Source organism: Sinohyriopsis cumingii, chromosome 4 (genome assembly GCF_028554795.1).
Source record: "Sinohyriopsis cumingii isolate HCF-2022 chromosome 4, ASM2855479v2, whole genome shotgun sequence".
NCBI lineage: Eukaryota > Metazoa > Mollusca > Bivalvia > Unionida > Unionidae > Sinohyriopsis > Sinohyriopsis cumingii.
In genome coordinates, this window is record NC_142964.1 from 107,362,121 (window position 1) to 107,434,209 (window position 72,089).

Genomic DNA, 72,089 nt, shown 5'->3' on the forward strand with positions numbered 1-72,089 from the left:
TAGATAAATATAGCAGGAAACGTTTGACAAGCATTAATTCAGAAGAAGAAAAAAGCCCACTTCAATTTCCGTGATTCATATCTAACGCGAAAAATAAATCATTCCAATATTGTGCAAATAAAATACGTTTAAGTGTTTTATGGGAAAATTTAGATACAACAGTGTTATATAGTTGGTCCAGGTCAGATACTATGGGAATATATATAACAATTTTTGGAAAACGGAATTTCACATAAATCTATTTAAACGGGAGAATTTATTGATTTAGTCTTCCTAATTAAAAATTATTACATCAAATGCAGAAATAAAACAAATCGATAGGAAATGTTGTATGAAACCAATCTTTTTCAGTAATAAAGTTGCAGCAACTTAGGTGAGTGCACCTATTGCGGCCTGGATAGAAGGGGTGGTGAAGGGAGGCTGTGGCAAATGGGTGTGCAGAGAATTCGTTTGCCCTTGCGAATTTTAAATCCTGGTTTGGTTGTTCTGACGATATGAGATAGAACATATTTTACGATGGAAATTGACGTATGTGACTTTTCTCTGGAAAACATCAAAAGGTAATAGATGATGCATTGATGAATATTGCTGGATACACGCGGCTGAGGCTCGCAAAGGTGTTGGTTCAATTCCGTGTGCACACTGTGAGATTGGTGTAAAGGATAAGCATGCGCACTGTAAAGCCTGTATTTGTAACAGTCATCGATGGACGACCTGAAACAATGCTAATATAAAATTCGCCGAACATGCAAATTAAAACTTTTGTTTACTAAACACTCTTCTTCACATTAGAGATAGAGCAATTACATGTATAAATGAGCGACACTATATACGTTGTCCATATATGTACAATGTCATATCAGTATCCCGCTGTGTCAGTCAAGGAGGAGTATCGAAAGAGTTACATACATTTGGGAGCTAAAGAGACAAGCACAAATTGAACCTGTTGTTGAACGACCCAGGATTGATACTGATAAACCAGTTTCCCACGGAGTAAAACTTCCACGATATTTACTTATTCATTTTGATCAACACGTTAAAGATGCCAAGAATAAATTTCGTGAATACAACGCCGTTCATATTTTTACAACGTGGCAGGTTGAACAACCGAATGAGCAACAAACGTCCTGATCAGGAGATTACGCCTTATCTTAGATCCGTAGATATACTGTTGCTTACGACGCACAGATGAATGAAACACGAGCGCGTAAAATTACTGATCAGTTGAAAGGCAACAAATGTTTTATCAGGATCAAATGTACTAAATGCGACACCGTTAACAACCAGTGGTTGATCCGGAATAAAATGGAATCAATACGCGAAGAACGTCGTCGAGGACAGCACATCGTTGTGTTATCCCAGAACTTTCCCTGCGTGTGTATTTACCCGTATTTATAAAATTTAGTAAGAGAGTGCATATCCCGTCACCGGAGTATGTGTATGGTCTCAAAGTGATGAACTAGCCAAATCGTGATAATTTATTTCCGATGCGCATTGGTAAAATAAATTGCGATACCAGACGTATTCTTGGGCATCTTATCAACACGCATCGTGTGCATGGACTAAATGAGCATCGACATAAAAATTTTAGCAATGTGAGGCACAGGTTATATGAACGACGGACGCGGGCACAGTCGCAACTGATTCATTTAACATAATCCTAAACACCTTCCAAATTGGAAAACATTGCAACAATGTTGTTATTTCTATCAGGATAGTCCAAATACGTGCTATGACGATTTATAACACAAAACGGTCATTGGAGAATAAAAAAGAAAGATTTTCCTGCTTACAGAAAAGCCGCTGACGATACTGCCGTGAATGAATATCACAGTAATAATAATTTAAATGGTTATATAGGATCTGGTAAGAATACACGTGCCATCAATTGATTTCACAACCAGGAAGTAATTGTGTTAACGCCTACGCACAGACTCACGAAGGAAAGAAAACCAAAAATGTTGATGCACCGAGGTATCATAGTTTCTTTCGATGCCGCATCGATGCATGGACACCCAAGAGAATGGCACAAAAGTGTACTCCACACGTTGTCATCTGGCATGAAGTTTGTTCAGTCCGAAATACACTTTGGAAATATTCCTTACTTGGTTGTTGCAGAAAAACACTCATGTGATTACGTGTGTAGATCAAGGTCAGCCACCACCTGTCGTGGGAGATTCGCCTCATTATTGGGTTCAAACCTACGCTGATTATTACAAAGAGGTCCATGATGATTTCTAAATAATGAAAGACTGGACAGCTAAGAAAGTATTAGTGAACTTTACAATGCTACATGGAACTCAGTACGAGACCACACATACATCGTGTGATACAACTTTACAGTGCTACATGGAACTCATTACGAGACCATATAGACATCGTGTGACACATCTTTACAGTGCTACATGGAACTCATTACGAGACCATATAGACATCGTGTGACACATCTTTACAGTGCTACATGGAACTCATTACGAGACCATATAGACATCGTGTGACACATCTTTACAGTGCTACATGGAACTCATTACGAGACCATATAGACATCGTGTGACACATCTTTACAGTGCTACATGGAACTCATTACGAGACCATATAGACATCGTATGACACATCTTTACAGTGCTACATGGAACTCATTACGAGACCATATAGACATCGTGTAACACATCTTTACAGTGCTACATGGAACTCAGTACGAGACCATATAGACATCGTGTGATACAACTTGTTCACGAAACAGAGAATTATATCTATGGTCATGATTATAGAGAAAAGAATGAAAAACGCTGAGATAAATAAAACAGCAGGAATTCAAATATATCTATGAACCAGATAAAATGTATGACGTTGAAAAATATCCTGATCCATTGAAAAACGAACAGTAATTATGGCTCCCGTAGGAGCCTAGTTTTATCCGTTGCATCTCGACCTTAAACCAGTCAGGAAATGAAACATTAGTTTGACTATCGTTCAATAGCAACAGAAAAAAAATTTTTTTTTTTATAAAAACACACCCCAAAAAACAAATAAAACAAACATCAAGACATATTCCAGCTTGCCTTTCGATTCTCAAAGGGGAAATGCGATTTGTTGAGCTGAGGTGCCCCCAACCCTAACAACAGACAATCTTAATACCGCCAGAATACAAATAAATATATATTTTTGCTTGTGAGCGCGCTGATCGATAATATATACTCCTGTTTAGGTTGGCGTGTTAGGGATGTCTAATATGTTCGCGAGCCAGCACAGTTCATTTTATATATGAGCTATTTTTGTGTTGATAAGTGTTCTTCGTTATCTTATTGGCGAGAACGCTGCTTTATATAGAGGGATTTCAGGTTCGAGTTACGCTCGCAGTAAAAATGGTTTTTCGTATTAAGTGAAGAGATTGTCAACCTTAGATTGGTTACAAACTATATGAAAGTCAGATTTGACGATGGCCTTCGGTGCTAATTGCGTACGAGACACGAACACATTTTTGAGATGTAGTTAGGTCTGAAGCAACCTCTGAACCTTCAAGGATGCAATTTGACACCCATTCAGTGCACGCCTGTCCATAATGATTATCGTGATAAAGAGAAAACATTAGAACAACTAAAGACGCGTATTTGTTTAGGATCAGAACAAGCTCAATATTAAGAACTGCGCAAAAGTTTTCAAGAAACTTCCTATGAAATTTGTATTGTCCACGTGGATCCCCGAGGACTTGTTTGTTGTTTAAAGAACAAACACTTGATAATATCCAACAAGAATTAATGAAATTGCATCAGGAAAAAATATCCTAAAGTGTTAGTTCTTTGTGGTATAATACACGGGATATGTCGTGGTCAAACTGTACCAGTAACAGTACCGGGTATTAATAAAACCAGCGTATGTGAAACAACATTATGCACGTCAATGCCGATGCGATTCCGCCAACGCTGCAATCCGTCAAATGGTGTGTCGTCTAAACAATAACGATACACAGCTCACAAGAATTAACTATATTGAATCAAAAACACACGTCTATAAATGATTTACTTAAAATCGATGAAACCTCTGCTGATTTTGTTTTGATGTATTTTTGTGAACGTAATCATACGTAAATATCAAAGGGGGATAGTTCGGGTTTCATGCTTCGTTTATCTGGAGTTTGAAGTTTACTAACGAAGATGAAAACCGAATTTAAATAAACAATATATAGATTTGTAAGTAAAGAAAGACAGCCGTACTTTGGAAACCACCCACCTAGAAAATGCGTTGCCTATTTGCATTAGTTATATGTATATGTATAAAATATTTCTTTTGCTTCTTTTTTCTCGGATATTCAGACGTATCTTTACAAGGATATAATTTTAAAGGCTTATGGCTCAAACACGATGCTACTAAAGAATGTTTTTGTATCAATGGCTTAATTATTACACTTTAATTACCTCCAAGTGACTGGGTAGATGTGTAGTTAATCAGTAGTATAGCAACAGATCTGACTGATCCAACGAATGTATCCCAATCAGCCCATGTAACTAGAGGAAATCGCTCGCAGTGGCAATAAAAAATTGGAAAACTGCAGCGTGTTTCTGTGAAATTGATTTTTAATTAAATTTGGTACTTTATTATTGTATAGATAGAGAAGAATTGAATAACAGATAAGCAATACTATTTGTGTGAGACTTCAAAGTGACATAATGCATCGAATTCCAATGATTCACAATTGTCTTCTCAGAATATCCATCTGTTATTTTATAGATATAGAAGGATTGAACAGCAGATACACAATACAAATTGTTTGAACATTTCCTAGAGCAGCAGAGAGGGTGAACAGACCATAGAATTCCGACAAAACAAATAAAACAAACAAATAAAATCATCTCGTAGAAAGGTCAAATTTTTACAAATGAACTTTTCCTTGAGATGTTTTATTTCTGTAATGGCCGATTGTGCTAATAAAACCTCAGTTCGAAATAGTAGCTGAAAAAATAAAGTACTCTACGTGTTTATTTATTTTTGTTTATTTTTTTGACGACCAACGTTGGTAGGTACCCTCTCTGCTGCTACATTTGTTAGTGGTTCCTTGATGTAACCACACACAGTTGTTCATTATCTGTTTAATTTAATTTACACCCCTTCTGCTGATATTAATTAAATGATTATGTTATAATAAAATGATATATCCAGAATCTCATACTGCAAGAACAGCTCGAGAACGATTAGAAGCAATTAAAAAATTTCTTCCTGTCAGAGACTCATTTAGAAAAAATCTACAAGCGCAGCAAGAAGCACAAGTTGAGTATGAAGAAGAAACTAAAAAACTATTTAAGCCCGTCACTGCAGCTACTGAGAAAGTTACAACTGTCATCAAAGAAGATCTTCTTCCGGTATCAGAAAAAATAGCAAGAAGAACTAAACAGGCAAAGAAGATTTTACGAGACCTTCCAACTGACATAGCTGCAGCTCAACCTCCACTTGTTGGTGAGGAAATACTTGAAAGTATTGGAGAACTTCGTACTGAAGTCGCCGATGTGAGAGAAAAACTTGCATCTAAATCCAAATCAGCAGGAGAAAGCTTAAAATTAATTGCAAGATTTAACGAAGGAGTTGTTGATATTATTAGAGATACTGAAAGAGAGAAATTACCTGAGATGATATTAAATAATATATCTGATAAATCTAATATTTTAAAACCCTTTCATGAAAAAACAAGTGATGATAATTTCATTAAATGGATATATCGCGTATATTACAACAAAAAACAAGCTAAAGGTCCAGAGTTCAAAAGACTTAATGAAGAAGTAAAAAGACTTTACAGAGGGAGACGGGAACAACTAGGACAAGGAGAGTTCTCCCAGTATCAGCTTCCTCCACCTCTACAACAAATAGAACAACAGCAATCTTCTTCGCCGCAGCAAAGGTTGAAGTCGGAAATTAAAAGGGCTGAAGAGCTACTTAAAAAATCACCCTCCCGGAAGAAAATTCCTTCACCTTTACGTAAAATTTCTGCACCGGAAATAACATTTACACCGATAGATACACCACCTGGATTTCGAGGAAGTGACTCCCCGGTCACCACTGAAGTACTTACTCCGGTAATGCAACCACCAGTATTTAAAACACCTCAAGATGAACCTAAAACAGGATCTGGTTTATGTCCTGATAATATCATCAATGACGTGTCACGGTTAGAAGTTCTCATAGGAGGAAAACGAGCTGGAAATAATTCACCAGAAATAATTAATGAAGCAGCTGATATTTGTCGGCGACTATTTCAAGGTGGTATCATGGATATCGGCGTTTACCGAGAACTTATTGATGAGCTCGTTGATGATTAGTCACCGCGATTAGATAAATGGTAAATAAAATAAGATGATTGTGCATGATAATCATCGTAAACCCGCACAGGTCAGAGCGGTAAACTCACGATTACCAATCTATAGTGTTATTTACGGAGATGGACTTGGTGATGTCATTCGGGGATTATTCACGAGGATAGCTCCCAAAGTAGCACCTGTTGCAAAACAATTATCGATGAAGGCTATTGATATTGTTCGTGATAAAGCTCCTGGTGCAATTGTCAATGTTGCTGGTAAGGCGTTCTCGGCGATCAAGGAAAGACTAGCACGATTATTGCGACGAAAACAACAATCACCGGTGAAACTGGCAAGTACTGAGGTGATGCCTGCAGATGTTAGTAAAATAATAAATCAAGCTGCAAATCAAAAACTAGCAGCGTTAGCAGATCAAGGATTCGGTGAATCTGGAAATAATATCTCAAGTTTGATATCCGGAAGTGGAACTTCCCGAAGTGGAACTTCCCGAGGTGGAATTTCCCGAACGCGGTAATCAACGTGTTAGACGAAAAATAATTATAATAAAATGTTCAAGCGCGTATCCGACACAGCATTTGACATGGAAGCACCCGTCCTTAAGGATGAATCGGTACGTGATTATCAATTTTATTCCTATGATGCAAAACAACCAGATCAACGTGGAAGAATTGAACTACAAGTTCATGACACAAGTAGATACTTTTTACCCGCTGATGCCTTTCTTGAGGTAGAAGGTACAATTATAAAAACGGATGATACTAATTACTTAAATCCAGTAAAAATTGGTTTTGTCAACAACGGGATCATGGCATTATTTAGTGGCGCCACATATATGATTGATGGAAAAAATATTGAATCAATTCAGAATGATGTCGACGTTGCTACAACAATAATAGGATTAGCAAGATATTCTGATGATTATACAAGATCAGCAGGTCCCACAATGATGTTTGTGAAAGATAACTCCAATAACCCTGAAAGCGATCTGTATAATATAAGACGACCAAGAAATTTTGCCGATAACGCTGATGCTGATGTGTGGCCAGTAGTTCATGGTTCTAGCGAAAATTTCAACTTGGGATTTGCAGCACGTAGAAATATGTTGCTAGGAGGCAATAGAGGTTTTTCATGTACAATTCCACTATCGCATAGTTTTGGATTTTGCAGGAATGTTAAAAAGGTTATTTTTGGAGCTAAACACACGGTTGTTCTTGTAAGAAAGAACGATGATAATGATGCTCTGTGGAGACCCGCTGGTGATGCTGGTAAAGTAATATTATCGAAACTTTCACTGTGGATGCCGGTAATGACTCCAACGATCGCAGAAGAACAAAAATTGATTTCTTTCATGGATGCAGGTGGTAAATCCTTGTTGTCATGGTTAACAACAAGCACAGACAGTATGCAAACTAACGTTAACGGTCAGTTTACATGGCATATAGCATCACAACAGGGTGTTTCTGCACCACGACATATTTTTATTGCTTTTCAGGGAAGTAATCGTTTAAACTCACAAACTCACTCTCATATGATATTTGACCAACTAGGTCTCACAAATATTTCCTTACGGATAAACGGACAACAGGAACCAACAGAGAACGTACAACTAAATTATGCACAAAATCATATAGGACGTGCATATCATCGTTTGATGTCATTTATGGGACGTGATCAAAATGTTGATACTGGGTTGCAAATATCACAACTAGATTTTAAAAACTTGTACCCGATTTATTATTTTTCATTAGAACATCTTGATCTATCAAAACAATCTGTCGTTGATATACATCTCAAAGCAACATTAAATACCGGTGGTGTTGATTACAGAGCGATCGCGGTCATACTTAGCGACAAAGCCATGTTACTTGAAGGTGGTAGTGGTCGAATGAGAGTTGTTGATGTACCAGTGGAAAATCTTTAATTATTCAGAAAAAATATTATTTATATAAAAAATGTCGTACAGTCATGTTAATGTTACTCTGACCCCCGGTCAGGTAAAAAAGCTTCAATCAAAAACCGCCAACAAATGCGGAACTAAAATATCACTAAAACGAGATCAGATTAGTGGTGGTCCAAACAAATTATCGTTGACAAATAATCAGATTAAACATTTCAATAAAGCTCTGGAATTAAAAACTGGAGTTCAATTTCATCTTTCCCCGAGCGCCATCAAAGACATGTTTAAAACCGGTGATATATTTCCACTTCTCGCGGCCATTCCGGCATTAATAGCTGCAGCTGCTCCAGCCGTAGCAAAAGCAGCCGCGTTAGGTGCTGTTGGAACAGCTGCTGGAATGGCACTAAAGAAAGCAACAGGGCAAGGATACAAAAAAAAGGGACGCGGCTTAAGATTGCCAGGATCTCGTTGGGGGAGAGGCCTAAGGCTTCCAGGATCACTTCGTTAGACGTTCCAGCATCAAATTTTGATTTACTTAATGCTGCGGGGCCCCGAGTGGCCGAGTGGTCTAAAGCGCTCTTCGTTACGGATCACTGCCATCTCACCTCTGTCTGCGGCGGTTCGAGTCTAAGATTCAGCCAATGTGGGCATGTGAGAAAGCTTGCCAGTAGCTTCTCGTGGGTCGGTGGTTCTTTCCGGGGTTTTCCGGGTTCTTCCTCCACCATTAATACTGGCCGCCATGTATAGCCTATCGTGCTGAAAAATGGCGTTAAACCCTACAACAACAACAACAACAACAACAACTTAATGCTGCTAAAAAATTAAAAATAAAAGCCTTTAGAGGTGTTTTTATGCGAGATCAATTACCGAAACAACTAAACAAACTCGAAACAAGTATTATTAATCTTGACAAACGTTCCGGACCCGGTACTCATTGGGTATCATACGCGGTTGATCCACGTGGAATCATTTATTTTGATTCGTACGGGTTAGCTCCACCTGTTGAATTTATCAAGTATGTCGCACCACTTCACGCAGGAACCTCTGGTTCCAAAGTTTGGTATTCAACGCTACCCACACAAACAATGACAGATCCGCCAATATGCGGCCGTGAAGTAATTAATGTACTCGACGCTATATCAAAATCATCCAGGCCGCCACATAAAGTCGTGCACGATTATACAAGCAACCGATATGTTGCGCGTAAAGCGTTTTAAACAGATCTTAGATCCGAAGGATCTTATATAATGGTTGATATTTACGGAAGATCTTCTTCACGCGTTAAGAAAAAGCTCGGCTACGTTGATCTGTCGAAGTATGCGACTAAGGATGACCTCGCTGATATTATGAACCTGGCTGGAGTTGACCCAGATGAGTTTGTTATTTTTCAGGATCAACATGGTAAACTAAAAACCAGCAATATCAAATGGGATAATATAGTTCGGCGAGTACTTGGTGCAGTTACGGATAATATTCCCGTGTTTACTGACAACGGCAAAATCAGAGATTCAAGTATATCGTTTGCAACAATTAGAAATGAAATTACAAAAAGCGTTGCTAATTGTATGAAAAGCACCGGCGACACAATGACGGGTGAACTCAGCATGAACGGAAATAAAATAGTAGTTTTAAGAGATCCAACATCTGACGAAGACGCAGCAACAAAAAAATACGTTGACAACGTGGATGGTAAATTATCCACGTTACGGGCTGAGTATGACGTTCACGCGGACGCTTTTGCAAGATTTCGCAGAAACCATCAAAAAACCACAGAAGAATTCTTCGGCACTCCGCTTGTCGTCAACATAAAACTCGTTGATATCAAAACCAACATTGACACGATCAAACGAACACAGCAAGACATCGTAGCGGGAATTCCTGAGATTATCAATAAAACCAATTTGATTAAAATTGCAGTTGGAATAACTCCCGGGCACATCACAAACATCGTATGCACGGTATCATCGGGATTTGCAACATGGTCGCAGCAAAATAATACTATCAAATATACCGCAACAGTCACTGGCGTGTACAGGCTGTCTGTGTTTAGTGCTGCAAAATTTGAAATATTTACAACGTTTCCATGGCGTCATTCCACCGACAGGTTTTCCGGGGTTGTATCTGTTGTATTAAATAGCGCAAACGAAGAAATATTTATTCTGGAAGCAGCTGATAAGGAATTAACCGCAACATCTTACTGGTGGTGTTTGGAATTTGTAGCTGAAACACCTCAATTGGTTACTGCATAAAAATATATATGGACGGTGCACAATACAGATACAATCAAGCGCGTGAATGGCAGGCGGCGCTAAAAGATCAAGTTGATCAATATACAGTAAAAGTAAAAAAATATCGACGACGATTGGTTATCGTTGATGTGATTGTTTATTCAGTATCCGCTGTTGTTGCTGGAACCGGTGTCATATTATCAGCGTTGACAACGATGGCACCAGTAGCTGTAACTATTTGTATTTCAGCAGCAACAACTATTGCAGGTGTGCTTAATATCATCGCAAAAAAAATATGTACTTGCACGAACGAAAAATTATCCGATTACAAAATAAAATTACATACAGCGACGGTAGCATACTCGAAATTATCCTCGTTGTTATCAGCGAGTCTCAGTGATGGAATTATATCTGATTTCGAATTTTCAATGATAACCAAAATATACGACGAAGGTATCGGTATTAAAGATACAAGTATCAATAATGACAGAATTACTCCAGCAGATTGTGACCAACACAACTCCGCCAAAGATAACGATGATCTCGGTAAGTTCAATTAATCCTGAATTTAGTGTTAATTTTCCTACTGCAATTCCAGTAAAAGAAATAGCACTAGCGCAATTACGAGTATATTACAGCTGGCCAAATATCAGATCAAAATCATTTAATGGTACACCAGCAAATAATTCGCTTGTATTTGCTAACAAGAACAAACCCGATGGAACACCTGACTGGGTTGTTGTTAGAATACCAACTGGCAGTTACGAGATTGAAGAGATCAGTGAGGAATTTCAACGTAGAATAAAATCAATAACAGGAAAAGAAGCAAAAATATCAATTAATGTTCATGAACCGACCCTGTCCTCGACGATTGAGATACATTCTCCCGATTACGTCGTTGATATTTATCAATCTTCAATCAGATCCGTACTAGGATGGCCTGAAATTCCCCCGGTGTATGAAGGACTACCAGAACCAACTCGGGATGATTTTACGTCAAAAAACAGTCTTCGTCATGATATTAAAATGAATTCAGAATGGTTAGATTACATAGAAGTAAAACCAGAATGGAGGGGGAGGGTACCTGTATATGATCCTAGAGCTCTTTTTTATAATCTTAATGAACGTGTTATTGCTTTGAATATTGATTCTATATTTGCTTCAATAAACTTAGACCATGAAATACAGGTAAATAATTTACGTGATAGTTTTCAAGAGTATTTATTTGATTCAACATCTGCGCGCGATAATATTATTAGGTACATAGAAGTTTTAAATTATATAGTTAATTCTTCTGAAGTTATCTATAATAGAATTAGAGATATGGTTCTTAAGTCATCAAGCGATTATAAAAAATCCTTCGCAGCCAAGTACAAAATACCCGAAGCTGACATTGTAACGTTTAAGTTTCCTGATTATAATCCGGATAAATTAAGAAAATCTGTCAATGATGTCATTGATGAGTTTTTTCCTAAACTACTCGATGCATGGAGAAAAATAGGACTACCTCCAACTGCTCTTAGATATGATAATGATCCACATGGCGGCGGAAGACACGTATCTCCGGGAATCGTTAATATAACACCGACGGTCGCGGTCAATCTGGTTTGTGACGTAATCGATGGCAGCTATCAAATAGATCTCGGAAGATCAAACCAGGCTCAACAAGGATACATCCTATACACGTTCACACCACAAGTTCCCCCTGGAAGTTTAATCGTGCAAGAACCAACTAATCCTGTGTATTTGCGGTGTCACAATAATATGTTAACACGAATAAATTTTAAACTCACAGACCACCTTAATCGCTTAATTGACATACGTGGAGAAGAACTTGTGATAAATCTGTATGTGAAATCGTAGATCTTTGATTTTAAAGATCCAGTAATGTACCAGCACGTGAGGGTTTTATACACTTGAAAACGCGCGTTTTCACAAAACAGAACAATTTAGCCATTGATGAACACGGAAACGAGGATTTCTTATTAACACAAGAACAGTTAGATGAACTCCGGTACACTCCTGCATCAAAGTCGAATAAATATATCTGATGAGGTAATTCATCTTTTTTAAAATGTTTTATTTTTTTCTGAAAATTTGATCATTTTACATAAATCTGAGTACCAACTCACCCATCAAAATTGCAAATTGCATAAATCTGAGTACCAACTCACCCATCAAAATTGCAAATTGCATAAATCTGAGTACCAACTCACCCATCAGAGTTATAAATAAATAATAATTCAGAAATAAAATAATAATTCAGAAATAAATAATTTGTAAAATTAAGAAATTTGTACAATTTTGTAAATTTGATGGGGTAAATGGTACTCAAATTAAGAAATTTGTACAATTTTATGTTTTTGATGGGGTAAATGGTACTCAAATTAAGAAATTTGTACAATTTTATGTTTTTGATGGGGTAAATGGTAGTCAAAATTAAGAAATTTGTACAATTTTGTTAAATTTCAGTAAAAATAAAAACAAATTAATTCAGTAAATAAATAAATTAATTCAGAAATAAATAAATTAATTAGGTAAATAAATAATTTGTAAAATTAAGAAATTTGTACAATTTTGTAAATTTGATGGGGTAAATGGTGGTCAAAATTAAGAAATTTACACAATTTTGTTGTATTTTGTGAAATAATTAAGAAATTCTTCATTTTGATGGGGTAAATGGTAGTCAAAATTAAGAAATTTGTACAATTTTGTTAAATTTCAGTAAAAAAAACAAATTAATTCAGTAAAAAAATAAATTAATTCAGAAATAAATAATAAATCTGAGTACCAAGTAGACCATCAAAATTATGAATAAATAATGATAATTCAGAAAAATAAATAATAATTCAGAAATAAATAATAATTCAGAAATAAATAATAAATCTGAATACCAACATTTATAAATTGCATAAATCTGAGTACCAACTAGCCCATCAAATTTAGAAATAAATCATAATTCAGAAATAAATAATAAATCTAAGTACCAACTCACCCATCAAAGATCTCAGTCATCTTCATCGGAATTACTACTTTGGACGGGGTTACTTTCTGACATAATTTTTCTTAATAGTCTTATGCGAGTACTAATCGTTTTCTTTGCCTCATACTCGTAGGATAATAACGATTTAATTTTTTCTACGGCGGCAGAGAGAGGAACGAACTCCTTCACATGATCATCTTCTACGGTAGCTAGCGACTGAAACATTGCCGCCTGAATCCGTTTCATGAGCTTGTATTCAGATGATAGTGTGCGTGTCCCCTGGGTTTTACGTTCTTGTAAAATCTCAAAGTCAGAAACTATTTTTTCAGGATTAAGTTCATCAGATATATTAATTCCATCTTTTTTCAATTTTTTAATAGCAACAATTACATCATTGATATTTTCATGGTTCATTATATAATATATAAATCTTTAAAATAAAAAAAAATATCCCTAGAACCCCTATCGAGTGTTTAGCGAGTTCGTCGGGATGTTTCAAGGACAGCACAACCAAGAACTCGTAGCTTGCCACCGCAATCTACCAAGTTCATTAGGCAAATATTTCCTCTACGAGAGCCCCTAACCCGCCAAACAACGGTCTAGAAGGCCCAAGAGGGAGGACGGCACAATCCTCATTAAACTCGTAGCTTGCCACCGCAATCTACCAAGTTTAGAGGATATACACATAACATATAACTAAGGAAATGGATATATACAATGAAATGGATATATACAATGAAATGGTTATATGCAATGAATGAAGAGCCCCTATCGAGTGTATTAGCGAGCTCAGATTATGAATGAAGAGCCCCTATCGAGTGTATTAGCGAGCTCAGATTATGCATTGGACGGCACAAACATATAACTTAATTAAGGACAGTACAAACATATACGCTCAGCAAAAATCCCACCCACAATAATTAATCCAGTGGGTGATACGAAAATATGTATCAACCACAAGTCAATATTGTAATTGAATTTTGCTGAGCGGGGGGTTTTGCGGTTCCCCCATTATTATAAAAATCGCAATTATGCGCGCACCACCGACAAATTGTCAGCCATGGGGATTCGATCCTGGACCGCGAGCGTCACAGTCCAATACCATACTGATTGAGCTATCAAACCTTGTTACGAACATATGTTTCGGAAGTTAATATATAGCCAAGGAACCAATATTTACACTAAAACAGCGGTTTCTGAATAATAACAGTTTCTGTATTTATAACAACAGTTTCTGAATATAAAACAGCGGTTTCTGAATAATAACAGTTTCTGTATTTATAACAACAGTTTCTGAATATAAAACAGCGGTTTCTGAATAATAACAGTTTCTGTATTTATAACAACAGTTTCTGAATATAAAACAGCGTTTTTCCTAAGCAGACTGCGAATCAATAATAACAGTGGCATGAACACACCTGCAGATCGATTACCATGACAACGGTTTCTGTTCTGTACCTGTATTACAGCTTCCTTGCGGATCAATAACATTATCATGATTTCTCGTAATGTTGTATGATGGGAAATATTTAAAAAACATAAATAATACTTCTACGAGTAATTAATTACGATGTAATTAGTTAAACTGACTAATTACGATCATAAAAAATCAAAAAAACTACGAAGAAAACTATATATTACAAAGTAATCTCCCCCTTATATAATCAAAAATTCAGTAGTGTATGGAGGACATACTGTGACATAAATTAAAAAAATTAATTCAATGTGGTGATGATAGTTAATAATGTGGTGATGATAATTATTGATGCTGAAAGGTAATTTTCTGTTTATATTTTTTCGAGAAAGTAGATCTGGTTATATTTTCTGCGACGTATTTTACCACACGCGAGTCAATATCAAAATATTTAGCAGCTGAATACATTGAACGAAATATAATTTTTTCGCCTGTTTCTCTGTTTGTGGAAACTGTCTTACATCTTCCTGTATTACCACATGCAGAGTTCACGCTTCGTGTGACAACTCGAAGGTTGTGTAGGGAGTTATTTTGAGTGTCCCCGTCAATATGATCAATAACAAGACCGTCTTTGATCACTCCGAATAAACATTCGTAGATGAAACGATGACAATGATATCTTTTCTTTCCAACTGTAAATCTAAGATAGCCAGTATTAGAAACAACGCCAACTGATCTCTTCAACTTGCAGCGTCTGATGATACCATTAATATTTGATTCATAGTTTGTTATGACAGGATGTGGGACAAATTTATTTTGCTCCATTATAATAATATTATTTGTTTAAATCATTGTTTGTCTGAAATCTTGATATATAATCCTCCACGGATTTTATAGCGTTTTCACCGCTATTATTTTTTTTTGTCATAATATCTTTTAAGTTCTCTGAACCGTTTTCCGCCGCACTTTCCACATAATTCTGTTTTTCCTCGCACTCCAATACCACACCGCAGACATGGTATTGGTCCTAGACTTCCTCGTCGTATGTTTTGTGAGTGCATCCAACAAAATTCCTTTCTGCAGGATTTGTTGCATCGATTTACTGAGCCGATCATCAACCATCTGCACTGAGACATTGTATATATAATATTTTTTATTTTAAATATTTGTTTTAATTATATGAACGAGTTTGAGAGATTATCCCAAACTAGGCCTGTTAAATATAAATTCAACCTTGACAGATTATCTTCTGACTTACCAGTGCGAGATTTGGTTGATCCGAAAAATAAAAGTCTGATCTCGAAAATTCACGACGCCAAGAAAGAATTTTACACGGATGGTGCACCTCATACATGGTCAACGTTCAAGATCATACGCCTTGACGGAGTCAAGAAAGCTGACAAAGTCACGGACGCCACAATGAACGACAAGCAAGCGGCAACTATCATTAACTACATCGCTGAATACGAGGGCAATCAAAAATATTTATTCAGAGTAAAATTTATTGTATTAACAGAAACAGGTAGATGGATTATCCGTGACAAATATGATCCTGTCCTTAGCAATAATAAAACTGTCATATTAAGTAAAAATTCCAGACCGGGTCTACTGACGGGTATTGACAAATCGTATTATGAGCGAGCATATCCTGTAACAGCGGTTATTTATAGAATCTATGAGATAAATAAAAAACCCAACGTTGATAAACTAGCGCCGATGAAATTTTCAAGGTTAAATTGTGTAGCCGAACGAGTAATAGAACACTTTACAAACGCGATGCGTGGAAATGGATTAACTGATTTAAGGCGTGAAAAAATAAACTCGTGGGCTGATTCAGTTAAGGATACCGGTGCTACAATAAAAGATGTTGCTGAGTTAGGAAAAATATTAAAATTTCCAATAACCGTAGCGACAATAACGGGAGAAGTACTGTACCAATCGAAATATAAATCGAAGGGAGCTCCAATAAATATTATCGATCATAACGCGCACGCATGGACTAACGCAGTAACAATATTTCCACGTGATCGAACTGTTAGATTTTACCCCACAGATAATTCTGGGGGAGGTATGTTTGATTTTATCAACGAAATAAGTAAAACCGATCCTGTATCGGTATGGTTATTTAAAAGTAATGAAGAAGGTGAATTTGATCAGTTTGTCAAACCAAACGGTGAAATATATCGAACAGAATCCCTCCATGACGAGATGAAAAATCTCGCGACGTTTTTACAGTGCAAGCACGCGGAAAATACTGAAAAATTACTAACTAATTGTTTTACCGTTCCATCTGTTGCGGCTCATTTCGCCAGAGAAAGAAATTCATGGAAACAAACACGATTTGATTTACTCGAGTACGTACGCGCAAGTTGCGTCGAATATGGACATGGCGGATTATGGAATACCAAATATAATTACAATGATGTTATTTCGGTTGATATGGTTGCATGTTATCCAGGAAGTTTTCTGGGATACGGAGATTGTTCTGTGTACTTTGAAAGATTTGGTCACCCTATAAACGAGATGACGCGAGTGGCAATTAATGGACCATTACCTGATTTTGATCTGACTGGATTCGCCTGTATTGAATCATTCGAGTTTAACGAAAATCTTCACAAGATTTGTTATGTTTGGTTTGGTAGACATTTTTGTGAAAAACGTTGGGCACCTATAGTTTTGTTACGATATATGCTAGATTGTATGATACTGACATCGTTGGTGGTCAGTGAGGCAATTATATCATATCATGCACAGACCAAAGTTTGGTTGCCCATGTCAGATTCTGAAGTTATTAGCGAGTTTAAGGAAAAATATCCTGATGTTTCCGAAGATGATATTCCTAATAAACTCAAAACCGCAAAAGATCTCGGTAGAAAAATTATAGGTAAATTTACTCAAGGTGGTGCATATGATTATAAAAGACATCACGCACGATTAATTCTAGATGATGCCGAGTACGATTTTATAATCGCTGACACAACAGCGAAAAATATATTTGTAAATCGAGAAAGTGTTTATTTATCCGACGGAACAAAATTGGGTACGATCGTTAGTTACATAAATGACGTATCCCCACAATATACTCATCTAAGATCTTCCATGTTGGCTTATGTTTCTATAAATTTATTATCGATGATTAATAGATTTCCTGAGACCGCAGTCAGAGTCGCAACAGATTCGTTTTATATTTCAAGTAAATATTTAGAACCTGTTATGAAATTTACAAGTAATGATGAACGATGGGGTTCGTGGAGAATAAAAAAGGAACTATTACACAATTATGCAGAATCAGCAGATGTTCCAATGAGAGATTTTTATCGTAAGGGTAATAAAATATCAGAAATGTCGAAAGCACCATCGTTGAGTGATCCAATAACCAGATATAAGACAGTATATCTCAATGGACCTGGTGGATGCGGCAAAACAACTCGAACGATTAATGTTTTTAGAAATTCAGATATAATCGTGCTGACACCCACACATAGACTTGCACGTGAGATGAAACAGCGGCAAGTACAATCGTGTACGTATCATAGTTTCTTTCGGTGGCGCGGAGATACATGGACTCCTGAACGGATGGGAGAAAAATATATACTTAAAATAATTATTTGGGATGAGATATGCACGGTCTCATTGGATACATTAAAAAAGTTTCTTGATTGGTTGTTGACGAAAAATACCGCTATAATAATGTGTGGCGATCATGGTCAACCGCCGCCTTTTGTTGGACCATCTCCACATGATTGGTTAAAAAATTTCGTTGATTATTACGAAGAAATAGATGATGATCATAGAGCTCTTGATGCAAATTTGAAGGAGTTTAAAAAATTAATCAGATTACAATCAAACAAAATTCAGTGTGAAATAATACGTGGAGTGATCTCAGAGACATCAATGAGTGATTTTTTGAAATTATGGAGACCCACCGATTTGATCGTAGCAAGTAGAAAAATAATCAGAGACGCTTTACAACAACAGTTATTTCAACTACATAAAGAAAAATACTCAGAATTACCCGTACCGTTGTGTTATAGACCATCAGATACACGAAAACAGAATATTAATGTTGATATTCCAGGACCCTTGACAGAGTCAAGGAAACAGAATCTCGTATTAAATGATATTGTCGCCGTTGATATCAGTGTGGTCGAAGATGCAATACACGCTGACAAATCTCCATGGGTGTTGGGATACGCTATGACAATCCACTCGTCTCAGGGATTAACTATTTCTGATACACGAGTCTGGATTGTAGACGATCGCATCGAGTGGTCAAATTTAGTTTATTTAGCGGTATCGTGGGTCAGAAATATATCTCAATTACGTAGAATCATAATTCCTGAAATCGTTGATAAATTTAACATCATCGATGATGATATAATAAGAAAAAAATTAATCGGATACAAACAATCTGATAAAAAAAATAAACGTGACTTTGATCTTGATGTTGAATTTATTATTGAGTTAAAACAGCAGCAGAATAATCATTGCGCCAGTTGTAATTGTATAATGTTATGGCGGTATTCGAGTAATGATTCAAGACAATTCACCGTAGATAGAAAAGATAATAGTCGCGGTCATATACGAGAAAATACCATGTTAACCTGTCTTGAGTGTAATCGACGTAGAGGCGCCAGCGCCTTGGGTGCTGGCACCCTTGGGTGCTAGTTAAGTGATCGAAATCACTGAAGTGATTTTGGCGGTAGTTGTGTATCCGTGGGAATTATTTGTAGTTGTTCACATGTAAATCCACGTTGAGGAGCAGCTGAATCTAATCTGTAGATTGCAGGTCTGGAAACGCCTGCGTTTCTCCCAGTGGATCTTGTCACGGTAGATATTTTGTGTGTGGTAACACTCCAAATAGGATCAGTCGCTCTCGCTTTACCACCTTCAAGTTCACCAGGCTCATATAAATATCTGACTGTGACATCACCTAATATTTTTTGTTTTTTAACATCTTTTCGTTGTGTTGGTATATTTTTTTTTGTAATTGCATTAATGGGTTTCATGTTGGTTGTTCGTGTGATCTCATTATTTAATGCAGCTATCACGCTTGGTAATCTTGCCACCCACTCGCGAGATCTTTTATCCTGAATAAATTCCCTCGCGTATTGATATCCAAATAACCGCTCAGCAAGTGTTCGATTAAATCGCTCAACAATTGCTTGATCACGATGAATTGCAGTATGACCTCGTCGTATTTTGGTATTATGTCGTTTCATCAGCGATGATACTGGACCAAGAAATTCCTTACCAGGATCAACCTGTAGTAGCTGTGGCCATCGCAGACCACCTTGTGGTCCGAGTCCTCGTTGATAAATTCGTTCAAACGCATCGGCTACTTCAGATGATGTTTTCGCTGATAGCGGCTCTGCTTCTTTATATCTACTTGCAACATCAACTACGGTTAGCGCGTATTTGTACGTTTTTCTACGCACAGTATCATGCGGTAAAAACAGAATATCAGCTTGATGAACTTCATTAGGAACACTGACATCGAAATACGCGTACTGAATTTGTTTAGGACGTGGTAGATAAATTTGCCATATTGCTTGTTTGGATAACCACGCTTTAGCAGTAGAATGTTTAACCGATGCTGCATCAGCGAGTTTACCAATTGCTGCTTTGCCTCTCCAGTATCCTCTTGGTGAATAATAAATTAATTCCATTATTAATTACCAGCCCCAAGCGCTAATTTACCTTTCATCGCGGATCTTACTAACCAATTAGCTAATGATTCTCTAATATTTTTATTTTTTATAGAATTTAATGCATGAATTAATTTCACATCTGCAATATGCCTATGTTGTAGATTTTGACTTTTATAAGCTACATCATGAACATGACAAGCTCGATCAATAGCGTTTATTGGTTCCTCGCCTGGTTTTGGTTGATCCTGATTATCGAGCCTGATATCGAGTCGAGTACCAGGACCGCAATAATTATATCCCGGTAGATGTTTTTCTCCACTGTATTTAGCCCATGGAGCACCTGGAAACTTTGACATCAAATTAGCAATATCACCACCGCGCTTATTAGGCAAAAACGAAAATTTCTTTCTACCGCATATAGAACATTTTCCACCGTACGCTATTTTTTTATTTTTTGTTATAACCGTAGCTAAATCAGTGGTTGGAGTTTTAACTTTACAGCGTAAACAATATAGATTCATGTTATAACATATATGGATATAATTGATTTCTCAGCAACAAGAAAACGAGAGCCAGTTAAGCATCATCCTGCGCTACCGAACTCCATCAGAATGATTATCATAGGACCATCTGGATCGGGTAAGACGCAATTATTACTTAATCTGATAATGAGATGGTCGAAATGGGATAAATTGTATTTAGTAGCACCATCCGCTGATGATCAGCGATGTTATGATGTACTTAAAGATTTCAATGAAAACGCGCGATTACTGGATGAGGATAATGATGTTATACAGTTTATAACCGATATTAATGAAGCACCATCCGTAGATTCCATAGAGTGATTTATTAATAATTTAGTTGTATACGACGATGTGATGCTAGATAAACAATCAAATCCAGCCAGAATATTTTCCCGAGGTAGACATAAAAATACAGACGTGATCTATGTTACTCAACGATATACACAAATTCCGAAGGTGATCAGAGATAACTGCAACATTTTAGTTGTGTTTAATGGCGTAGACACACACACGTTGCGAAATATTCATCAAACTTGGTGCAGCGGTGACATGGATATAATTAAATTCAAAAATTTCTTCTCACGAGCGCAAGCTACTCCGCATGGATTTATAACAATAAATTTACATGATCCAAGAACAAGATATCGTGTGGGTCTTGATAAAATATTTGGGTAACAGGGGAGCAGCAGAGAGGGTACCTACCAACGTTGGTCGTCAAAAAAATAAACAAAAATAAATAAATACGTAGAGTACTTTATTTTTTCAGCTACTATTTCGAACTGAGGTTTTATTAGCACAATCGGCCATTACAGAAATAAAACATCTCAAGGAAAAGTTCATTTGTAAAAATTTGACCTTTCTACGAGATGATTTTATTTGTTTGTTTTATTTGTTTTGTCGGAATTCTATGGTCTGTTCACCCTCTCTGCTGCTCCTAGATATAATGCATCAAATTCGACTGCTTTACAAAAGCGGCTTCTCAGAATATGCATCTGTGTGGATTGAAAGTGTAACTGAAACATTGCGAACGTATATATACGCACCAGGATTATTGCTGATATATCTGAACTGTAAAGAAAGACCTGATCACTTGCTATCAACGGTACCAGTTATTTCTTGCGTGGCTATGCACATTTGCATAAATCAATATTACAGTATAATTGGAACCCGTGTGGTTTCCATCAGGAAATGTGGAAAACCCATCTGCCGAAGTATACTGCAATTATTTTGAAAAATCTTTTAGCAGGATTCATCACAGATTTGATATGACGCTTAACATGCGACACTTATATTTATACTATTTTATATATTTAGATTTTCCTTTGAAGCATCCAAAACGCAATTTCAACTTGTGTAGAGCATCTAGCCTTGATAATGTCTCTTTCGGCAGGGGTGCTAAAATGATACCATTAACTACATTCGTTTTAACTTCCGAAGCTAATATAATAGAAGCTATCACTGTTGTCCTTTGATTTTCTATGTAATAGCTGGTAAAAGAATAAAATTCACTTTTAAATAAAATCATCACCATTTAATAATAATAATAATAATAATAATAATAATAATAATAATAATAATAATAATAATAAAGTAATAATAATAATAATAATAATAATAATAATAATAATAATAATAAGTCTCTGCAAAAATGGATAATTTGTAATCTAAGTGTGTTATACAGGTTACCCTTTTTTTAAGCGAGAACCTCTCAATAAGATCTTTCTTCACAAACCAATCACAATATACCGCCGACATAAACGATTCGCAAATGTTATTTTCCAAAAACCAAAACAAAAGCTTGGTTAGGCTTGTAAAAATGCTATAAGTAATATCAACAGGTGCACATGTAATTTACCTTTTATGGGCCTAACAAATTACCTAGGCTGTTTTTATTAGTTTCATTTTCTGAGAACAATGAACTCTGTGCAAAGTTTTTGGGTTTTGGAAGCACACATTTCATATACCTTAAGTAGATGGAACTCTGTGTAAGCTTTGTTACAGCTGCTCTGAGGAAGAGGGTAATCTGATCTCTCTGTGTCTGTCTGTCTGTCTGTCTCTCTTATATATATATATATATATATATATATATATATATATATATATATATATATATATATATATATATATATATATATATATATATATCCTGAAATGTGTTGCAGGGCATTTTAATAATATGAAAGCGACATTAAAATGTTTGCCATCTTTATTATTGATTCATAAACAAACATATCAAATCAATACAGAGGTTAATAAGCAAATGGTACATACACAAGTAGAAACGCGGAATGACATTCAATGTTCATGAGCTGAAATCAATGTATGGTCGTCGTTCAACACGAAAAGCCAATTTTTAATATATAGTTTCGTTTGAAAAGCAATATATTTCGTTTGCTTAAAATCAAACACATACCATATATGAGCGTACTAATTAAGATTTGTCTGTAAACTCTTTTTGACATAAGTACTTGCTTTCTCGAACAAATATTTACAAAAGTGTTCTGGCAAAAGTGAATGAATAATGAACTTTATTATATGCTCATTTTTTTCCCCGTTAACTTTAGATTGTCAGAATCGTGCAATATTACCCGATATTGAACCCGAGCGACAATACACATAGAGCATTCACGTGCATAAAGGAACTACTTTCTATTGTAAACAAATAATGGACGCAGACGCCAGCACTTTTGATTTGTACACAAATCATGTACACTCGCGTAAGATGCTCTTTACGTTGTGGTTGTTTTAATTTTTTTCTGAATGAACTAAAACAGATGTTTCGTGGACTGCCACATACCAGCTGCTTTGGCACATTCCGCGTTGATACAATGTTTCGGATTTAGGCTAGCTACATTAAATAACAGACGCAAGATAAGGTTCTTACAAATAACATACAAGTGACAAGTCATATACTCTCTTCTTTAGCTGGTGATAAGAATGGCAAAATAAAATATACTTACAGTTTTACATCCTGAATTTCCTCAAAATGTATTTTCTTAATTCTGCAAATCCGAATTACATGAGCCATGTCAAACGTTCTCAATCTGGATTACACTTTTCGAAGTTGTACTGTAATTTCGATGATAAGTGCAATTACATACTCATCACTGCACTCAAAATGAAATAAGCATTAAATTCCATAGCGTCTTTTTCATAATTGCAGTTGAAAGACTTCATATTTTTCCCACATTATGATTTCAAACATTCAGTGACAGAAACAGAAACACATTTGCAGATGTCAACACGCTTCTCCCTAGCTTCTTCAATTTGATGTATTTCATGTGGAATTGTCACATACAAATCCAGTTCATAATCACGAAATTTCCTAGAATCGAGAAAAATACCAAAATCTATTCATTCCAGATCACATGGAAAAGTTGTTGCAATGCACATTCATTCACAATATGACTCCAAATTTCAATTTTAACTAGAGACGCCATTTTCCTTCGAAAGTTATGTCGAGCGATTGACTAAGTTCAAATTTATCTGGGGGGAGTTGTGTGCGCAGTAATAATGTTGATTTGTATAATGATGAATATGCGCTTGTGTATTTAGTTTGGCATGCGGCATACATTCATTTACGTTCTTTATTGTACTGTATTTTGTTTATATAATTAATCCTTAGGTAGAATAAAAAAAATGAGCATATAATAAAAAGGTTACTGCATTTGTATGGGAAAATATGAACTCGTTTTGTCGGAAGGATATACTTCACTCCCAAGGTCGTGCAGTATTCCATCCAAAAACTCGTTCATATTTATCCATACAAATGCAGTAGCTTATAAAAACTAATTAATATCGTATGCATGCAAACTGTCTACAAGAATACAAAGCTTTGTTAAACTTACTTTGGACAAATTAGTTTGTAACCGTTACACAGTTCCCTCTTTTTCAAAATTTAATTTGTAAACATTGATCATAGAAATACTATCGGACTATTAAAATAAAACAAAATTTATAAGCCAATACACCTTTTTACAATTGGTTCTTGGAACGGACAGAGCTCCTCATAACAAATAAATTTATTTTTTAATAGAGGTGATTCAAAATTACCAATTAGGTGCATTTGGTTATCAATGTAAAACATGGTGAACACCTGCATGATGCAATCATCAACAAAATTAGCGAATTTCATAGGCGTATGTTTTGTTTATTAGTTGAAAAGTATTGATCGTCATAGATTTGTGTAAAAGAATTCCGAAGGCAAATGAGACTTGATAGAATGTTGCCATATGCTTCTAATTGACTGGAATATCTACGGGTTCACAACAAAATTTTCTAATATATCATTCAGTCATGCAAATAAATTTCATAAGGCTGTTTTCAATGGTCATGTCCAGAGAGAAGTACCGAATAGTTTCTTTTGTGGGGGTATGGATGAGGTGGTAGTGAAGGTGACACATTTTTGACAGGTTTCATGGAGGCGACACATTGTTGACAGGTTTAATCTATATATTTAAAATGAGTCATAAGTCTGATAAAAGTGAATCATTAAAATAGTTTTAATTAGTATTTAACCGGTACCATAATAACAAAGACCTTCTCAAGATTTTTAATTGTCGAAATCTTGCATAGCCGCCATTGGCAGATGGACGTAAATTTAAATGAAGCATGTAGCGTTGTAGCTTATTTAATAAAGGCAATACCATGAACCCGTTCACATGCTTCAACAAGTGTAAGTGATTCCCACTGTATGAGAATATTTCACGTTTTGCAGTCGATTCTAAATCAAGACATAGAGAACCATATTGTCAATATCAGCAATTTCTTTCTTTGAACCATTACCATGTGGTGTGAGGCAATTTCAAATGCAGGCTCAAATTTACCGTGTGCTGAACTATTTTGTTGTCAATAGAGTGGCAACATAGGCAAGTAAGCATCATGCATCACAAACCACGTAAAGATAGACAAGAATAGCCATCTTGTCAAACCTGTCAATACTATGATATGATAAGAATTTATCACATTTTAGTACCAAAGTTAATGCAGAGCATATAACTGATTCAACTTGTCCGTTCCGATAACTTGGAACAGACTGTATTCTATTCGATAGCATTTCGTTATGTGATATAATTCTCACTTGGTAGAAATGCAGAATAAATTCGGAAACATTCAGTTTGTTAAACAATTTATTACATGTATAGTACAAGTCACATGGGTCATATATGCACATTTATTCATTTTAAATTATAATATAAACTGTTCTTTTAAAATTAAACACTACTATTCTTGAAGCAAATTCTATTCAGTCATGATTATTGAATGCTCTGCACATTAACTGTCACCAAGAAACTTCGAGACGAAAATTATATATCGCTACGGTCTTTTACAATGGTGGCCATGCACTAAACTTGAGTAAAAATAAGAGCGCGTCGAGTGAATTCGTCTTAATCGAAGGTAGTACGAGGGTAGTACGAATTTGTTTATCAAAATGCGTAGCTTTCATTGTGACATCAAAGCGCGCGACATTCAATCCGGATTGTACTGGATCACACCTTTAGGTTCATTTCGTCCAAACATGTATACGTAATTTAACATTGATTTTGCCGTATGCACGTCTCGGTCAGTCTAAATAATGACCCTCCAAAAAAATATGGATGTACACGAATCTAAATAAAGTGAATACTTGTCACTTAAAGGTATGTAGAATCAAATTCTAAACAATGACACCCATTACTGATATAGTCGGTGGTCAATGCCTAGATGACCCGTGTGACTTGTACTATAATGGATAGGAATAAATAATACAGTTTTGCATTTCGTATATCCCTACAGCAGAAGATTGGTTCCCTAACGCGGACAGCGTCCTGACTTGTCTGTATTGTGACGATACAAAGAGCATTAGCATCATTGTACTAGGATCATGGTTAAATCCACAGCCACAGAACTCAAAATAAACGGACCCCACACGGCCGGCGATTTGTGCTTGCAGCAGTCAGTGGATTGCAGTCAGTATTTTGAAATTGCCAATGTCAAAACTCTACATCCCTACAAGGAATCCTCCACCCACCCCCCACCCCCGGCGTTTTAGTTCCTACAAAATACAAAGACATTTTCTTTCAAACAATGCTTAAACATTATAATACATAGGTCATAGAAAGGGAATTACACTGAAATATACATTTTTATACATCGGTTATACAAGTGATTTATACTGAGATTACAGTTTTATACATTGGTCATAAAAGAGAATTATACTGATATGTACAATCGTTCCAGGCAAATAAGCCTTATAAAGGGTAAATTGCATAATTTAAGAGATTCAAATGATATGCATCTCATGTTGGTTAATCGTGTTGCCAGCAAATAGGGTTTTACATATTTATATCCCTTTTGTTGACGTTGTAGAAATTTTTGCATTTTTCAATACTTTTTTAACCTTCTTACAACGAAATTCCTTTGACAGTTTTTAATCTCATTATGAAAATGCTTTCAGTTATAACTTTGTCGGTGCATTAGAAAAACAAACGGTTACATGGACTGTTGCTTTTATATCGCAACATGAAATTTCTAATCTAAAACATTATTGGGACCTACGACATTTGCCCCTAAAGGACATGAATATTAGGCTTGGAAACATTGATCGGTGGAATACAAAAAATGAACAATAGCACAGACGTCATACTTAGAAACGTTGTGTTTGTTGTCCTGTGCGCAATTTAAACACTATTTACAACTAGTAGTGACATGAAACATATAGATTCAGCCTGTTTCTACATTTCATGTTCCATTGCAGCCTCTAGCCCTGTACTTTAAAAACAAACAATGCAATGACACATATAGCAAGAAAGCTCTCCCACGAGAAAAATGCAGTTCTATGTTGTATTCACGAAAGGAACGAACCAAATATCATATTAGCTATTTTTTATTCTTGAAGTTTATTAATTTTGACATTAATCGATGTGTTTTCTCAAAATATGGGTGCATGGTTCATTTTGCGCAAATAATCTCGCGTGGTCTTACCGATTACATATTTGCAGCAACTGAACGTGTCTCTGACACAAACGGTTTTTGAATCAGTTAATTTTGACCTTCCAATCCGAGATTTTATTCATTATGTCTCGTTTCGGGAACATTCAAATGATGATTACAAATGAAGATAGTTCACTTTAAACTGCAAATATTCCGCAAAAATGGATTTTTTTTTGCACAACTCATTGACGAAGATTGATAAACGAGTCACACTCGCCTACAATGACATATCACGAATGCACCTGGAATCGGATGTCTTCGTAACGGATCATTGCACATATTTTCATTTGGAGAGGCATTTCTTGTATTGCATGCTATAGCTAGTTACAGGGCCAAAACTACTCTAGTCCTTGCTGCACAAGAAAGAGAAATCTAAAATGACACAAAAATCAATGGATCCGATTTCAGTGTGCGTTGTTTACATGAAATGCGCGATAAAAGAATGGAGTGCCAAAGTTACATTTTGGTTCGGACTGGAGATAGAAAAAAAAACGGCGTTTACTGGGATTAGGCGTCAGATTTTCTGCTCTATCCTGACTTTGGGGCCTCATCATTTTGCGAATTTGAATAGTCTGCCTGATTGCTTGCATCTGCAATACTATGGTGTTTAGTAACCTACCAAGTGTCTTGCACAGATTGAAAGAGAACCTTTTTAATAGTATTATATGATACTTAGATTCCGATTTCTTTAGGAGAAAAATTCCCTACAAACTTTACATATACTTGATGGAACTGAATAAAGATATCGGTTTCATTATCTTAATGACAACTGTCAAGTATCGATGGCACTGTTACAACCTAGTCGAAACTTTTAAAAAATACTTTCTTGCGGGCTTTTTCAAGATTCATCCCTTATGATGTTTGAATACAAACACGCTTTTAAAATATTACTTATGCTTGTATAATATAGTTTATAAATATTTTATATTCATTTATACTATGGAGACACTGAGACACTTGAAAACACACACACACACACACACACACACACACAGACAGACATACATACGTACATACATACATACATACATACATACATACATGCATGCATGCACACACACACACACACACACACACTCATACATACATACATACATACATACATACATACACATACACACATACATACATACATACATCAAAGGTTGAAATAAAATGAACTTAAGAAAAGAGCACGATCGGAATAATTTAAAACATATCCGTAATTTCTTTTAAGATGAGCACACATATTGAAAACAATCATGATTATTTGTAGTATAATCAAATTGGCTTTAAAAATAAGAAGAAATACTCAGTTCAAGCAGGAATAGAAACAAGACTTTTCCACCAAAACCAATCATGAATAATGTTTTCTCAATGTAGTCTTACTAGTACATGGAATTATTTATGTCTGTCTGAGCATCATTATCTTCATTCATGTCTTAAAATGTGATCAGAAATGTAAATCCATATTTACATACATTGGGAGGTAGAGATAGTGATAATGTTGCCATAAACTGATCTATGTTTCGTACATTTCTAGATTAAATTGTTGATCGAGCCATTCTGCGTGTTGTTCAGAATTTATGCGTTGATACTAACAGAGAAATGTAGTCCCATTTGCATATTTTGCACCAAATATTATTTATGATTTATTATTCTTCCTTGAAGTCAGGACATATTACTGCAATACAGTATTTACGATGGCCCATTAACATAAAACGTTTTATCAGCGTGGTGTCGGTAAAATGTTCAATCATTCTCGATGAAATATAATTAAAGATACCATCACGTTAAAGACAAATGGCTGAAAAAATGGATCAGTAAAGGATGAACATTAAGTCATAATGACATGGTTAAGGCTTAACAGAGCGACTAACGGAAACACATCCATTTATGAATTTTCATTGCTCCACGTTGTAACAAAAGAAAAGCTAACAAGAAAAAAGTAATGATATTAAATCTTTGATAAATAGGTCACATTGCTCCAGTTGTAATACACCTGAGATATTTTCTTGAGATGCATCCAGAGTGGCTGTACTTGCGCAGTTGAGAAACATGTGGAGATTAGTACCTCATGTCTGAATATTAACATAATGAAGTTTTATCTTTTAATGTTTAAAAATGATGTCTTAATTTTAAGTCACATAAAGCAATATATCTGTACTTTTAGCCGTATACCTCATTAACAAGTTGAAATGTAATTGATTTGTTGATAGCTATTGTACATTTCAATACAGATTACTGTACTCGTCCATGCTAGTCATGCATGCAGCAGACCAGCATTTTCATTTCCTCCATTGCTGTTTCAAGGGACTGTAAAACCTCTGAAGCTGGGCAAAGCCGTTACGTAAATAACAGGCAAGTCTCCTTTTTCACTGCTAAAAAGGAAATTAAAAACACGTGCCTGGCAAATAAAAGATATCATTTCGATGGTTTGATGGAGAATAAAGAAATAAATGAATTGACATTTAAATTGCTTTGTAAAGTGATTAATAATTTTTCTACATGTATATTTCTTTATATGACGTGTATTAAGTGTCAACCAAAAGTGATTAATAATTTTTCTACATGTATATTTCTTTATATGACGTGTATTAAGTGTCAACCGAAAGTGATTAATAATTTTTCTATATTTTCTTTATATATGACGTGTATTAAGTGTCAATCGTAGCTAAACAGTGAACACGCTTTATATCTCTTGTTTACTTCATCGAATGCACCTCGCGTACTAAGCTTTTGTATGACATATTTTAGGGCAACCTTATTTCGCATTGAGTGTTTGGGGGCCCCCGAGTGGCCGAGTGGTCTAAAGCGCTCTCCGTTACAGATCACTGCCATCTCACCTATGTCTGCGTGGGTTCGAGTCTCGGATTCGGCCAATGTGGGTATGCGAGAAAGCTTGCCAGTAGCTTCTCGTCGGTCGATGGTTCTTTCCGGGGTTTTCCCGGGTTCTTCCTCCACCATTAATACTGGCCACCATATATAGCCTACCGTGTGCTGAAAAATGGGTTAAACCCCACAACAAAAACAACAACAACAACAACTTCGCATTGAAGTAGAGATCATGTTTTTGTGTCGTATTAAAGATATTTGTTCTAAACCTAAGAATTTAAAAGTGTTATTTATTTTTTGAGAGTACGAATTAAAGGAAAAAGTCAATATTTGCAGAAGAAAATTGATATACTAACCCACTGTGTTGATTCAAATTTTCTCCTACTTAACGGACTTGTATCTATAATGAATTCATCTATTGAATGTCTCCTTCATATACAGCTTATCATAATTGGTCTTTCAATATAATCAGGTTTCAAAGCACTATTACTAACTGCTATTATACTTAATATTCATTCATGGTGCAAAGAAATATAAGCATTTGAAAATGGATTTAACGTACATATTTCAAGTCGATAAGCTTTATTTATTTCGTAATTTGTTACCATGCCAATCTTCTTCTTTTCAATTTAATATTGAGACACTTTGTTGGCAAATGTTTTAAACTGATTCTATATAAAACAAGACTTGTAAGTGCATATAGAAGAAAAAAACATGTTTATCTACCTAAACCAAGTTTGTTTACTCTATCTATGATATGTAACTGAATAAATAAAATTTATTTAAAAGAACTCGAAGGTATATCCCAGGATGTACCGTTTGTCTTAATAAACTTAATTTAATAAAGTGTAACATAATCGGTATCTTATTTACCTATATATATAATAATACATCCCACGACTCCTAGCAAGAATATACAAGGCATTATACAACCGGCAAATTAAGAATGTCATATCTGAGTTAGTCATGTAGCATGACACAGGCAGGTTTACATATACAAAGATATTCTCTTTTTGTGTGCGCGATGCAAATTACTATCATATCACAATAGGGTTAGTTCTCACTTCTTCAAACAAAACAGACCATGGAACATACTATGAAAGTCGTAATATAGGGCGTACAATAAAGCATACTTTTATCCATAAAGACTTATTCTATCTCAGTAGTAAGCAGATTGGCATATTATATGAAGCGTGAAAAAGGAGAAGAGGAGTAGCATAAAGCTAATGTAACATTGCATATACCGGGCAGTTGAAATGGTCAAAGTATCTTCGTCTCTTTTTACAAATATGAGATCAATAAAGATTTAATTAATCAAATTCTACTACATTAAGTAGATGATACAGCTGATATAGAGCATGATGTTCGATGTTGTGAAATCTGCATCAAAACACCGGGAAATTAGTTAATCAGTTACTTTTGCGCTTTTATGACACCAATTCATGTTTTGCGGAAACAGTAGTATTGTAATAAAAAATGAACGTTGATATCAGTGTTGTCATTGTTTGTAAGTATTCCAGTATCGCAAGATATCACAAAACCGAACCAAGGCGAATATTTGCCATGTTCGAATTAAATATATCAAAATGTGACATCATAGTCAAGCAATTAGTATAACAGTAAAATCATGTATGGACTATTTTCCTTCTCAGATCATCTTCAAATAACAACTGTAGCTTAAGTCATGTCTTGCTCGCCGTAACTACTGATATATATTTTATTTAGAAGATGATTGGGATTACAGTGGCAAAGTAAGGGTTCTAAATGTCTTCTGTTACATTAACTAATTTTTCTATGCATTATCCGGCACATGGACATACGTGTGTGTGTGTGTGTGTGTGTGTGTGTGTGTGTGTGTGTGTGAGTTTCAGTTAAAAGAAAACTGTATACAGAGATATCAAATATAGAGTTTACATACTATACATATATCTAATTTATACGACATACAAATACACATACTTAAAACGGATAAATAATATTTACTATGGCAACCGTGTGTTGAAGGAGGTAGCAAAATCTTCACATCCGTTTGCAATTTGTCCGCTACAAAATATAATATTTGAGTTATTGCCGCCATCCTTCTGAAAAGTGGAATTGTGAATATTTTGGTTTAGCTTATAGTTTCATTCATACTGATTAAAATGAGACCCTCAGGATTTAAACATGATTATGTTTCAAATAATATTGCAGAGCATTAACAAATATCACATGGCTAGCTTCTGGAACAGTAAACGTGTAGACATTCAATCACTGGCAAGTACTGTTATACGAAGTGACAAACCAACAAGAGGTAATCCAAAGATTAAAGAGCTATTTATAGCTGATCGAAGTCATTAGTATGCTTTACTTACCATTCTGGTTGACTTTTATCGACTCGGCTTCTCTTTTGGTCAATTAGCCTAAATGTTCTGTCATCATTGATCCAGATGGAGAGTGAACGATATGAATCAATTGAAAGGCTGTCATATAAACGATGGAGAGAGAGAGAGAGAGAGAGAGAGAGAGAGAGAGGTCACAAAACCTTCAGACATAACATTGTAGTATTCAAATGATAGCGTTTGGGTTTAGATCCTTATTATAGTTTTTTACGTTAACAAAATACAGTTAAGCATCAAAAAGATTACATCATGTGTGTTCCGCATCACACGGAATTTGCAATAGGGTCGTCTTTGTCTCGAGAGGTTATCGCAGCTTTGTTGCATTAGTATGATGTATATCTGAAGACAAATCTCACGGAAAGTGTACACATACCATTATAACGAATCGGGTTCATCAAGGCAACTTCTTATAAGTTCGGTCCCCTGTCCGCCACCCCCGTTCTCTCTCTCTCTCTCTCTCTCTCCCCCCCCCCCTCCCCCGGCACTTGCATGCTCGCTGGTGTAGGGACCCCAGACATGACCTATATGTCCTCTATCACTAGCCTAACATTGTATCAAAATAATTACACGAGAAAAATTGCAAAGCAGCTATTTCGGACAGTCCATTTATCTAGCGGAAACAGGACTTCTTCATCGTCTTAATTTATTGGTTCTTATGCTCAGAGTTTTCTACCAAAACCTTCAGTTGCATTTGTTTCTCGATAATAGCGTTTTGACTGACTTGTGAAATGGTACATCTCTGATAGATATGCGATAGGCTTTGAACCTCAATATGCTTGTCTATATTTTTTATACATCACAGAGTATTTGTCATTGCTTGAACCATTCTATTTGCTACACGTTACGAATATTTCTCCTCGATAACTGTTTAAATTATCAGAATTGTATTTTCAATTACTGCGTCTCTCACGTTTGTTGTGGACATTGCGAAAATCACGTTCATTTGTTTGCTTGTTTGAAAGTTTCATTTGTGATTCAGTAAACTTGTCCACAACGATAACTTTATCATCTCTTCTTTCAAATGGACGAAACATCTTGTTCATTTCATCCACAAACAAACCTAATAAAGCAAAAGCTAAAGCTTCTGATGCATGAACATACATTGCTTGTTTAAAAAGTAGTTCCTTATACACAATACTATTTGAGACACGTGTCGTGTGGTATTAAGCCGTGTAATATATAAAAAAAATACTATACAATTCTGAAAATGTAAAGTTAACAGGGAAATAATGAGCATATAATAATGCAGGATATTAATCTTGAGTATGGTTCAGTTGTGTAATGATCCGTTTGTAAATAGTACCTGCAGATGCTTGATCCGATAAACAGTGACTAACTTAGACACGGTCTTGTTGCTTGTGGAATTTCCTCTACAGAAAACCTCTAAGCTGAGGTAAATAAACCACAACTTTATCTCAGGCTAACGCATTTTACTCTCCAAAATGCTTCCAAACTATCTTCCAATCTTTCTAACCCTGTTGTATTTAGACTCGTAATACCAAACCTTGAATGCGCAGAAACCAAACTCTTTCCATCTTTTGGCAGACTGATTCGTCCTCACTTAGAAAGGGTAAAATATCAATGTTGTAAATACGGCAAAAATTCAGTATTCAGATTTACAACACTGGTTATCAAAAGTTCCCAAAATAATATTTGACCTTTACGATTTCAAAACGTTCTCAACAAATTCTCTCCTTTTCAGAGTAAATTTAATGAAATCAGATCCTCGTATGGCTTCCGGGTATTACTATTTACAGACGGTTTGGAAGCTGGAAACAAATTTGGAGCTGCCATAGCAACATCCCATGGTACCCTCGAGCCAGCTAATAAAGCCTCAGCATTTACTGCAGAAATTACGACCATACTCAAAGCGTTGAATTACGCTGAAACATCTCCGAAAATATTCAGACATTCCTTTGGTTTCCCTTTTCACACTGAAAGCCTTGCAGGAAATCAAATCGGACAACCTTCTAATATTTTAGATATTAGAGACATGATTTTCGTATACGACCTAGAAAAACTATCCTGTACTGCTCTGACATTCATATAATTTGTAATGCATGGTCAAATAAATCAGAGAAAGTTGCACTGCAATCAGCCGTTTTCGAATGGAAGAATCCGTATAAATAACTTCAAATGTTGTATGAATCAACCTGTTCGTCAAGTTTGGCAAAATATGTGAAATGAAAACACCACAAACAATCTTAAGTTAAAGCCATTGTTGAAGAGGTCCAGCCTTCGTACAAATCGGAGAGATGAAGTTGTATAATGCCGATCTGCATACCTTATTCATGCATGCTTAATATCATGTATATCAGGGGTGGCACGCGAAGGGCAGATAAAATCTCTATTTTAACAGTGTTACTCTTACTGGTGGCACGCGCTCATTCATTTTGTAATCAATCCGGAAAAAAGTGGCACGCTATGTAAAATAGGTTGCGACCCCTGATGAAGACTGTAGATCCGGTTAAGTAATTGCGTTTTCTTTTCTCGTTTATTTGATCCTTTTCATCTTCGTACCCTCATGAAAGGAACTGCAAGATAACGAAAGTACTTGGGCTAATGCCTTCGCAGCGATAAGGTTTAATCCGGGATCTTGCTGCAAAGTAAAGTTTTTTGCATATGATTCATTTCATTAATATTGTAAAACGTCTAAGTAGGTCTGCACAATAATTACAAAAACTACATCTTTGAATAACATTGAATGAGATGAGTTATGTCGTGTCTTGTCTCCTGTAAATGTGATAACTGTAAGAACTGTAAATGATATTTTTGTTGTACTGAAAGCATTCCTGTCCAAAATAGATATTGTAGGTACGGATTTCATATCAGACCTAATAAAGTCAAACTGTGTAGCAGTATGAGAGGTGTTTAAATTAGAAGTACTCCTGAAAGACAATTTGAAACCAGCCAATTCTCATTTTATATAATGTTTAATTTTAGAAAACGTTATGGAATCATCGAGTGAAATACGGAAGATTGTTTACAATGGAATGGTATTTTATCAAGTCACAACGAAAATAACTGGAGCAATTTCCGTGATACTCAGCTACAGACTTATATTGTAATGCCTGAAAATCGGCAGAAGAAATTTTGTATGTTGTATGTTTTCTATTCACTTAATGTGATTGCAGGAACGAAATCTTTACAGACATACAATTTTCTTTTGGATTATATATAGAAGAAAGTATATATGCCTAGATATATTAAATAATGATCAAGATCACACTTTAACCATCCTGAGGGACAGAACAAAAAAGCCTTCTTCACAATGGATTGATCTCCTCTTCTCCTCAATAAATCTAATCCCTTTTTCCTTTCAAGTGGCATGTAGCATATTAGCAAACGATGATCCTGCTATACAATAGTTGTAATTGTTATGTTTCCTGTGAACAGGATGGGAGTATTGATAACATAACTGTTTTAATCTGAGAATATTTTAGATCTGTTCTTATTGGTCATCAGTATATACTATTTTATGTATAAATCAAGAGTTAAAACAAACTGTTCGCACGGAGGGTTAACCTTTCAGTTACATTCTATTTCTGGGAAGCTATTTGTATTGCTCTAATGTTCACTCCAGACACATACTCAATCGACTTTGATTCTCCTTACTTGGAAACCATGACCAAACACGAGCAATGGTGGATTTATGGCCCAGAACGGATACACACCAATAGTTGAATCGGACACGCGCTATTCCGAAACGCGACACAGTGACTATGGAATCAGAGATTCAAGTGACAGGCATAACTCAGGAACTGAACATTACCTACAAAACCGCATACAACTACATGAGACTGTAATCGAGGAAACATACCTGACTTCCTCCTAAAAGGAAACTGTGCCAAAATCTGCACATGTGAATGATCACAATGACCGATGTTGGAGTTTTGCTGAACGAAGCAAAATATATTGTTTATGGTTGCCAGTGTGGATACTGTTAGCAAATTACTCATTTTGATGATCCATGTCAAAACGGAAACAAAAGTAAGATTAGCTTCTCCTTTGTGAATATATGTGGTTTAAAAAGTAAGTTAGCGAATCCAGAGTTCGCTTTATAAGCAAACTTGATATAATATGTTTTGTTGAAACAAAACGGTCAGAATTTGATGCAGTTTGGTTAGATATTCTTAAGTAAAATGATTAAAAATTGGACACAATATCAAACGTACATCGTACCTCTGCTGATGAGAAAATCAATTAGTAAATATATAGCACTGCTATCGAGTAGTGATGAATTCATTTTTGAGTTTAATGTTCCAAAAAAAATTCTCAAAACAGAGATGATTTCATAATTGGAATTGATTATATGCCTTCCGCGGGTTCCGAATACTCTTCAATAAATGTTTTTGGTGAAATTGAGTATGAGCTCATGCAACTCAGCGCGTCTTCTTGATAGAACAGCTGAACTTCAGACATAGATTATTACGTTATCAGCCAATACTGACAACACCAATTACCTTAATGATGTACAGCGTCTCAGCAATGATGGTATCCGAACGTTGTTGTTGTAGGGTTTAACGCATCTTTCAGCACAAGATAGGTTATACATGGTGGCCAGTATAAATGGTGGATGAAGAACCAGAGAAAACCCCGGAAATAACCACCGACCCACGAGAAGCTACCGACAAACTATCTCACATGCCCACTTTGGCCGAGCCCGAGACTCGATCCCACGCAGACAGATGTGTGATGGCAGTGATCCGTAACGGTGAGCGCTTAAGACCACTCGGCCACTCGGGCCCATGTATCCGAATGAAAACACATACCTGTGATAAAAAGAGGCAAAAAACTATAGCAATTGCATGTTAGAACTTTGTCAAAATTGCAATACGTATACAACTAATTCAAGAACTGGATACGACGGAGGAATAGGCAAATGTACACGTAAAGGTGTAAGCGTAATAGTTTATTTACTTACCACTGTAGAAGGTTTTAAATTCCATAAAATAATTTTGCGTTCATAATTTTTGTTGAATGCTGTCTGATATTCATAAAGTAGTAACTTTAACGGTACACACTGAGCCGAATGCGTGCTTATCTGAGTCAATATGTGTCAAAAAACGATTGTGGAGATCTGGTAGGAAAAATATGTTCATAGCAAATATTAGTAGAGACTCGGTGGAAGCTTTAATTAACAAACTACATGACTTGAGATAAATGAGATTACTGACAGACTTGTAATAATTCTTTCAAGTAGTGCTAATAAAACATTTGCAAATAGGAGCAATAAACAACTATACCATAAAAAGTACATAGTAAGCCATTTTTGGAAAGAATGTAAGCTACCTAGAAATAATTTTTATACTGCTAAAAAATCATTCACGACTAAACACACACCACAAAAGGAATGACATGTTTTCTGCCAGTAGAAAATACATAAAAAGATAATCAGGAAATTCTCAACCATCCACAGAAACAAAGATGAAGATAAACTAAGAGACATGCAAACAACAAATCCAAAGCAATACTGGTTAATAATAAACAATTTGACTAAAGCAAAGTCACACACCTTATTGATTAATTTAGAAACATAACCTCATCCCCTGAGAACAATGACGAGACAGATACAAATGAGGAGCCATTAAATATAGAATACTACACAGAACTAAATGAACCAGTCTCTTCAGAGGAATACTCAAAGTACAAAGAAATTTGAAATCTAGCAAGTCTTCTTGTGAACATTCTATCTTGAATGAATACTTGAAATTTCTAGAAGAAGATTTTCTTCCGGTTTGTGTAAATTTTTTAACTTGATTTTAAAGACATGTGTTGTTCCTGACACCTGGACTACAGGGTTGATTAAACCGATATGTTAATATAAGGGAAATAAATCAGATCCTACCAGTTACAGGCAAATTAATCTACTGACTTTTGTTGGCAAGGTTTTCTTAACAATAGAATTTCGATTTTTGCTAGAAGAAAACAATTTACCGTCTAGGCACAGACAGGCTTTCGAAAAGGATATTCCACAACTGATTATATGTTTGTCTTATTCCTTCATAGATCTTTTAAACAGAAAAAATAAACCATTGTTTTACACTTTTGTGGATTTTCTCATGCTTTCGACAGGGTATGAGGAGTTAGCTTATGGAGAAAACTGATTAAAATTGGTATGTATGAGGAAATACTCGAGGTGATACTGAATATGTGTCTGGATGTAAAGTCTTCTACATTCCACAAAGAAACGAAATGAGGGCTATTAACTTGTGTCCAGGAGATAGACAAGGCGAAAATCTTCCTCCTGCATTATTTGCACTGTATCTAAATGAGACTGAGAATCACATTTTGAGCTCGAAATGTAATGACATTACAATTGATTTACTGGATGGAGACATAGTGAGATATCCAGAACTATTTATTGTACTATATGCAGACGATACCGTTGTATTTCAGATATTCCAAGAGATATGCAAAATAACCTTGACGTAGTCTACAATTACTGCCAAAAATATAAGCGTATCATTAACACAAGTAAAATTATAATTATTATTTTGGGAAATGTAGAAACCGGTGTGAGGTTCTATGTGACTCACTGTTATGCGTTGGGGTGGGGTGCTTCCAATATTTATTTGAATTACTGTGGAATTCCCACCCTGGCTCGTTTTTGTAGGAAGTGAAATTAGTGATATAGAGAGGTAAAGCTCCGAGACCCCAGTCAGCAATACCGACAATTAAATTATTAAGAACACAAAGGTGAAATCCAAAAGAATAACAATTTAATACAAATTAAACGATATTAAGTTCTCAACCAATCGGCTTCCTCTCGACCATGTGACAACCTATTGCATCACGTGATTTTAGTGTGAGATGGCTTTCCCCTGTACTTGGTTTCTACTCATCTGTGTTTACTACGGCCAATTGCTTTCCTCCTTCCGGCGATCTCCGATTCTTCCTGTCCTCTTCCTCTTTTGTCTTCTTTTCTCCTCCTCCTTTTCTTTCTCTCCTTCTCCTTCAACAAGGCTTGTTTCCCGCCTACTTCTATTATCTATTTCTCCTTCAACGGAACTTGTTCTCCGCCTACTTCTATCCTGTCTTTCTGAGACTCGGGACTTGACTATTCTGTCCCCAAAAGCTTCCTTTACGAAGCTTTCTGTCCTTAGAATGCACTAAGAGTTTTCCCGCCAAATCACGAGTGGTTCCCTCGGAGTGAGTATATTCTGCTTTACCAGTACGACGGCTTACAAATCACTAATTCGTTATCAGTCCGAATGACTATTAAGTTCTGGGTCGAATTGATGGCCCCACCCTTCCTCAGTTCTGATTGGATATCAATTCTACCCCCAGTCGGTCCACCTTAACAGACGTGCCTCAGGCCATCTGTCAAAGCGGGGAGATTTACAATAGCGTTGAGGGTCCTTTGTTCTTAGAACAAAGCTTCTAACATCTATATGCTAGTGTTAACACCTAACGGAGGGTTCTTGTACAAACAAAATCGCCACAACAGTGCAGGGTCGACATACTCATTGCGCTAATCCATTCCTTTGTTCCTAACTTACGTAATTGCGGGCAGGCAAACGTGACAACCGGAAAAATGTGAAGTTCAAATTAAGAGATTCGGAAGTTGAAATTGTCAGAAACTTTAAATATTTAGGGCTGACCATTATGAAGAATAGTAGATATTTGCTAGAAATTATGCATCTAATTAAGCTGTGTACTTTCTTAAGAAAAGAATATTAAATCTGAACTTACATGTTGACTGTCATCTTAAACTTTTTGATATGACAATAGTCCCAACTCTAACATTCAAGGCTGAGATCTTTAGTTTTGAAAAATTAGATATGCTGGAACGGGTTAATTTAGATTTTCTAAAATACGTATGTCAATTATGAAATTTCGTTCATGATTATGTTCTATTTTAAGGATAACTCTTAGAATATAAATCGGATGATGAAACCATTCTGTTAACCTTCTTTAAGTAAAAAAAAAATACTTAAAAACATTTTTAAACAAACAATGTTCTAAACTTTAAAAAATAAAAATTCCCTTTCCGTACTGTTTTAATTGCTCTATAACTTTAACCTATCCGAAATTCGGCAATGAATGGTTTTTCATGAGTAATCATTTCCATTTGCATCTGGCGATTATGTACGTTCTCAAAAGCATACGTTTCATGCCAGTCATACCCTAAGTTTTGAAAATAAATTCTATTTTCTTTTATGCAATTCAGACAGATATGTATGCCTCTAATGATTAAAAACGTCTTGTCAATTTTTTTAAAAATTAAAACAAAAACACAAAAAATAATTTCCATTGCTTATTTTATTACCTTTGCAATCAATTTTTCCATGGTGGATTTTAGTCATACCGATCTGATGCACCGGTCATCTCGCACAACAACTAGACCTTTCATTAAAGTTCTTTTCCAAACGGTGAACTATTGTACACTTTGGCAGTGGTTAGAAATCACTCAGCACTGCGGCATGGTTAACATAACTCAGTTCAAAACACTTGGTAAAGACAGATGCATATATGACAATCGCAGTTATCTTCTTCTACAGTTAAATACTTAGAATTATTTGCCAAACGAATGTAGTAAATACGTAATACGAGAAGGAGATAACTAGGTTACCGAAAGCGTCGGTAGTAATTTATAACCAAATATATCCATATTTATGTAATTAAGTTTCGACATAATCTTATTCCATTGAATTAATGACTGTAATAATGTAATAATGATGTAAATCTAAGTTAAATTGCATTTACTGTGGAAAAAGTATTTGTATATTCCATAGCTGATGTACACGCATGCACAATTAGATACTAATATTTTCCTCGTATGTTGCATATTGTAAATGACTATAAAAAAAAGAATTTGCCATTGTCATTGTCACTGGTTGAAAATCAAACAAAACTGCTGAACAATAGCGTCCGCTGAATTCACTATGTCAATAAAAATAAATGGGCTGAGATTCACTATGCCGATACCAATAATAAAAATAAATTGATATAAGAGTTCACTTACAGAGTACAAATGATCAACAAAGTCGCTTGGCGTGCATTTTTGAACTTACAAGTGTTGATCTTGACCATGATAGTTGTAAACTGCAGAAATATAGTCAGATATCCTAGCAAGCATGAGCTGATGTAAATAACTTTTTGTTTTTCTTCCGCTAATGAAAGTTCATGTACATTTATTTTTGCTACCTGCTGTTTGAACCTCTTTATCAATTTTCATTTTTTTTTTTTTCTTTTGACGATTAAAAAAATGAAAACAAGTGTGGTTTAAATTGATCTCGTCACAAAATGTGTGGTTTTCATGTGAAAGAAAAGATATATCGTGGGTCTTAAAGTTTGTTATCAGCGAATAAGTAAATACAAACACTGGACTTCAAGTTATTATGCATGTATATTTATTGTTCTTTGCTCAATATTAAAATGCATTTAATTATTTAATTTCCAGTTTAAATCAGATGACTGATAACCATAAACAGATGCCATGTTATGCAAAGGGAGTTACCCTGATATCGTGGTAATACCGAAAGAAAAATTTATTGAGCATGTATACATCCCTAGAGAAGGTTGTAGCGGCTTCTTCATTCATGCAAAAGAGACGTTCAACTCTGGTCATTTACCCCAGCATCAGCTGAAATAATACTGTGAAACGCAATCCGTAGTCACCAGTCTTTAGCGCATTATGATGAGTTTGTACATAACTACATTGTTTCATACCATTTTTTTTTAAAGTCCTTCTTGGACAATACAAACGTTATCACTTAATTAGATAAAGATGAAAACAACAATAAGGTTTACTGAACACAGTATCATATGTTTGCCCAAAAATAATATTCCCGATGGCGCAATGCCTAATGGGTAAATAATATCATAAAGTATTTATAGCTAGCTAAACGATTTTACCCTGTTATAACATTATGGTCTTAAACTAATTAACAGACAAAGAGAATACCAACAAGTGTTGTCAAATTCAATAAATATTTTATTGCCTTAGAATTGAAAGTAAACATTTAACAAGAAATGATAGAATTGTGAATTCAGTCCCAAATAGTCCTAAAAGTTCTAACACAAGTCCTAAAAATTAGATTATTCCGAATGAAGTCCAGTGGTGTATCGAATGAATTCCAATCTTGAATGTGATAATGTACTAAATTCATAGAATAGTATTGATGTGTTAGCAGTTTTGATGTATCACAATGATCTAATCCAAATTATCTCTAAATGAATCGGAAAATAGTGATTTAGCTAGAAAGTATTAATGAGCACTTCGTAATTCTAGTGAATGATTTGAATAACTACATCCTCTCGTATATTAAATGAAACACAACTAAAAAAAACTGATTCCAGCGAAGATGTTGAGATATGAATAAATAAAGCTGATGTAAACAACCTTAATATAAAACACAAGACACAGTAAGAGAACCAGGGTGAGGTCAAACGTTCATGTCCAGAATATTCTACATTAAACAACATCAAGTCTACTACTAAACTTTTGATGAAGAAAAAGGCAAATGTCAGGTACACCAGGAATTCACGAGGGGAAAAACCAATGTGCTGAACTCAAATCCAAGTATACATGTTTACCTACTGTTACTTGTCTATGCTCTTAAAATAAGTAACAGAAAAGAGTCAAGCCAACAAGCTTTGTAAAATTTAACAAATAATTTATTTCCCTAGACTACAGAGTGAAACATGAGAAAAAAAAGAACTTACGGTTTTACGAATTAAATCCAAAAATAATCTAAGAATCAACAAACAAAACTCCTATCATTGAAAAGTTCTAAGTTCAAATCCAGATGAAATTCAAGATTGAAGGCGATAACCTCTGTAAAAGTCAGAGTTTTACTGATGTGTCAACAGTCTCTTGTTGAATCACAGAAAATATTATTCCAGTTTTTGAGTTCCGTATAAATTCCAGTAAATGTCTTTGTACAAGAATTATCAGAGCACTTTTGTATTTCCAGGGAAAACAATCACTTGAAATTCCACAACTTGAAAATAAAACTCATCCCAAACTGGACACAACATAAAACAACCTGACATCTCAAGTGTTAAGGCACGACTAATAGGATTCTTATCGCAACAAAAGTTATAAGACTAACTAAAGGCAAAACAGATTCCCGGATGGGGGTCAAGACATCATCCTTCTGGAAAAAATAGAAGTTTGTTGTATGATAATTATCACGTAGATCAGGTATGACCTTGACTCAGTTAATTATTCTCACTCTGTGATAGATAAAAAAATATAAGAAAGATTGTTTACTAAAACCGTCAATGATTTTGAAACAAGATCAGCAACTAGATAAAATATTTCTATTATTAGTTGTTTACATCGAAAAAAATTAAAAAATCAAAAAAATCAGTCAGAACTGAACCCTATTCTGGACAATATCAGATCCAGTAAACAATATCACGTTACAATAACATGTAATGGAATAAAGAAATGTAAACTAGCAAACAAACAATTAAATTACATATACATAACACTACAAATAATGATAAACTCAAAATATAATCTACATTCATTGTCAAAAAATAGCTATGTAATATGTTGTTTACCAAAAAAGACATTAACCATGTAGACCCAAACTCCTACTTTCAATTATGGACAAAGCTCAATAACACAATACAAATTAAATATACATAACAAGCAATTTTAGCATCCTTTAATGTTTAAAACAGGTCAGATTATTTTATTTTAAATTAATGAACTTGTATTCTAAATATACCAATAAAATTGAAGAACTATAGTTTATAAAATCGGGGAAAAATGATTTATTTGTAACATATTATGTAGAAATTATCGATATGCATCGGATATAACACAAAGGAGAAAATGCAGTCAAAATCCATTCGTCCGTCAATCCATCCATCATCCATTCATCCACACATCCACACTTAGATACATACATACATACATACATACATACATACATACATACATACATACATACATACATGCATACAACACTCGCTTATGCTTAAATTAAATGTCAATTGTTTTCTCACTCACTCGAACGAAGAATTTCCAGATAATTTCCAGGTGATCATTTCATGTGTCGCTTTCTATAATGACGTAATCGATGTACACATCACAGCCATTTGTAGTAATGTTACCGTGATCATTGAACCTAGAATGCGGAGGGAAAATGTTTCATATCAAATGGTATTACCTTATATTTGTAGACTCCATCTGGTGTTGCAAATGGCGAAATTTCCTATCTTTGTCCATAAGTGGAATCTGCCAGAAGCCTGTTAACATATTTAGCATTTCCAATTTTTTTAATCTGTCATCAATTCTTGGTTTTGGAAACGAATGTGTTTTGGTGACACTGTTCACTTGTCTGTATGCAGTGCAGATACGGAAAGCATTATCTCGTTTCGGCAAGTGCATACAAGCTGAAATCCAATTACTTTTGCTTAGTTCAATAAAATCATTCTCCATAAATATTAAATTTCCTTTTTCAAACATTCCTGCTTGAGAGGATTGATCGTGAAAGAATTTTGTTTCACAGGCATATAATCGTTAATTTCAACATCATGATAGATTTTATTTATTCGGGTTTGAATATCATGAAACAAGTGCTCATATTCACATAATACATTCATTTTTATGGGTGTTGATGTGTACGTTTCTGGTCCAGATCCTTTAATATTTCCGAATTTCAAGGACTGGTTAAACCAAATTCACTACAGTTTGGTTGCACGCTATCGTTTAAATCTTCACTGTGTGGGACAGGTAAAATTAAAATGACTGAACGATGAACAGAGCCATCTCTATCAATATACTCCTTCAGCATATTTAAATGGCAGAGTTATTTCTGTTTTCGCCTCCCACGTTGTTGATGACATAATTTAAAGTCACTCACTTTCTTTTCAACTCTATAAGGCCAAAATACCTAGTTTGAAGAAAACTTGAGGTATGGGCAAGACAGTCAGATTTTTATCACCAGGCTGAAAAGTTCTTTCCCTCTTAATTTTATCATACCTTAATTTTTTTTTTGTTGTTGAGTAGAGTGAAGACTGGTTCTTGCTACATCAGATAGTCATAATCAAGAAGATTAATCTCCAAATCCTTTCTTCAGATAAGTTTATCTATTAAACGTTCCAATAATCCCAATCGCAGTATGTCTAAAAACTGTTTCAAAAGGAATAAAACCCTGTCATTCGACAAGTATAACAAGATCCACAGTATTTGGAAACATCACCTTTGATTTACGGCCAGTAAAAATGTCTTAGTGACTCCTAATCGAGTAGCTAAGGAAGTTTCATGGCTTAAACTAAGAATTATCTGTCAAAGCTACTTAGAAACAATTATTTGATGGTATGAACACTCATCGTCAGTGGATACCTCGATGGTCTTCGTTTTTCACAAGGATCCAATTTTTCAAAAAATAACATTTTGATGCCTCTGCTGCTTCAGTTGTGCTAATAGCCCATGGAAACAAACATGAGATCGCAGTCGAGAGTGTGGTATCTTACTCTAATTCGAAATGAAAGAATGAGTAGACAAAAGAGGATCACAACGATAAATACCTTTTGATCGATCAAAACCCGACGAGGCCTCAATTTATGTTACAACTCTATAGTTCTTAACTAAGTAATCGAAAGGAACAAAAGTGACCTCGTCAAAAGACTGACCAATAAATGTGTCAGCCACTTAATGATTTTCCGATGAACTTCATTTTCAAGTACCCTTCTTGCCATAGCTCTAGTAACTGCACAGGAAAATTATAAATCATGGATTTTATTTTCAATATGATCAACCTTTTGATCCAAACAAGACTTGTCACTCACAAGTGGATTAACCAGAACCTTATCTCCATCTATGTCATTGTCAAGCATTAAATAAACACCATCGATGAGCATATAATGCACAGGTCCAATTGTCACACTTACTGAAAATTAATATGATAACTAATTAATATTATGGAGTGGAATTTTTTATAAAGCTGCACTATACTCTTTGAATGAGAGCACTTTCACAGAAGAAGACTTCTCAGATAACGGCAAGTATCTGATAATAAAAATTATGAGACGTTCCTGTGTCCTTTAATATTTTAACAGAGATAGGATTGGCAGAATCACCAAAAAGTGATATATAACATTTCGATATGAATGGTTCATAATTATCAGTAATACAATTATACTGGGGATTGTTTCACTCAGCAAATATTTTGTTTTCAACACAAGACCGTGACCTTGACCTCTTAGAAATAAGAGTATTTGGAAAATATTTCTATCTTTATTCTGTTGCTTTTTTATAATAAAAATTTAATACAGTCAGAAATAACGTACCCTATTTTCTTGCTATATGTACACGTAGGAAGAGATAACGATTTTTAATTGTTCAAATTTGAACTTTGATTCCTATTAGCTGTGCCAGATTGAGATTTGTATGTGCTCGTTTGTAACTGAGATGGTTTCTCGCTAAACATCTGCTGAGTGAGGATGACTTATTGACAAATGAAACGTTGCGAGTAAAGGAATAGTCATCATCTGTACGACAATTGTTTTCCAAAGTGTATACATGGTGTTCATCGAAGTAGGTCTGACGTCGCTATGGACACAGTTCTTGAACTCTTCGATTAACATGAGTTGTCTAAGCTTGTCATAATCTTCATCAATCTTTTTAGATGCACACCACCTATCAAATAGTTGTTCTTTTTCCCTAGCAAACCCTACCCTGGTTTGGCTATTTAATTTCTTCGATACTGAAACCTCTGTCGATATGTCTCAGTTTCCAACTCATAACCATTAAGATAATTCCTTGACCAAATCATAACTAGCAATTACTTCTACTGACAGTGATGTGTAAACTTCACGAGCTTTGCTAATACGTACACTTTGTAATAGCAAAGTCCAGTGCTCTGTTGGCCATTTAAAAGTTTAGCTATGTCTTTCCAAATTCGCCAAAAATATTATTATTATTTTCCTACAATAGATGGTACTAGCCTAATACTTTTGGTGAGGTCAAAAACTCAGCCTTCATGAGTGGACTGTTTTCTACTTGCCAGTTCTAATTCTTTTAGTCCAAATTGATTTTCATTTTTTCTTTCTTCCTTTGTTATTTGCAATTTCATTTGCACCTTTCTTTTTTATGCATTTGCAGTTGCACTGTACACTTGCTCTTTCTTCCTTCTTAACTTGAATTTCTCTTTCTCTTCTGTTTTAATTTGAATTTGGATTTGTCTCTCTCTCAGAATGTTAACTTAGTCAAAGGAGCACTTTTTAATTCAAATGAATAATCCAAAACAATTGTTCGCTCTCAAATAATACCTAAACAAAACATTAAATAATGTTGCAGACCGATGTTACAACAAGAATAAAAGAAAAGTACATAAAAATAGACATCCGAAATAAGAATGAATTAACTGTTCAGTTTTCTCCTTATAGTCAACTCCAAATGTATATTACGACTCTGTGTCGCAATATACTCCACGTAACAGACACTATTCGTCAATATAATATTTCACAATATCTACTCATGTGACCTACTCATCCAACGGGAAATAATTTAAATCTTCTAAGAACAAACCTGACCCCATCAGCCAACAAGAACTTACTCCAAACCTGTCAACAACTTTATTATTAATATTATTATTAATGATCGTAAACACCTGCGTAAACATGTCCTACGCAATCCACGCTCTTAATAGAATTTTATACCTGTGTAAAAGAATTAGCTAGCTAATATATTAATTATAGATGATCATTACAATTTACAACCATTAATAAAAAATTATACATATAGACACAATCATGTCCAAAGAGTTACAACAATTATTGATATACATAAACAATTCAAAATACAAGTAAATACAGTGTGCGCCACGGTGTACAGAAATTAAACGTGTAGTTCAACATAACGTATGCATACAAAATTTTCCATAAAGAATCAATGTATGATATTATAAGGTGTTACTACCAGAAAGTGTATAACACGCCATTTGTATGAGTTAACAAAGATTCACCAGGCCAGCAAAACATCTACAACGAACAAGCCCAGTCAACAGATTGGGTCACTTTTACTGAATACCGCTGGGAGTGATGTTAACTAGCATGCCGAGCAACTGTTGACTCTCATCCTCGCGATTGTAATTGCGATCTTCCCTGCTCTCCGAAAGACATCAACACAAGCGTGAAAACAATGTGTTCATCCGGTACGAGCCGAATGCCCCGACATTGTCTTCTTTATATGCCCGCATCTTTTGTGTGGTGCTGATCCGTACTTTTACTGCTAGAACGATGTGGTATTTGCTGGCGAAGCTTTCGGTCGATAAAATTTCCGAGTGAATATGTAGGTCCCTTAATCACTAGTCTTAACAACAGAAAAAGTAGGATTATTTTCGAACCACACGCGTTCTGGCACATCACAAAAATTTAATAGAAAAAAGTAGTCGCTGAACACGCAGACAGAAGAAACAGCATATGTGACTGTACGCGAATGCATTGACTGACATGTCAAGACAAGATAGAGATGCATGTCAGCAGAGGTGCTATTCTCCCTAACTGTCCAAAATCAATTAAACTTTCATATCATGTTACTTATAGAGGATTTAAAATGTCGTTATACTTGGTATATGACCCTTATCTCTGAACCTTGAGCTTTCTTCGCATATAAGCAGAACTAATCGTACATACGCGCAATAAGTGGATGGTGCTAACTTACAGCTGTGTATATGGGCACCGGTGTGGCGGGTATTGGACTGTTGTCGATAATCTTTGGGCTCCGCTATTAATAACGTGGCTGATAGCATCACAAAGCTACTGCCTGTTTCGGTAGCCTGGACATTTGCTAGTCGGCGGCTGACGACAAAGGCCAAATATTACGACAAAACTCACATCTTCCCGGAAACAATGCTCAACAAGGGCACAAACGAAACATGTAAATCACTATACGACAACGCAATTTCAGCAGAAGAGTTCACCAATATCTTAGATGAATGCAATAAATGAAGAATGAAATACGGTCTCACGTTTACAAGGCACAAGTTACTCGCTCTAGGACAAGATGACGAACGCACAATAATCGAGTTCATAGCACGTGGAAGCATTGAGGCCCACGAAGTGATCATGAACATTTCGACAGAGATTTAGTATAAGCTGTGTTTGCAAATATTGCTTGTCTTCTAATCCGTTTAAAAATAGCTTGTGCTTTGTCATCGTCCCCTGAGCTATCACCAACTGCGCCGCCGCCATAGTGTTAGCACGCCTTTGTCATGGGTAGCAAGCCGTAATATAGCTTTCTATAGTTAAGAGTTAAACAATTTGTATTTCGAACCAGATAAACCTACGGAATTTTCACATTAGCCGGTAATACAAAGAAAAACGTAATGTCAAGCTAAAACTTCACCAAGACCAGTCTGCAGACGAGACTGAATTTAGTGCCGACATTACTGCTTTGCCTTATCCTTCACTGTTCCGCCTTTACTCAGAAATTAATGTCAATAAAGACGAAAGAAGAACGGCTTTGATAATAGTAACTGAAAGATACAAACTCTCTCTAAGAAGCCAGCATTCTGACAAGAGTAGTGAATAGGGCCACCCTAGGGACAATGGGACTTACCATTAAAAACAGGCTTGGGCCACTCTGGGGACTATGTAAATTTAACATGGGGAAAATTGCTGGGCCACTCTATGGACAAGGGGAATTGAACATGGGAATAGAGTTTGGGCTTGTCTAGGGACAAGGGGAATTGAACATGGGAATAGAGTTTGGGCTTGTCTAGGGACAAGGGAAATTGAACATGGGAATAGAGTTTGGGCTTGTCTAGGGACAAGGGAAATTGAACATGGGAATAGAGTTTGGGCTTGTCTAGGGACAAGGGAAATTGAACATGGGAATAGAGTTTGGGCTTGTCTAGGGACTAGGGGAAATGGAACAGGGTCGGGACCCTATTTTAATACGGTCCCGACCTGATGGGTATCTATTTTTTTGTTTTTTAAAAAATAAAAAAATAAAAAAATGGGGTAGGCAATTGAAAGTCTATCTCTTTTCGAGAAATGTGGGTGGCCCTGAAAAGGGTCTTTGGGTTTTTGTTAATATGCCCTTAACATAAAGGGCATCTGCAACATCTTCTTCGTCTTAGGCTTCGTCTAATGGTAGGTCCATAGACTAAAACTCTTTTGAGGCATCCTTGCATCTCCACGTAAATCCTACGTATCCATAGGCTTGTGGCGGTCCTATGGACAACTGTCCATTCGGATCGGACATACATCGGTATGTCCGTCCTGAACATCATCGTTGACACAAGTGTAGAAGATTGCACATCGGTCCACATGTTGAGGCGCCGAGAACAAGTGAAGGAATGCAGTGAACTGCACTTATTTATAGGGAGAGAAAGGATTGAAACGGATTGAGTTTGTTGACCAATCCAAACACGCGTTACATAATTCAGTCAGCCCGCATCCAATCCGAAGAGAGCAGTCACGTGGTCTATATAGATTCGCTAGCGCCTGTGCGCAGTCAATTCATGCAACAGTTATTCAACATGACGGAAACTCAGAAAACGATAAATTGGGGTGCACCAGCAGTAGAGACCACCCAAGGGAACCCGGACTTACTTTCAGAAGAGGTAAATTGGGATTTTGTGGATTTTCTTACCTCGCAAGAATTTGTTCCGGAATCTTCGTCACCTCTTTCATTACCGCACGTGGAGAATTTTAGACAGAGACAGAAAGAAGAATTGGAGAAATTTATACGACAGCAAAAGAAAGCGGAACAAGCTTTTCTTCTACAGCAACAACAGCAAGAAGAGGTAATAAAAAAACAGCAACAAGAAGAAGCAGCAGCAAAGAAACAAGGGTGTGAAAATCAAACGGTCATGGCACTGTTAGACATTTCAGCGGAGTTAAGAAGTCTGAAACAAATGTATCAGACTTCTTTATTACGACCGAAGAGAATACGACCTTCCCGAGCTAAACACTCCAACCTTGTGACTAAGCCTACCGTACCACCCTTAGTGATTTCAAATATTCATCATTATCATCATCAACCGTACGCAGTCCAGAAGTAGGCCTTGGCCGTGGCAAAGGCTTAAGACAGTTAAAGTTGATTGCTTAAACTCACCCCTACACCAAAAAAGGCCCTTTTCAGGGCCACCCATGTCTCTCGAAAAGAGATAGACTTTCAATTGCCAATAACTAAAACAAACATTTTACCCCTATAGTACGTGTCTGTGTATGAGTGTGCGTTAGTGTACGTTCTTATTTTAAAATCAAAACCCAAAGACACTTACCTTTTTATACCTAATTTATTCTCTTATAAATATTTACAATCCAATTCACAATTCACAACATAACACTTTAAAAAGTTCATAAACTTCTTCTGTCTCATTTTTTTCACTCTCTCTGTTGTTTGAATTTCTTCACAGTCACAGTCTTTTCCTCCTCTTCCTCCTCACTTTCTTCAATTCTTCTTTTCTTTTCCTCTTTCTTTTTCTTCACCTGTTTGTTTTCTTCCTCTTCTTCCTCTGAAGAATCCCTCTCTTCTTCTGACTCTTCTTGTTTCTTTTTTTGGGCAATCTGGAGACCAATGTCCTTTTTCTTGACAATAATAACAGGTATCTTGACTTTTGTCTTTTCTATCCCCTTTTTTTCTTTTTTGACGGTCTGGACACTCTGAAGACCAATGCCCTTTCTTCTGACAGACATAGCAAGTATCTTGACTTTTATCTCGAAAGGAAGGAGAGTAGTCCGTAGGCTGGTCTGAAGAGAATTTTCTAATGACCCCTCGCAAAGCTCTGATGAAACGTTCGATCTGTCTAGTCTCTTCCATCGTTGTGCTCGGTTTGAGAGTGAAATGAATGGTGAAAGGACAAGACACACACCCTTTTATATACGCTGGTCTGCTATGACTATAAATTAGTCCATGGTGTTTAAACTTTAGTCATTTGACGTTTTGCTATCAAGATGAAACGATCCAATTCATTTGAGAAGAAAGAAGAAGAAAGTAAGAGGCAGAAACGTGATCTATCGCCTCGAACCAGGGCTGAAGTCTTGGCACAAATTCATGCCAGTGATTTTAAAGAGGACATGAGTGAACCAGAATCCAAACCCTTAAACAAAGTTCACCACCCTTAGTCAACCCTGAAAAGTACTATGACATTCGAGAGACTGAAAAGCGTCCCTCTAGAAAATTTAGAACTACGGCTTACAAATATAGGTGAAGTTTAAAGATTTCAAGTCCGAAGTACCGTTAGAGAAAGCAGAAGGGTTCATCACCGACATGTGGGATTCTTTGCTCACCACACTCAAGCGACAATGTCAACCAAAGAAGACGATCGCTTGAGACTCTCCATACAACACGACGGTTTGAAATCCCCTGTTTGGATCGAGTTTAGCAGCCCTGCAGAATTGACCGCTTCCAAAGTCATGGACAAAATTCAACACGTACAACAATCCAATGACCAGTTTGACATCACCGATGGAAAAGCCACACTGGACATGACCCACGTCTTTCCTCCTCAAGGGACTGGACGCAAAAAGATGTCATTGGTCGTACGAGCTTCGCAGCACCAAAACAAGTCTCGTCCGAATTCACAACCCTCACAACGTTGTCAACCCTGTCCAAAATAATGTGTTAGTTGAAAAAAATGTTTGTCATTTGAAAAAAAATGTTTGATGTTATTTTGTTGGGTTATTGTTAAAAATGTTAGAGTTGTTTGTTAGTGTTAGGTGATTTTGAATAAAAAATGTTGTGTTTTGAAGAATAAATGCCTTTGTGGTTTGTTTGGCTATAGGAATTTGATTCATGCTCTTTGACTTCTTACTATCCCTCTCATGACACTCATTGAACGTTGCGGCTTGAAAACCGTGGAGGCATGTTTTCCTTCACGTCCGCGCTTTTACTTTAAAGCCGGGGTAGCCTCCAGTCTAACCATTCATTGTCGACTCATCCTCCTACGAAGATGTGTTCCAAACTAACTAAGCTAAACGAAGCCTACGTGAATTTGCATAGGGTCAGACACAGTCTGATACCGAAGCCAGAAGAGATAGAGAATGTGAGAATGTTAAAAGTCACTGAAGACCTGATAGAAGAGCTCTTCAGAGAAGAAGTGAACAGGGAGAAAGAAGAATGGACAGAGAAGTACAGACTTCAGAAACAGCAGAGAGAGCAGCAACAGCAACAACAACAACAGCAGCAGCAGCAACCTGAACCTGACAGAGACTTTGTCGATTGTCGTATCGACACCAAAGAGTTCTTCTTCTCTTTCCGAAGAAGCAGACCTATCGTCAGAAAGTCTATCGTCAGAGGACGTCGCATTCTTAGAAACTAAAAGATCGCCCTAGCTTCAACTTCGCACACAAAAAAAACGAAAAAAAAAACAGCTCTTTTCAGGGCTACCCCAATCTCTAGAAAAGAAATAACAATCGATTTGCCAATGTGTGTATGTAGAGTAGTGTGAATATAAACACTGACTCTTTTCTGGTGTGATTGTATGTGTTTGTGTTTGTAAGCACTCACGTACGTTTGTGTGGATAGTAGATAATGTTTTTTGATGTTTGACGTGTGGGAATAGTAGATTTGGGGTTTGTTTATTGCTGCTCCGCGTATGTGAATAGTATGTTATTTTGAATGAAAATTTTTAAAATAGTAATGGGTAGTAAAAAAAGTGAGTGAGCGTTTTTTTTAGGTCCGCGCGTTGTTTGGTTATGATCTAGGTAAGATACATTTTGTTTTAGGGGATGTTTTCCTTCACGTCCGCGCTTGTAGTATAAATTGAAAATCGCTCGGCAGTCTAGCTACCCTTGTTGATTGATCAACACTAGAGAATGAGCAGAAGGCTAGCGAAACTGTTGGAACTTCATGTGCACCTGGAATATGCCAGGCTCATACTAAATGAACTGGCCGCGGAGGCCATCGTCGAAGAGGGAAGGATAAAAGAGGAGGAATGAAGAAAAACAAGAAGAGGAGGAGAGAAGAAAAAAGAAGAGGAGGAAAAGGAGAGAGGAATGGCTGTACCACAGCCACAAGAAGGAAATTTCAGAATCCCAGAGACAGAAGATTGGGATTCTGAAGCCACTCATTCCGCCTCTGCTCTCCCCCCAAAAAGAGTGAAAGGAGATTGGAGTAGGAGATGTGTGTGTGGTGCCAGGCCTGGAAGGTGCCATCATTAGCCAGGTGCCATGGAGTTCAAAACAAACAGCCCTTTTCAGGGCTACCCAAACCTTTAAAAAAGAAATAGTAATCCATTTGCCAATGTGTGTATGTAGAGTAGTGTGAATATAAACACTGACTCTTTTTCTCCTAGTGTGAGTGTATGTGTTTGTGTTTGTAAGCGCTGACGTACGTTTGTGTGGATAGTAGATTATTGGGTTTTGTAAGAGCTTAAGTTGGTTTGTGTGGATAGTAGATTTGGGTTTAATTTTAATGCTTTGCGTGTGGATAGTAGATTTGGGGTTTGTTTATTGCTGATTCATGTATGTGGATAGTAGATAATATGAAATGAGAAAAGTAGGGGATGTTTTCCTTCACGTCCGCGCGTTTAAGTGATGATCTAGGTAATATAAATTTTGTGTCTTAGGGGGATGTTTTCCTTCACGTCCACACTTTAACTATAAGAACCCACAAAGTTCGTCATTCACACCATTCTGCAAAGAATCAAAAAGAAGATGGCTTCGAACCACCTTGATAAAATGAAAAAATTGCAAGACGTCCTGGACAATTTGGGGATGATGGAGCAAATGTTAGTTAGGCTAAACGAGGATCACTATTCTTATAGTCCCCATCGAGTGAAGATGGAGATTAACAACTTACGAAAACTAAAGGAAATCATCAGTGATCTGTTGAAAGAAATAAAGGAGGAGAAGGAGGATGAAAAGGAAAGGATAAGGATGAGAGCATGGAACGAAAAAATTGAAAAAGAAGAAGAAAATGAGAAAAGGAAGAAAGAAGAGGAGGAGAAGCAGAAAGAAGAGAAAAAGAAGAAAAAGGAGGAAGAAAAGAAAGAAAAGAAGAGAAAAAGTGTAGGACAGAAACTAAGAAGCTGGTGGAGAAATAGAAGAAATTAGAAAAAGAAACCCAAAGGCCCTTTTCAGGGTCACTCATAGGTCTCGAAAAAACCTTGACTTTCAATTGCCTAGCCCAATTTTTTTATATTTTTTTTATTTTAAAAAAAAATCCCATGTTAAATTCCCCTTGTCTCTAGACAAGCCCAAACTCTATTCCCATGTTCAATTCCCCTTGTCCCTAGACAAGCCCAAACTCTATTCCCATGTTCAATTCCCCTTGTCCCTAGAGTGGTCCAGCAATTTTCCCAATGTTAAATTTACATAGTCCCCAGAGTGGCCCAAGCCTGTTTTTAATGGTAAGTCCCATTGTCCCTAGGGTGGCCCTATTCACTACTGACAAGCTTTAACGATTTGTGTCTATACTAAAAAGTAAAATCCTAATTTGGTATATGCTTAAGGGTGAAATATCGAAAATGTTTGGGAACTAATCTCCATATTTTCCTTTTCCCTATAGTTTTGCCCGTGAAAAATATATCCTTTTATTGTCACATGTGAAAATTTAAGACTTCCCATCATGTCTTGCGAAGCTTGATTGTGTATGCCTTCATAAATTATACCCGCAGTAAGAAAAAACGAGTCTGTTGTAACAACAAATAATTTGAAATTGCATTACGTTACAGACACGGAAATGATATTTTGCATAAGAAATTCGAGGTCGCTTCTCTATAAATTAATTTTCCTGCCCTCTCCTTGACAACAATGATAAGAACGCTTTTTGATGAATTGCTGTTCGGGCTTGCTTTGTGGTGAGATTGGATCAAATAGTTTGCAAAATGTTATTTACTGTGACAATAATGTTATTCCAATCCGGCTGCTCTCTTACGTCACTGATATTATATAAATATCATATAGATCAACTTAACGAAAGTTAGGCGAAGTTATGAAAAGGGGGCTGTGTCGTTGTACTGAAAAGTGAGTTTAATCTTCTAAATTTCGATTCTAGAGTAAATATGATATACAATTCTAAAACGTTTTTCCTTGGTAAATATAGGCTCTATTTAATCTTGTTGTACAAAGAAAATAAACTATATATTTTAACTCATGACTATGTCACTCATCGAAATATCACGTGTTTTGTAACGCATGGTGAAATTATAAACAGCATTACCGTATGAAAAGAAAATATCCTCTGGGTATTTATGGAGGGCATAAAGTAAGAATGAGAATGTTGCGGTAAAGTAGGCAGACAAAACAATGTATCCGAGTTCCACACGGGTTATAATTGGGTAGTAAATTTGCTAGCGGTCAAGAGTTGTATTTACACGAAAATGCAATGCAATAGCAACATGGCGTACATTATTATCAGATTCCCAGACGTTGAGTTTTACTATCTCCTACTCCACACTCAGTAACTTACAATACATGGTCTTTAAGTAAATTTATTTTCTGTACAGATGTAGCAAAACAAACGTTGTTTACCACGAGATTGTAGCATATACTTATCCATTAATTTCCACATACCCTGTGTTATGTATCCTGGATTTATTTAATGCAACTAGCTTTCAGGACACGTATTAATATATTAATATTTTAATATTTAACATTTTTAAACCACATTTGTTGTAGTCCTGAAATGTAGCCCTGCATATATTACTTGGTTTGCAGTTCTAATTTTTTTTTTTTTATTAACGCGCCCTCAAATTATTTAATGTATCCTTAACACTCTCGAGCAGTACCGTTAAGTGGACGGAATAATCTCTATAATGCATAACACCTGACTACTGTCATGATGCTAATACGTGTAAGATATCTATCCTCCCAGTGCTCAATGCAGTTACATACGTCAGGTTCTTGTTTAAAGTTAAAGTGTGAATCCTTTTTTTTTTATTGTAATGTTAGCATCACCGGCAAAGAGCGTATTTGGCACAGACGACTAATTATATTTCCAGAGACATTAATATATTGGCCATATTACGATAATGTTTAGACATGATCGGCAAATCACGCATATATCTTATGAATAAGCTACCTAAAATAAAACTTTTATTCCCTTGTAGGAGCTCACTAAAAAAAATCCAGCACCGTGAGATCTCCACCGCAATTTTCTTGACTAAAAATATTTTCTAAAATGTATCTCTCTTTGACAATCTCAATCTAAATATTATTAATTATTTCTGAAGGAGGATGTCTTATATTTGCGATACAATTGCTGTATTTTTTTTGAATAATTTACACTGAGAAGACTAATTGATATCAAATTATTTAAACCATATAAATGTTTTATTATATATTTCGAAATAATGAGATATTGAAATGTATCATTGTAAGAAATTGTGATATCGCCACAGTGGTTATAAAACTGATACCGCCACTGTGACTATATGACCTCAAAACAACTTTATTTTCTCATTCACAAAATATATCTACCCTTCTATACGTTATATTTCCATAAAAATAATGGCAGTCTATCGAATCTAAAGAGGACGGATTCTGTGCAATCATCAGTGAGCACGGCGATGGCTCCACAGCCCCATTCTTGACTTGCACAGTCGATGACAGCAATATTAGAGCTGTTCCTGACCTTTTATCTGCTTCGAGCCATCTGCTGAGAGCATAGGGGCGGATCTAGTTTTTAAAGGGCGGTAAATAATTTTCAATGGACTAAAAAATTATTTAGGGTTCTGTATATTGATCTTGTTCCTCATCCTTCTTGTCCCACGATTCTTCATCTCGCACAGTTTGTCCTGGGCCTGCTCGTTGAGGTATTTGAACTCATTTTCCATTCCACATATTCTTTATTCTTTCCCTGGATGAGCCGAGTGATATGCTCGTTGTTTTCATCACACCAATCCTGTCTATGGTTTTTGTGACTACGTTCAGACTGGCACCACTTCTCAGAGCTGACATACGCCAGTTGTGTTGTGGCCTTGCGATTCTCGTTGAGTGGGTCTGTGAATCACTTTAATTGGAATGCACGTTACAGTCTCACTGTGTTGAACGGTGCCTGGTGGTCTTCGGGCGACTTCGCTTACAATGCATACATTGCTAATTGATCTGACGAGTCTGTGGTCGGTTCAGACCTAAACGCCTCTCATAACGAACATGACATGAGAATATCCCGAGGCCCCTCTGTCTACCAATGACGTAGCTTATCAGGTGCCACTGTTTAGACCTTGGAAGCATCCAGTTATTTTTTGTTCTTATCAGCTGGACGGAATGCTTCCCACACAGTGTGGGCCAGGAACTCCCAGTCGCTGTTCGCTTTCCCAACTCTAGCGTAGAGCTGGCCCATGATAATCAGTGCGTCACCTGTAGATGTAGACTTAGTAAGTTGGACTAAGTCCTCACAGAGGCGTTCCTTTGCTTCTTCCGGACTATAGATGGTAGGAGCGCAGGCAATAACGTTTGTCACATGTTCTGATAGTAGTACCTTCTCCGTGCAGCCATGTCTCGGTTCCAGGAATAATATAGCACAGGCTGAGAGAAGTATATGCAATCAAGCGGCTTGCCTTTTTCGTTTATATCTTATTTTCGTTTAACTGTACTTCTTTTTGTGTAGATGATATACAGATATATTTCGTAAAACGAAAACATTCTGTAGTTTCACTATTGGTGACAATACATTACTTTTACGTCACTCATAAAATATGTCCTTGTATCTACACAAAAATGTGGATATTCTCTTTATTCTGTTTCATTGTAGATAAAATAACATCTTATCTTTTGATAGGTGATAATATATTTACCAGAAAACAATACTTTCATGTATTTACCGTCTATTTCTTTATGTCATTTAAGCCAAAATAGGTCACATTACAAGGTAAAGCAATATGATACAGTCACTTTATCGTTCTTGGAGACCCCTAACACATACATAGTTGGTTAAAGTACTGTCGAATAATTTTGTTATTAGCAGTTAACTAACACATTATATTACCTGGAAAGAAATTTTTATGGATTCTTGGCGTACATTAAACAGCGAAGAGGTATCAACTGTCAAAACATAGTGCATCAATATGTCATCTTCTTAGCTTTAGGCAAATTATCAATCTGTGTTGCTATTTATCGTTGCATTTCGCTAATAGACCGAATGATGTAGGATGCATGTAGGATATTTAAGACCAAGTCAGCTGAAACCTGACTACAAATGTAATTGACTTATCAAGCGTTAGTCTCATGTGAACAACGTTGGAAAATGCCGATGTATCTCATGAATCGAAACCTTTCACTACTAACTAGCGCAGGTAATCATTACATTAATTATCTCTCAAATCATCTCTTAGGATTACAATCGCGTTAAAATTCAGTTCATGTGGGTGAACACTGTTTTGCTGAACAGTGAAATACTATTCAACATTTCATTTTGTCGTACAATAACCATGTCATGATATCTTGACCTAAAGCTCTGACCACTAACTTTTCTAAACAACGAAGTAACTTGGTGAAGCCTTCGCTGGAAATATATTCTTATACATTTTAGACTGACAATAAGATTTCGTTTTTAAAATATTGATTGAAATGATAAAACATGGTAATTTAAAGATGGCATTGCATAATCATTCGAACGGATCGACGGATTGATACTATACCGTAACACATACTGATTTATTTTCTTGCTGATTTTCCAGTTTCAGCAAGTGTGCTTCTCATTTGTTTCTTTTGTTCTTTGTTAATAAGACATTTTAAAGGTTCAAATAATCCACAGAAAGCCATAATAATATAATGAAGGTTATATCAGCTAAAATGAAAAGAAAGAACATTTTGGGGCAGTAAAGACGAAAAGTATATCGTAAATCAGGATACCTCCCCAGTGACTCGCAAACAAACCTAAACCTTTGAAATGAATCTGATTAATTGAAAAAGCCTGAATGACTACTTGTCAGTACAAATTCATTCTAAAATAACTCATCATTTTTTGTGTGGATTTTTTCATGTGGCGATTAATGATTGGTAGTCATAGTCACACGTGGAACACTGGCATTTGAACAGCTCTTCATTTGATTTAACGACTATCATTTTCCTTTCTATCTATCTGCAGGTGATGAACGGCAATGGCATTTGACGAAGAAAACCTTCCGCGCAACATTGTACAAAAACATATATTAGAATAAAGAAAAATAATCGATCGCATTTTTAAAAAAATACAGTTATGTGAAAGTTATATCAACCATCATTTACGCAAACGAATGCTTGTATGAATATCATGCTTGAATTAGAAAACCTGTAACAGAAGTAATTTTTTAACTGAGTCAGATGACTAAAATAAATGTGATATTTTCTTATTATGACAAGCGATCTTTAAATACGCTTTATTCGTTTTTACGACAGTCATAACATTACAAATATTATGTCAACCTGTCAGTAATACGTTTATTTTCAAATATTAGATAACGCAATCAGACAGAGAATATTTTGCAGGTAATTTCCGGATAAGAATTAGAAAAGCATTATGGTTGCATGGAGAATATTGATTTTCCTATTCTTACTTTCATTTAGTAATTGCTACCTTTTGTTTTGATGCTCGTCGCGTGATAAATTCTACAAAAGTTGAAACAACTCGTCGATTTGAAAAGCAATTAGACTGTCAAAATGTATAACTATAAATTGGATACAAATTAATACTTACATTATCCTAGTCTGCAGCAAAATATTAACCGAGTGTAATGTAGATTTATTATCTACACGAGATCTCGTTTGAAGATACGTTTGATCTGCATACTTCCTCGATAGATATCACATTGAAGAATGTAATATGTACGTTTTTGTTTCCAATAAAGACCTCTGAGTGATTTGATTTTAAACATGTTTCAAATGCAGTAACAAAGGTCTAACTTTAATCAAATTACCCCCAAAACATTAACAGTTTCTTTGTATTAATGCCGCCACCATATTTTCAGTCCATTGACCTTTTTTTTTTTTTGGCAAACAAATTTTAAGATAAATTAGTGACATCTTATGCCTTGATTCAGCGAAAATTATTATAAAATATCTCTACTAGATATAAGCCACCCATAAGCGCGTAACAAACGACTATTATTCCTTGTATAGATAGGTGTAACCGTCTTGTATGAACACATAAACTCCTTGTATACACAGGTATAAACTCCTTGTACAGACAGGTATTGACTCCTTGTATGGAGAGGTATAAACTTCTTGTATAGACAGGTACAAACTCCTTGTATAGACATATAAACGTTTTGTATAGACATACACACTTTCCTTGTATAGGCATATAAACTCCTTGTATAGACAGGTATATACTCTCTGTAAAGACATATACAAACTCTTTGTATAGACATATATCAATTCTTTGTATAGACATTTATAAATGCCTTGTATAGACATATAAACACATTGTATAGAAATGTATAAACTCCTTTTATATACATATATAAACGTCATGTATAGACATGTACAAACGCCTTGTATATACATATATTAACCCCTTGTATAGACATATACAAACGCCTTGTATATACATATATAAACCCCATGTATAGACATATATAAACTCCATGTATAGATATATACAACCTGCTTGTATAGACAGGTATTAACTCCTTTTACAGACAGGTATAAACCTCTTGTATAAGACATGTACATAAACTCCTTGTCTAGCCAGGTAAAACCTCTTTGTATATACAGATATAAACTCCTTGTATAGACTTATAACCTCCTTGTATCGACAGGATTAAACTCCTTGATATATAGACAGGTATAAACTATTTTGGGATCTGAATCTCTGATAAGACTTAATCAGTTTAATTTTCTGCAGCAAAGGATTTATTATAAACTATTCTATTATTGAATTTGATACCCAAAGCACAACAATTTTATTTTTCTTTGCGCAAAATATGGATGCATAATGGAGCCAAATTTCAACAAACAGCGCATTATTTACGTCAAAATACACAATTGCACAATCCGTAGTGGCGCACAATACAGTGAGACATTGATTTCCGAAGGAAATTTATAAAATACGATCTTGGTTTGGTCAGAGCTTTATTTTTTTTTTCTTATTAAAGACTTGAAAGCTGCTATAAATTATGTGAGCTTTGCTTTCGTGCTTTTTCTATTTTCTGTATTTCGTCTATGTGGATTTTTCAGTTTTGTGAATGCTTTCTTCCTCGAAGAAGCCCCTTTTCAAACTTTTCTATGTCATGTAGATTGCCTAATACTGTTGAGGAAAACATCTTTAGTAGAGGAAACGGGTTTGAAAGAGAACCAATATAAAGTGAATATCCACATGTTTCATAATGCTTAATACGGATGTTTGTTATTTACTACTTAGAATATTGTTTAAGTAGATGACATTTAGAATGTATATTTTATTGTTACGGTTTTAGAATATACCCAAAATGTATATCCGAGTATCTATTAATAAAAAAGAACAAAATTATCATTTATCAGAAAGAAAAGCGATTCAATCAAGTGTAAATGTGATCAGCTTATGTTAAAGGAAGAAGGGGTATATTTCGTTTTCTACCAAATCTTTTCTTTTCTACCAAATCTTTTCTTTTAAAATCGTACGTTAGGCTATAAAGATGAATCGACTGATTCCTACAGCTTCATTTCGCATATCAAATATTAATTTGGCTCAATGTCAAATTGAATGTCTTTCGAAACATTCATTTAAAAAGGATATATCATCGAATAAAGTTTAGTTGGATGTGAAAAATGAAAACAATTGCACTACACTGACAACATCTAAAACTAAATCACGACAGACTGTTCGCCGGAAGGAAAACTTATGTATGACCTGTGATATCATTTTACAGTTGACACAAGCAAACTTAACAAGAACACTACTGTATAAATTTTCAAAACATTTACTTTGCTTTCCTTTTGTTTGTCTGCTTGATTCAGATGTAAAAAATTGTGTATTCAAAATTGGACCTACGTAGGGCTTTCCTTTTTTACAAATGTAGCTTAACTACTACGACGAGATTTGAATTTTAGTTTGTGTCATTGTCAAGGTTAGTGCTTTAACATATGCTAGGGCTTTTAGATACACATTTGGGTCTTGCCCATGTGATGGCTCCTGTGAGTATGCTACAACTTGGAAACTGTTGAGACCTCCACCTAATAACCATAAGCAGCAGAGAGGGTGAACAGACCATAGAATTCCGACAAAAACAAATAAAACAAACAAATAAATCATCTCGTAGAAAGGTCAAGATTTTACAAATGAACTTTCCTTGAGATGTTTATTTTTGCAATGACTGATTGTGCTAATAAAACCTCAGTTTGAAATAGCAGCTGAAAAAATAAAGTACTCTACGTGTTTATTTATTTCTTGTTTATTTTTTTGACGACCAACGTTGGTAGGTACCCTCTCTGCTGCTCCCCCTGTTACCCAAATATTTTATCAATACCCACACGATATCTTGTTCTTGGATCATGTAAATTGATTGTTATAAATCCATGCGGGGTAGCTTGCGCTCGTGAGAAGAAATTTTTGAATTTAATTATATCCATGTCACCACCACACCAGGTTTGATGAATATTTCGCAACGTGTGTGTGTCTACGCCATTAAACACAACTAAAATGTTGCAGTTGTCTCTGATCACTTTTGGTATTTGTGTATATCGTTGAGTAACATAGATCACGTCTGTATTTTTGTGTCTACCTCGGGAAAATATTCTGGCTGGATTTGATTGTTTATCTAGCATCACATCGTCGTATACAACTAAATTATTAATAAATCCATCTATGGAATCTAGGGATGGTGCTTCATCAATATCGGTTATAAACTCTATAACATCATTATCTTCATCCAGTAATCGCGCGTTTTCATTGAAATCTTTAAGTACATCATAACATCGTTGATCATCAACGGATGGTGCTACTAAATACAACTTATCCCATTTCAACCATCTCATTATCAGATTAAGTAATAATTGCGTCTTACCCGATCCAGATGGTCCTATGATAATCATTCTGATGGAGTTCGGTAGCGCAGGATGATGCTTAACTGGCTCTCGTTGCCGAGTTGCTGAGAAATCAATTATATCCATATATATTATAACATGAATTTATATTGTTTACGCTGTAGAGTTAAAACTCCAACTACTGATTTAGCTACAGTTACAACAAAAAACAAAAAAATAGCGTACGGTGGAAAATGTTCTATATGCGGTAGAAAGAAATTTTCATTTTTACCTAATAAGCGCGGTGGTGATATTGCTAATTTGATGTCAAAGTTTCCAGGGGCTCCATGGGCTAAATACAGCGGAGAAAAACATCTACCAGGATATAATTATTGCGGTCCTGGTACTCGACTCGATATCAGGCTCGATAATCAAGATCAACCAAAACCAGGCGAGGAACCAGTAAACGCTATCGATCGAGCTTGTCATGCTCATGATGTAGCTTATAAAAGTAAAAATCTACAAGATAGGCATATTGCAGATGTAAAATTAATTCATTCATTAAATTCTATAAAAAATAAAAATATTAGAGAATCATTAGCTAATTGGTTAGTAAGATCCTCGATGAAAGGTAAATTAGCGATTGGGGCTGGTAATTAATAATGGAATCAATTTATTATTCACCGAGAGGATACTGGAGAGGCAAAGCAGCAATTGGTAAACTCGCTGATGCAGCATCGGTTAAACATTCTACTGCTAAAACGTGGTTATCTAAACAAGCAATATGGCAAATTTATCTACCACGTCCTAAACAAATTCAGTACTCGTATTTCGATGTCAGTGTTCCTAATGAAGTTCATCAAGCAGATATTCTGTTTTTACCGCATGATACTGTACGTGGAAAAACGTACAAGTACGCGCTAACCGTAGTTGATGTTGCAAGTAGATATAAAGAAGCAGAGCCGCTATCGGCGAAAACATCATCTGAAGTAGCCGATGCGTTTGAACGAATTTATCAACGAGGACTCGGACCACAAGGTGGTCTACGATGGCCACAGCTGCTACAGGTTGATCCTGGTAAGGAATTTCTTGGTCCAGTATCATCGCTGATGAAACAACATAATACCAAAATACGACGAGGTCATACTGCAATTCACCGTGATCAAGCAATTGTTGAGCGATTTAATCGAACACTTGCTGAACGGTTATTTGGATATCAATACGCGAGGGAATTTATTCAGGATAAGAGATCTCGTGAATGGGTTGCAAGATTACCAAACGTGATAGCTGCATTAAATAATGAGATTACACGAACAACCAACATGAAACCCATTAGCGCGGTCACAAAAAAAAATATACCAAAACAGCGGAAAGATCCTGGAAAACAAAAAATATTAGGTGATGTTACAGTCAGATATTTATATGAGCCTGGTGAACTTGAAGGTGGTAAGGCGAGAGCAACTGATCCTATTTGGAGTGTTACCACACACAAAATATCTACCGTGACAAGATCCACTAGAAGAAATGTAGGCGTTTCCAAACCTGCAATCTACAGATTAGATTCTGCTGCTCCTCAACGTGGATTTACACGTGAACAACTACAAATAATTCCCGCGGATACACAACTACCGCCGCGATCACTTCGGTGATTTCGATCACTTAACTAGCACTAGTGCCAGCACCCAAGGCGCTAGCGCCTCTACGTCGATTACACTCAAGACAGGTTAACATGGTATTTTCTCGTGTATGACCGCGACTATTATCTTTTCTATCTACGGTAAATTGTCTTGAATCATTACTCGAATACCGCCATAACATTATACAATTACAACTGGTGCAATGATTGTTCTGCTGCTGTTTTAACTCAATAATAAATTCAACATCAAGATCAAAGTCACGTTTATTTTTTTTGTCAGATTGTTTGTATCCGATTAATTTTTTTCTTATTATATCATCATCGATGATGTTAAATTTATCAACGATTTCAGGAATTATAATTCTACGTAATTGAGATATATTTCTGACCCTCGATACCGCTAAATAAACTAAATTTGACCACTCGATGCGATCGTCTACAATCCAGACTCGTGTATCAGAAATAGTTAATCCCTGAGACGAGTGGATTGTCATGGCGTATCCCAACACCCATGGAGATTTGTCAGCGTGTATTGCATCTTCGACCACACTGATATCAACGGCGACAATATCATTTAATACGAGATTCTGTTTCCTTGACTCTGTCAAGGGTCCTGGAATATCAACATTAATATTCTGTTTTCGTGTATCTGATGGTCTATAACACAACGGTACGGGTAGTTCTGAATATTGTTCTTTATGTAGTTGAAATAACTGCTGTTGTAAAGCGTCTCTGATTATTTTTCTACTTGCTACGATCAAATCGTTGGGTCTCCATGAGTTCAAAAAATCACTCATTGATGTCTCTGAGATCACTCCACGTAATATTTCGCACTGAATTTTGTTTGATTGTAATCTGATTAATTTTTTAAACTCCTTCAAATTTGCATCAAGAGCTCTATGATCATCATCTATTTCTTCGTAATAATCAACGAAATTTTTTAACCAATCATGTGGAGATGGTCCAACAAAAGGCGGCGGTTGACCATGATCGCCACACATTATTATAGCGGTATTTTTCGTCAACAACCAATCAAGAAACGTTTTTAATGTATCCAATGACACCGTGCATATCTCATCCCAAATAATTATTTTAGGTATATATTTTTCTCCCATCCGTTCAGGAGTCCATGTATCTCCGCGCCATCGGAAGAAACTATGATACGTGCACGATTGTACTTGCCGCTGTTTCATCTCACGTGCGAGTCTATGTGTGGGTGTCAGCACGATTATATCTGAATTTCTAAAAACATTAATCGTTCGAGTCGTTTTGCCGCAACTGATCAAATTCACCCTCCTCATTACTTTTGAATAACCATACCGATACAGGATCGGTTTTACTTATTTCGTTGATAAAATCAAACATACTCATATCTGCCACAGCCATATCTGTGGGGTAAAATCTAACAGTTCGATCACGTGGAAATATTGTTACTGCGTTAGTCCATGCGTGCGCGTTATGATCGATAATATTTATTGGAGCTCCTTTCGATTTATATTTCGACTGGTACAGTACTTCTCCCGTTATTGTTGCTACGGTTATTGGAAATTTTAATATTTTTCCTAACTCAGCAACATCTTTTATTGTAGCACCAGTATCCTTAACTGAATCAGCCCACGAGTTTATTTTTTCACGCCTTAAATCAGTTAATCCATTTCCACGCATCGCGTTTGTAAAGTGTTCTATTACTCGTTCAGCTACACAATTTAACCTTGAAAATTTCATCGGCGCTAGTTTATCAACGTTGGGTTTTTTATTTATCTCATAAATTCCATAAATAACCGCCGTTACAGGATATGCTCGTTCATAATACGGTTTATCAATACCTGTCAGTAGACCCGGTCTGGAATTTTTACTTAATATGATAGTTTTATTATTACCAAGGACAGGATCATATTTGTCACGGATAATCCAACTATCTGTTTCTGTTAATACAATAAATTTTACTCTGAATAAATATTTTTGATTGCCCTCGTATTCAGCGATGTAGTTAATGATAGTTGTCGCTCGCTTGTCATTCATTGTAGCGTCCGTGACAGTGTTGCGTATGATCTTGAACGTTGACCATGTATGAGATGCACCATCCGTGTAAAATTCTTTCTTGGCGTCGTGAATTTTCGAGATCAAACTTTTATTTTTCGGATCAACCAGATCTCGTACTGGCAATTGAGATAATCTGTCAAGGTTGAATTTATACTTAACAGGCCTAGTTTGGGATAATCTCTCAAACTCGTTCATATAATTAAAACAAATATTTAAATAAAGAAAATTATATATATATATACAATGTCCCAATGCAGATGGTTGATGATCGGCTCAGTAAATCGATGCAACAAATCCTGTAGAAAGGAATATTGTTGGATGCACTCACAAAACATACGACGAGGAAGTCTAGGACCAATACCATGTCTACGGTGTGGTATTGGAGTGCGAGGAAAGACAAAATTATGTGGAAAGTGTGGCGGGAAACGGTTCAGAGATCTTAAAAGATATTATGACAAAAAAAATAATAGCGGTGAAAACGCTATAAAATCCGTGGAGGATTATATATCAAGATTTCAGACAAACAATGATTTAAACATATAATATTATTATAATGGAGCAAAATATATTTGTCCCACATCCTGTCATAACAAACTATGAATCAAATATTAATGGTGTCATCAGACACTGCAAGTTGAAGAGACAAGTTGGTTTTGTCATTAATACTGGTTATCTAATGTTTACTGCTGGAAGGAAAAATTATCTCTGTCATCGTTTCACATACGAGTGTCACAAGGGTTTGATCAAAGACGGTCTTGTTATTGATCATATTGATGGAAATCCTCAAAACAATAATTTATCCAATTTACAAGCTATCTCTCACAGTGAGAATAATACACGTGGAAATACAGGAAGATATAAGACAATCGGAAAGAGGGTGGTAATTTCTACAAACATAGAAACCGGTAAAGAAATTATGTTTCAGTCTATGAACGCGGCTGCGACATATTTTGATATTAACTCGCGTGTGGTAAAATACGTCGCAGATAATATGACCAGATCTACTTTCTCGAAAAAATATAAGCAGAAAATTACATTTCAGTATCAATAACTATCATCACCACATTATTAACTATCATCACCACATTATTAACTATCATCACCACATTGAATTAATTTTTTAATTTATGTCACAGTAGGTCCTCCATACACTACTGAATTTTTGATTACATAAGGGGAGATTACTTTGTAATATATAGTTTTCTTCTTAGATGGTTGGTTTTTTATGATCGTAATTATTCAGTTTACTAATTACATCGTATAGTGCCGACGAACCTAACTCATTAGACTCATAAGTATTATTTATGGTTTTTAAATATTTCCCCATCATACAACAGATAATGTTATTGATCCGTAGGAAGCTGTGTGTAAACAGAAACCGTTACTCATTGTAATTGACCTGCAGTTGTGTGTTCACTGAACTTACAATTCTGGAAAGTTCTTTGACTGGTGCATTAATGCCACTATATTATTGATTTTCGGTCTGCTACAAATACAGAAACTATTATTCAGAAACTGTTATAAATACAGAAACTATTATTCAGAAACTGTTATAAATACAGAAACTGTTATTATTCAGAAACTGTTATTATCCAGAAACCGCTACAAATACAGAAACTGTTAAATACAGAAACTGTTATGATTCAGAAACCGCTGTTTACTGTAAATATTGGTTCCTTAGCTATATAGCTAGCTATATATTAACTTCCGAAACATATGTTCGTAACAATGTTTGATAGCTCGATCAGTATGGTATTGGACTGTGACGCTCGCGGTCCAGGATCGAATCCCCATGGCTGACAATTTGTCGGTGGTGCGCATAATTGCGATTTTTATAATAGTGGGGGGAACCGCAAGAACCCCTCCGCTCAGCAAATTCACAAACCACAATATTGACTTGTGGTTGATACATATTTTCGTATCACCCACTGGATTAATTATTGTGGGTGTGATTTTGCTGAGCGTACATGTTTGTACTGTCCTTAGTTAGTGCCGTTTCATTCATAATCTGAGCTCGCTAATACACTCGATAGGGGCTCTTCATTCATTGTATATATGTTATATGTATGTCCGATAAACTTGGTAGATTGCGGTGGCAAGCTACGAGTTTAATGAGGACTGTGCTGTCCTTGTGCTGTCCTTAGTTAGTGCCGTTTCATTCATAATCTGAGCTCGCTAATACACTCGATAGGGGCTCTTCATTCATTGTATATATGTTATATGTATATCCTCTAAGCTTGGTAGATTGCGGTGGCAAGCTACGAGTTTAATGAGGGTTGTGCTGTCCTCCCTCTTGGGCCTCTAGACCGTTGTTTGGCGGGTTAGGGGTTCTCGTAGAGGGAATATTTGCCTAATGAACTTGGTAGATTGCGGTGGCAAGCTACGAGTTCTTGGCTGTGCTGTCCCTGAAACATCCCGACGAACTCGCTAAACACTCGATAGGTGTTCCGGGATATTTTTTTTATTTTAAAGATTTATATATTACATAATGAACCATGAAAATATCAATGATGTAATTGTCGCTATTAAAAAATTAAAAAAAGATGGAATTAATATATCTGATGAACTTAATCCTGAAAAAATAGTTTCTGACTTTGAGATTTTACAAGAACGTAAAACCATGGGGACACACACACTATCATCTGAATACAGGCTCATGAAACGGATTCAATCGGCAATGTTTCAGTCGCTAGCTACCGTAGAAGATGATCATGTGAAGAAGTTCGTTCCTCTTTCTACCGCCGTAGAAAGAATAAAGTCGTTATTATCCCACGAGTATGAGGCAAAGAAAACGATTAGTACTCGCATAAGACTATTAAGAAAAATAATGTTAGATCGTGAAACGATCCAAGGTAACCCCGTTACTGGTGAAACGATCCAGAGTAACCTCGTTACTGGTGATAATGAAAATGAAAGTTTTGGTAACTGGGGTCCAAGTCAACGCTGACCACGTGTATTGGTAGTCAAAATCAAGAAAGTTCTAACCTTGTCAAATTTGTTCCTAATAAATTTTATTTATTAATAATATTATTTTTACTGAATTAATTTATTTTTTTTTTACTAAAATCAAGAAAAATGCACGAACTACTTGATTTTGACGGGGTAGTTGGTAGTCAAAATCAAAGAAAAATGCACGAATTACTTGATTTCTGACGGGGTAGTTGGTAGTCAAAATCAGGAAAATTGAGCAATTTCGTTGTATTTTAGTAAAAAAAAAAAAAAAATCTCAGTAAAAATAATATTATTAATAAATAAAATTAATTTATAATAAATAAAATTTGTTAGGAACAATTTGACAAGGTTAGAACTTTCTTGATTTTGACGGGGTAGTTGGTAGTCAAAATCAAGTAGTTCGTGCATTTTTATGTTTCTGACGGGGTAGTTGGTAGTCAAAATCAAGTAATTCGTGCATTTTTATGTTTCTGAGGGGGTAGTTGGTAGTCAAAATCAAGTAATTTG